Here is a 70,441-nt window from a genome sequence, read left to right on the forward strand (position 1 = left end):
CTATCCCATAAGCCAGAACAGCAAGAGGCTATCCCAGAAGCCAGATCCCTCTTGCTGTTCTGGCTTCTAGGTTTCAGATTTTTTTCTCTCTTGTTTTCCTCCTCCAAAAACTAGGTGTGTCTTATGGTCTGGTGTGTCTTATAGAGCAAAAAATACAGTAATGTATGTGGAATTATTCCTGTCACCATCCCTTGCTTTTCTAAGGTTGAGATGGGGAGAAGGGGAGGGAAGAACGAGACATATGTCAAATCAGGATCAGGTGTTGTTATTGTAAATCTATGTAGGACATCTTTGTCAGAAGAAAATCTAATCCACCTAAGGTGGTTGGATGGCGCAATGTATGCCTCCTTCTGGCAACTCCTACAGCCAAGCGGGTGCCAAACGTATTGCTCTGCTTTCCTTCGGACCACATCAGCGATATTGAGAGGAGGGGTCTTGTCGTCTGGGCAGCCCAGGACCTCCATGCACACAGCCCAAGCTTGTGTCCCGGGGAGGTCACGTTAGTGCTGCTAATGCAGCAAAAATAATGCTAGAGGCAGCAGTTATGAGTTACCGGTCTCTGCAGCCACAGCAGATGCTGTGATTCTCCAGCAGCTTGGTTTCGCCCCCAGTGGCACACCTATGAAGTCCGATTCCAAGGCTGACCACTGATCCATCCAGCCCAGTCTTGTCTGCTTTGACCAGGGGTCAGCAACCTTTTTCAGCTGTGGGCCGGTCCACCATCCCTCAGACCATGTGGTGGGCCTGACTGTATTTTTTTGGGGGGGGGAGGGGGGAATTAACAAATTCCTATTCCCCACAAATAAAATAAAAATAAAAGGACACATTCTACTCATGTAAAAGCACCAGGCAGGCCCCACAAATAACCCAGAGATGCGTTTTAAATAAAAGCACACATTCTACTCATGTAAAAACATGCAGATTCCTGGACCGTCCGCGGCAGGATTGAGAAGGCGATTGGGCCGCATCCAGCCCCCGGGCCTTAGGTTGCCTACTCCTGGTTTTGACTGTCAGCAGATCTCGAGGGTCTCAGGCAGAAAAAAGATCTTTTTCATCCCTTGCCACCTGACCATTTTTAACAAGGGACCAAACCTCTGCTTTGCATGAGCTCTACAGCTCATCCATGGCCTTAATAAAATCCCGGCTGCTGGCAATGGAGACCAGCCCTAACTTGCTTGACTAAAAGCTACGGTACTGCCCGCTTTGTATTTCATCGAGAAACATCTCTGTTTCCTCTTTGAAAGACTGCCCTTTTTCAAACTAAAAAAACCACAGCCCTACCTCTTCCTTTATCCAAACAGCCCTTTCCATTTCTGCAAAAGTGAAGGATAATGAGGTCTTTTATGGTGCCGTATAAGAGATTTCACTTAAGAACTCTGCACTCTATTGAATTCCATGCCGGTTAACCGTTCAATAGTTCCATTTCCCCCTTTTCTTCTCACAGCGCAAGGAGATGTTGGGGCGGTTTTGTGCGTCCGTCTCCATTTCTCCTGCCAAGTCTCCTGTTGGGAAGTGAAGGCAGCCTGTTTACTCATCTCCGGCAAGCGCTGCCTTTCCTTGAGGGTCTGATCTGCATTGGCCCACTGCCCTCTACTGGCCTGTCCTTGAATAATAACAATACAACAACAACAAAAACATAATCAGCTGGTACCTAGGAGCATAAGGAGCTGTTTTCTATTAATTCAGAGCATTAGTACATTTAGCTCAATATTGCCAGCACGGACTGGTAGTGGCTCTCGCACCCACTGCCTGGAGGCACCAGGGCATGAAGGTTCCTTTAAGGGAGATCCAAAGTTGGGACCCACTGGAGAAGTCCTGGTGCTGTTGGGGGAAGTGGCACCACCTCAAGAACACAGGTCCAGGGTGAGCAACATCGCTGCTCCACATAGTTTGACCAGAAATAAGGCAGTTTTCTATGGTATGGTTTCTTTCTCTCTTCTTCTGCCATCTCCTGTCTGGGAGGAAAAGTCCTGAAGAATTGTTGTTTAGTCATTTAGTCGTGTCCAACTCTTCGTGACCCCCTGGACCAGAGCACACCAGGCACTCCTGTCTTCCACTGCCTCCCGCAGTTTGGTCAAACTCATGCTGGTAGCTTCGAGAACACTGTCCAACCATCTCATCCTCTGTCGTCTCCTTCTCCTTGTACCCTCAATCTTTGCAATATAGTAAATACCCAGCAAAGCTCTTTTGGTTCCTCTAGGTGGCACCATCTTAACAGTATATAACCAGCAGCCTCATCCCTAGGGCTTAAGAGATGTAACCATTTCCATGAAAACCCATCCAAAATCATACAAGCTAGCATCCCACAAGCAGAAATGTGCAAAAACTCCACAGAGAAATGACATTCAAGCGTCACCATTTGCATTACTTCAAATGCTGGGGTAGGCAAAAGCCAGAGGGGAGGGAAGTGGGAAACTCCCATAGAAATATTTGCTAGCCTTATCGGAACTGTCCTTGGCTTTCCCTCAAATTCCTCAGATGTTTCTCTCAAGTAGCACCCTACACAAACATTCCTGAAAGTTTCGCTTTCAGTGAAGGGTGCAACTAGCCAGCCTAAAAGTATTGCTCAACATTTCTGGGAAATGCTCAAGTTTGTTTGGATGCGTGTTTGCAGCATGGAATCCAAAACTGTGCTGCTCTAAAAGCGGCGGGTGCTCTTTGGTGCCCAGATTCCATGTGGGAAGAGGCCATTCTCAGCTGAATTGAGAAGCCACTTAACATCTGCTTGTGGGAATGGTAGTACTGGCTTCTTAACTTCAACCCACAAACTCGTTCTGCTCAGTGGGAGAGGACGGGACCCTAATCTCCTTTATATTGATTGATTCTACATATTGTTTTAGAGCAGGTGAAGGTTTGGCTCTCTGGGTGTTGCTGGACTTTAGCTCCCACCAACCCCACGTTGGACAAAAGATTCTTACATTGCTGAAGGTTGGGCTAGATGACCCTTGTGGTCCCTTCCAAATTTACTATTCTACAATTCTATACACCTTTTCTGCATTTGTAAGAACTCAACCATTTAGTGTGGGAACTACCTGGCTATTGAGATCAAGCCCTCCAGAGTGACTGAGGCAATCCAGTCAGATGGGCAGGGTATAAATAATAATTATTATTATTAAGCAGGTGGTGCCTGCTCCACTTTTTCCAATGCCTACATCTCTTTTGCAGGCCACTACTTGTTGCTGTTTTACAACAAGTGGTGCAGAGGGAAGGAACAAATGAATGGATATGAAAGGAAGTAAATAAAATGGAAACAGATTTGACGATAAAGGCATGACAAGAAATAACCTTCCCCACGTTTGGGATAGGTAACTATTTTTAAAGAAGGGCAATCTGACCTTTGCTGCAAATAACTAATTACTTTTATTTTAGTAGCAGGACGCCTACTAGTGGCACAGATTGCAACATCTGTGCATTTCTCCTTGGAAATGGAATGTATGGTCCATCGCTGTATCTGAAATATTAACCAAGAGATTACATATATTGAATAATGCAAATGATGTAGACGATTTTGTTGAAACACGGCGTCCTTTTACAAAGGACTTTACTGATAAACCTTAAGGACAGCTGCTACTGAAGTCACAGACTGGGCTTAGGCACACTTAAATAGACTGATCTAGCCTGGAGCAGGGAACATTGGGATGTTGTCCTTTCATTTTTCTTTTCTGTGTAATTAATTATTATTATTATTATTATTATTATTATTATTATTATTATTACTACTACTACAATGGGTATACTGCCCTATACCCACAGATCTCAGGGTAGTTCAAGAACTACTAACAACACGCCATAGAAGAAATCTATTCTGTAGATTGTAATTGTTGTTACGTATTGGAAATCAATAAAACTACCGTATGCTTATAGAAAAAAGGCACTACAAGTTCCAGCAGCACCGCTTTCAAAAGTTCTCCTCATGATCCCCTAAAGGCTGCAGTCTCCACCTCGCCATAAGCCGGTAGATGGCCACACAGGCCCTCGCCTAGCCCCCCCTTCCTGAACTTTTATTATTATTATTACTATCATCATCATCATCATTAATTTCTCTGCCTCCAGAGCCCCCTGTCAATAAGCAGGCCTAGCCCCACCCCCCTTCCTCTTCTTCATTGGTGATCACTCGTAGCCGAGTAAGATTGCCTTCCATAAGACAGGATTAACACTGGTTAAGAAAGTGAAATATCTAGGGGTTAATATGACTGCTAAGAATGTGAATTTATTTAAAGAAAACTATGAAAAATGCTGGATGGAAGTGAAAAGGGACTTAGAAATATGGTCAAATTTGAAGTTATCATTGCTAGGCCGAATTGCTGTGATAAAAATGAATGTATTGCCAAGGATGTTGTTTTCGTTTCAAACATTGCAAATTCTGGATAAAATGGATTGTTTCAAGAAGTGGCAGAAAGATATTTCTAGATTTGTCTGGCAGGGCAAGAAGCCCCGAATAAAATTTAAGATATTAACTGACGTTAAAGAAAGAGGTGGATTTGCCCTGCCAGACCTTAAGCTCTATTATGAATCAGCCGCATTTTGTTGGCTGAAAAAATGGCTGCTTCTTGAAAACACTGATGTATTGGATTTGGAAGGGTTCAATAATGTATTGGTTGGCATGCATATTTGTGGTATGATAAGGTCAAAGCACATAAAGCGTTTAAAAACCATATTGTCAGGAAAGCACTGTTTAATGTCTGGATAAGATATAAGGACTTGCTTGAAAATAAAACTCCAAGGTGGTTGTCACCAATGGAAGCAAAGGCTCAGAAAAAGCTTAATATGGAGGCCAATTGGCCGAAATATTGGGAAATATTGGAACAAGAAGGAGACAAGAAGGAGACAGATTCAAAGCTGCAGAGCTTTGAAAAACTAAAAAACAAAGTACGGGATTGGCTTCATTATTATCAAATAATGGAGGCTTTTAATTTGGATAAGAAAATTGGTTTTCAGGTGGAGAAATCAAAATTGGAAACAGAACTGTTAGATCCTAAAACTAAGAACTTGTCAAGAATGTATAACTTGCTGTTGAAATGGAATACTCAGGATGAAATGGTGAAATCTGTTATGATAAAATGGGCACAAGATGTTGGACATAACATTATGATGGCTGACTGGGAACAGTTATGGACCACAGGTATCAAGTTCACGGCATGTAATGCCTTAAGAGAGAATATAATGAAAATGATATATAGGTGGTACATGACACCAGTCAAGCTTGCAAAAATTTATCATTTGCCCGATAACAAATGTTGGAAATGTAGAGATTGAAGGTACATTCTTTCACCTTTGGTGGACGTGCCCAAGGATTAAGACTTTCTGGGAGATGATCTATAATGAAATGAAAAAGGTACTTAAATATACCTTTCAGAAGAAACCAGAGGCCTTTCTCCTGGGCATGGTCGGCCAATTGGTGCCAAAGAAGGACAGAACTTTCTTTATGTATGCAACAACAGCAGCAAGAATACTTATTGCAAAGTATTGGAAGACACAAGATTTACCCACCCGGGAAGAATGGCAGATGAAAGTGATGGACTATATGGAACTGGCGGAAATGACTGGCAGAATCCGAGACCAAGGTGAAGAGTCGGTGGAAGAAGATTGGAAAAAATTTAAAGTTTATCTACAGAAACATTGCAAAATTAAGGAATGTTAGAAGGATGTTGGAATGAAGTAATGTGGTTTTAGCAGAAATGATATAAAGGATTAGGTAAAAATGGATTTGTTAATTGGTGAAAGACGAGAATGTAAAATTGCAGTATATTAAGATAAATTAATAGGATAAAAACAAAGCTGGAAAGGATTTGCTGAAATATCTAATTGAACTAGAATACAAAAAAGGGAGGTGTGAGGTCAAGGAAATAAGCAAAGGAAAGAAAGTTATGTAAAAGTTTGATTTGTGTTTTTTTTTAAATTGTTTGTATTTTTTCTGTCTTTTTATTTTTATTTTTTTATTTTTTATTTTTTCTCTTTGTAATCTTTAAAAGTTGAATAAATATTGGTTTTTTTAAAAAAAGATTGTCTTCCATAAACATGGTTTTAACAATGAGTCCGTAAGTGACTATGGAGGCCAATTCTGGACCCACACGTCCTTCCGCAGTGGGGACATTGTTTCCGGGCAGGAGCTGATCACGGTGTGGATTTGCCAAGCGTGCCTTTCTCCTAGCACATTTCTCCCTTGCGTCCCGAGTTCGAGTGTCTTCAAAGACCATGACACTTTTTGTAAAGGCTGTTCTCCGACTGGAGCACTCGCAGGCCAGTGTTTCCAAGTTGTCAGTGCTTATACAGTGGCACCTTGGGTTAAGAACTTAATTCTTTCTGGAGGTCCGTTCTTAACCTGAAACTGTACTTAACCTGAAGCACCACTTTAATGGGGCCTCCCGCTGTTGCTGCGCCACCGCCTCACGATTTCTGTTTCTATGTGAAATTGTTGTGTAATTTCAATTCCGCCTGCTTTGAAGATTTGGGCAGGTATCCCATCAGATCCACTGGCTTTGTTGTTTTTCATTTGGTTAGTAGCTGTAAACAACTCTCCCAGATTTGGACATACTGCAAGCTCATCTCTAATTTGTTTTTGCGGGATTTGTGAGAGGACTTAAGCAGCTATGGGGTAGTTGTGATTAAGGAGATGTTGGTAATGTTCTTTCCAGCGCAATGCAATAACTTCTTTATCTTTTAGAAGTGTGATACCATCTGCTGAGCGTATGCCATGATTTATTGGCCTATAGATGCGTCTTTGTGGCTTTAAAGAAACTCTGTGCATCATGAGTGTTGGCTAAGTGCTGGATCTCTTGAGCTTTTCTTTATCCACCAGGTGCTTTTTAGTTCTCTGGTTCTTCTTTGAACCTCAGCCTTAGCGTTGGCACAGGTTTTTTTTTTTAGTGGCGCAGTTTCTATCTCTTTACCAGATCTGAAAGGCCTTCCTTTTCTTGTCAATCATGCGTTCAATCTCACCGTCATTCTCATCAAACCAGTCCTGGTGTTTCTTGGTTTGGTATCCAATAGTTTGTTCACAGGCTGCAATAATGGATGTTTTTCGCCTGGTCCAGTGTATTATTATTGTTATTGTTATTATTTCTTTCTCTGCCTCTAGAGCTCCCTGTCAATAAGCAGGCCCTTGCCTAGCCACTCCTTCCCCCTGCTCGGCCTATTATTAATTCATATTATTATCATCATCATTATCATTATTATTAGTTCTTTCTCTGCCTCCAGAGCCCCCTGTCACTAAGCAGGCCCTTGCCCAGCATCCCCTTCCCTCTGCTCGGCCTATTATTAATTATTAATATTATCATCCCTAATATTATCATCATTACAGTGGTGCCTCGCAAGACGAAAAGAATCCGTTCCGCGAGTCTCTTCGTCTTGCGGTTTTTTCGTCTTGCAAAGCAACCCTATTAGCGGATTAGCGGCTATTAGCGGCAAAGCGGCTATTAGCGGCTTAGAAAAGGGGGGGGGAGCGAAAAAAATCACAAGACTCGCAAGACGTTTTCGTCTTGCGAAGCAAGCCCATAGGGAAATTCGTCTTGCGAAGCGCCTCAAAAAACGGAAAACCCTTTCGTCTAGCGGGTTTTTCATCTTGCGAGGCATTCGTCTTGCGGGGCACCACTGTATTAGTTCTTTCTCTGCCTCCAGAGCCCCCTGTCAATAAGCAGGCCCTCGCCCAGCCCCCGCTTCCCCCTGATCGGCCTATTATTAATTATTATTATTATTATTTTCATCACTATTATCATCATTATTAGTTCTTTCTCTGCCTCCAGAGCCCTCCTGTCAATAAGCAGGCCCTCGCCCAGCCCCCGCTTCCCCCGGCTCGGCCTATTATTAATTATTATTATTATTATCTTCATCACTATTATCATCATTATGAGTTCTTTCTCTGCCTCCAGAGCCCTCCCAGCTCTCCTTCCCCCTGCTCGGCCTATTATTAATTATTATTATTATTATTATTATTATTATTTTCATCACTATTATCATCATTATTAGTTCTTTCTCTGCCTCTAGAGCCCCCTGTCAATAAGCAGGCCCTCGCCCAGCCCCCGCCTCCCCCTGCTCGGCCTATTTATTATTATTATTATTATTATTATTATTATTATTATTATTATTATTTTCATCACTATTATCATCATTATTAGTTCTTTCTCTGCCTCTAGAGCCCCCTGTCAATAAGCAGGCCCTCGCCCAGCCCCCTTTCCCCTGCTCCGCCTATTATTATTAATATTATTATTATTATTATTATTATTATTATTTTCATCACTATTATCATCATTATTAGTTCTTTCTCTGCCTCTAGAGCCCCCTGTCAATAAGCAGGCCCTCGCCCAGCCCCCTTTCCCCTGCTCCGCCTATTATTAATTATTATTATTATTATTATTATTATCATCACTATTATCATCATTATTAGTTCTTTCTCTGCCTCCAGAGCCCCCTGTCAATAAGCAGGCCCTCGCCCAGCTCTCCTTCCCCCTGCTCGGCCTATTATTAATTATTATTATTATTATTATTATTATTATTATTATTATTATCTTCCTCACTATTCTCATCACCCTGAGTTCTTTCAGTGCCTCTATTCTACCCTCCTCCTCCTCCTCCTCCTTCCCAGTCAGGAGGTCGACGGAGCGAGGCCTCGGTGGCCATTAGCCGTGCGGTCGGCGTAGGCGCGGCAGGCGCGGCGGAGTGCGTAGGCCTCAGCCCGCCGTCTCCATGGCGACGCGGAGGCCGGGCCCCGCTTTAGCGGCGGAGGAGGAGGAGGAGGAGGAGCAGGCCTCCTTCTCCTCCTGGCGAGGCGGGCCTCTCTCGCCGCCGCCGAGGGCGGGGCCAGCTCGGCGGACGGCCCATCCGGGGAGCGGCGGCCGCCCTCCTCCTTCTTTTTAACCCCGCCGCCCTCCTTCCCTCGAGCCCGCCGGCCGCCTCTCTCTCTCTCTCTCTCTCCCTCATCCCGCCCGGCGTCACGCAGCGCCATGGCTCCCGCCGGCGACCGCGAGGGCTACTGGGGGAAGCCCACCTCCACCCTGGACTGGTGCGAGGAGAACTACGTCGTCTCCCACTACATCGCCGAGTTCTGTGAGTCGACGCGGGTCGGCGCGTTCAGACGTGCGCGGCCTCCTTAACGCGCGGTGGGGGGGGGGGGAGAGGGATGGACGGCTCCGCTTCTTCCCCGACCTCCCCTCAAGGGTTGGGGGGTGGGAGGCGTGATTTGGGAAGGTCGTGAGCACCGCCCCCCTCCGGAAAATAATTAGGATTATTCTCATTCCCTTAACCGTAATTTTGGCCCCCGGGTCCTTAGGGATTAGAGGCGATTTCCAGATTATTATTTTTTTAAAAAAGAAAAACCTCTAAATGCGTAGATAGGGAAAACCATGGCTGCAAAAAACCACCATACGCGGGGATTTTGTTTTTATTTTATGAAATTCGCACGCCGCCCCTCATCCGAAGGTCACACGGGGCGGTTTGCAATGTAAGAATGCAAACATGAACTAGAGGGAAGTAGAATTCAAACCATGTGCATGTATATTATATATGCGCATATGTAAAAATCAGTTAAAACCGTACCAGTAATTGCAATGAACTGGCACAGCACCAGCCTATTATAATAATTTGTATGTATTTGCTGCATTTGCATCCTGCCCTTCCTCCCCCCCCCCCCCTTCCAGGGATCTCAAAAGTGTTTTTCCTTCTCTTCATTGCAAATTTGCCTTGGGCAAGGCAATTGTAAATAAATGAATCCCCGCAACATCCCTGCAAGGTAGGTTAGGCTGAGAGAAGGCGGCTGGTTTGAAGTCCCATCTTTCCCAGGTCCTAGTCTGACCCTCTGACTTCTGCACCACATTGGCTCTGACTGATTTAATAAAAACAAAACAAATTCCTTCCAGTAGCACCTTAAAGACCAACTAAGTCAGTTCTTGGTATGAGCTTTCGTGTGCATGCACACTTCTTCAGATACCAATTCTTCAGATGCATGCACACGAAAGCTCATACCAAGAACTGACTTAGTTGGTCTTTAAGGTGCTACTGGAAGGAATTTGTTTTGTTTTGACTATGGCAGACCAACACGGCTACCTATCTGTAACTGATTTAATAAAGTCACGCTGTGGCAGATCGTTGTGCCATGCATGCATTGCGCATGGGGAAGTAGCAAAAAGGGCCCTTTGCAAATTATTCTTCCCCTTTCAGTTAGGGTTATGTTAGATTATTAGGTTGGAGAGAGACCGCACAAAACACCTTGGTGCCTGATGGCTACCCCACTGTGGGTATCATAATTATATATTTATCCCAGGGAGGTTAATCGAGACGCGATTATTCCTAATTGAAAAATTGCCAACTGTTCTGTGATCCTTGGATGAAGGATCACAGGAATTGCCTCCCCCAGGGCTCAAGGTGGCTTACGGATAAACTAAGAACAGCTAAAACAATAGGAGGAGACATTAAGAAACAATTAAACATTGATGGATAGCAAATATATTAAAAACCTACAGATCATTACGATAAAAAACAGCACAGCGCCAGCACTTTCATTAAAAGCAGTCAGTTCCCAAAAGCCTGTTGGAATCAGAGGGTCTTCTTCTTTGACGATCACTTGTAGCCGAGTAAGATTGTCTTCCATAAACACGGTTTTAACCTTCCACTTAGCTCACCACACCTGGACGGAGCTTGTAGGGGGTGGAATAGGGATGCCTTTTTGCAGGTGTGAGGAACCTGTGTCGCTCCAGGTGTTGCTGAACTATGGTTGGCCCCTGGGACTGGTGGGGTTTGGGGAGTCCAGCAGCGCCTGAACACCACAAGTTCCCCACCTCAGACTTAGTGGTATCCTATGCAGATGGCCAAGGGGACGTTTTGGAAACGTTCTAAATCAGCCACCCCACCCTATAGAATTTGGCTGGGGTGTCCTGCCAGATAGTGGTGAGAGAAACATCTTACAGTGTATATTCTCCGCTGGTTTGCTTTTGTTTTAATACCCTGAATATCGAGTGCCACTTCACAGATAATATTTCAGGAAGGGAATGTTTTAAAGGGTGACACATCTTGTTTATCTGTTTTAGGTATCAATAGCTTGCCTTTTTTAATAAAAATAACAAAAATACTCTGGGTGACAAGTCACCATCTAAAGCATAAGCTAAAACACTATCAGACTTGTTGTTTTTGGCATCTGTCTGTCTCAAGAGACCGTGGAGTGCATGTCCAGGGGTGAAGTCAAACCGCTGTGTTAACAGCACCAAAATGATCTCCCTGGGGCACAAGTCTGGGCAGTGTCTCTGGAGGTCCTGGGCTGCTCAGATGACAGGAGCCCCCTCGTGGTCTCGCTGATGTGGTCCAAAGGAAAGCAGAGCAAGACATTTGGCACCAGCTTGGCTGCAGGAGTCGCCGGAAGGTGTACAAGGCGTGTCTTAGGGACTCTGGATTTGTGTAGGGTTTATTCCTTAGCCTTTTCTTCCCCCCCTAGGATATCCCGCAAGGCAGCAGAGGTTTAGGATCAGAGTTTTATTTCTCCTAGGTGGCCAACTTCACAGGTGGACGAGCCCCATCTGCCCCTCAATTCCCTCTACAGCACATGCAGAAACTGCCCTCTTGACGGTTGGACCCACTGTTAGTCTTGTCTGCTCAATCTGCCAGAGCCTGTTTTTGCATGCAAAGGAAGCCCTCGATGTACTGAGGGTTTGAGACCCATCCAATATCATCACTTGGTTTAACCTGCCATTGGAAGCCATTCCCAGGGTGTGACTGCTTTCGCCTGCTGACAGCTTCTAGACGCCTAATCAAAACTAATACCTGCTTAAAACCACCCAGAACCACAGCAACAACAACAAAAAACCCAGATTCCCAAAACCATTCTGAACAACGCACAGAAGAATGATGCGCTGGCAACATCCAGAGAATAGGATGCTGCCTCCAGCAGAGATCAGGATAGGTTAGAAAGGCGAGCACAGTCTGAGGTGGACCACTGCTGGACCACCAAATGCATAATGGTTTATTACAAACTTGAAAGTGAATGGCAAGGGTCGTCAGCACGGTGTCCTCATAATGTTGGATTACGAGTCCCATCATCATTGGCCATGCTGGCTGGAGCTGTTGGGAGGTGTAGTCCAATATGTGGAGGGCACCACATTAATGACCCCTGGTACAGGGCTTGTTCAGCTTTCTTAGTTTCCCCGTGACTCAATGCTGGTTTCATATCTTAGTTTATGATTTGCTTAACTGAGATTTGAGATTCTTGAAACTCAAGAATGCTGAATTTTGGGGACATTGGTCTGCTCCTGCCAGGCACCTTAGTTCTTAAATAAGGCTGTGCGCTTGAGGTCACTTGTTGCCACTTAGTTGTGATCTAACCGTTAGAGACCCCAAGGATCCCCATGGGACAAAACACTTTGTGATACTCTCTCGTGCTGTTGTGTGGTAGATGAGTCAGGCTTTCATAAGTCCCAGATGATATTCTGCAGCGGAGGCAAAATTCATTTCAGTGTCATTTATCGGAAGGATGTCTCGGGGGTATTTTCCAAAGGGCAAAGCAATGCTGTCCCTACATGCTCAAGAGCCTATGACTCTTTCGAACAGAGTGCTGGAGCAGATGGAAATTAGCATCTTCGTTTTAAGTGTTTGTCAACTTCATATGCATCCCTTCGCATTCCCCAAGGAAAGGATGTCATGGCAGCTAGTTGTCAAATAATGGTCAGGAATTCCCTTCAGGCTCACACACTCCCTCCTCTCCCCATGTGTGTGGATTCTCTCATCTCATGCCTGGTTTGTCCTAGTCAAAGTTTGCTGTTCTGCTCCAATTGGTCAAAACAAAATAAAAAAATTCCTTCCAGTAGCACCTTAAAGACCAACTGAGTTAGTTCTAGGTATGAGCTTTCGTGTGCATGCACACTTCTTCAGGTATCTGAAGAAGTGTGCATGCACACGAAAGCTCATACCTAGAACTAACTCAGTTGGTCTTTAAGGTGCTACTGGAAGGAATTTTTTTATTTTGTTTTGACCATGGCAGACCAACACAGCTACCTATCTGTAACTGCTCCAATTGGGGAAGCTTTGGTCCAGACTAACCAGGAATCGCCTCCAAACAGCGATGTGAAACAGTTTCAGCCGCAGAGGCAATTCCCAATATGCTGATTGCAGTTCACCTGATTTGGGCGATAGGATAGTTTATAATTTGAACAAGTAATAAAGTACACGATACCAGAGCCCTGTCTTTGTTAGTGCATTTCCTTAATCCTACTTAATCCCAGGGTGCAAGTCTTTAACCTGATGAACACGTCCTGCTTGTATGGTTCCCTTCTTAATTTTGCTTTTCCCCATCCCACTCTTTGCATAAATTCACTTCAAAAACTAAATGGATCCGTCCAGAGGCCAGGGCAGCCAACAGTCGCAACTATTAGGAGTCATTCAGGGGCCTCTGCACAGATTCCCTTAACACTATTGGAGGTTTTCAACATTCTTGAGTCCAAGGCTCCCTTGACCAACTATATTCTTTCTGCAGCTCCCCTGTGGAGAAATGCCCTCCGAGCCTCAAAAACCCAGCTATGTCACCCCTTGCCTGCAGAGCCAGCAGCCCCTCACCCCTTTTCAAACAATCTCCCCTGTGGAGTGTTCCCTCAGCCTCTCCTCTCCCCGCCCCTGGTCTCTAAGGGGGGCCCCCACCCCAAAGTGAGGTGCCTCTTCACATCGCCCCATAGGGGCCTGAGAAGATGCCCCCAGCCTCAGGGACCCGACAGAGACTGGCCAAAGATGAACATGAGGCAGCAGTGGCGGCAGCAGGTGCCATGGGCTTGCATAGTGGAAAGGCTCCCCTTTGGTGCCGGACACTCAGCTCCCAGGCAGGCATTGCACACAGCAAGCACAAGAACGCCAAGTGTGACACCTGTCTGCCCGGCGTCCCACTTGCCCATCCATTCCCAACAGCAAGAGCTGGGCTCCTTCACCCACTTGCTTGCTTACCCTGAAGCCGCTTCAGCTCCTGGCAACCAGCATCCCCTGGCCAGCTTCTGCAAGAAACAACTGCACAAGGCTTTGGGAGGCTGAGAGGCGAGAGGGCACCAGAAGAGGGAGAGAAGGAAGGAAAGAGGGATTGAGGCCAGAGTTGCCCGCGGCACCCCGACCATCATTCACGGCACTCCAGGGTGCCATGGTTGAAAGCCACTGGCGTACTGAATCACACCCTGCTTGGATACCACAGCTTTTTCAAGGAGAAAGGGCTTTGTTGAAAGTATGACGCAACTCTGATTTCATATTTAAGTACTGTGGAGTCTGTAACTCCTAGCGACTTGCATTTTAAGAATGGTATTCAGGGCCACATGTGGAAATTTCTTTACTGTGGAAGATAGGATCGGATGTATGGCAGCTGATTGTGGGAGCCCAAAACTGCTGTGCTCAGGGTAAAATTGGATTACCTGACACTGTGACATCAGATGATTGAGGAGTAGGTGGCCCTCTTAATTAAACTTGCCCCATGGGGGAGAAAAGAATCTGGAGCATTGGCCAGATTGGGATCGAGATCCTGTTCCCCACCCCTACCTTATAAGCACAACCTTCGCCCATAGTTACCTGGGGCAGTACAAGTTTGGGGTCACGCAGTAAACCTTTTTTTTTTTTTTCTCTCATGGTTGCCATTTACTGCTGTGTGTGTCTTGGTGGTAGGTGACCAGCAAAGTACTGTTTGCCCTCTGCCTCTTTATTGCTGGTTTATTTTAAAATATATAACCTGCCCTTTCAGTTTGCAGGGTGGCATACTATACCGTAATACTGGATTGGTGAGCATCCACCGTTAGCGATCTTCCAAGAGGGAGTAGAGATTTCTCTGCCTCTCCTACGTTAGAGCCGTTTCACCTTCACACATGTCCAACAAGTCATAATGCAAAAAGTGTTTTGCTTATTGCAATTTACGGCACAGATGGAATTGTTTAAAACACATAACATAGTCTCATTAATCCTTACAGAAAACCCTCCAATGTAGGCCAGCATTATAATTCTCATAGTGTGGAGGGTGGCATGCCTTTGGTCAGCTTCTGAGTTTGTGGTGTGGCTGAGGCCTCACACCCTTACTGTACAATCCTGTTTGTCTACTCAGAAGTAAGCCCCATTGGGTTCAATAAGACTTATTCCTGGTTACATTTGTACAGGATTGTTGCCATGCACTCTGTGCTGCACCACTTTGAACCCAAAGGGGTCCATGGACAAAAGCACACTTTGTTCTGGTCAAACAAGCAGTCAACATAAGAATTATGTACTCTTCTTATAATAGGTTACTAGCTGTAGTCTCATCAAGACCTGTAGCCTAGTTAATGCCAGTAAAGTCTCAAACCCTTTAATTGCTAAAGTGGAAGTCACAGCTACCCCGTAAAAAACAGCCACCTTCGTTACCAGACACAAAGACTGAAATCCAATGTGTGCAATATATAACTATAAATTATGTAAAAATCTTGCCTGCCGTTTCTGATCGGTTGCAGTCTAATAAGTAAATTAGTATAATGTAGCAATGGTGTTAGATGCCAGCCTTTATTTAAGAAATACTTGGACTATTTAATAAGTTGTATTTGCACCATCTTTTGAAAACAATCAGGGTCAGGGAATGCCCAGAGGACCTAAATTGCCATTTTGGGCTTCTTTGTGGCTCATTTTAATTCGTTTAGCAGTTCAAGCTGTGTCCATGCACAATTTTCAAACCCATTCCTAAAAAGGGACTTAAAATTCAGATTGAATGCTACCCTGTCCAGATTGAATTATTTTATTATTTCCTGTATCCAGATTTTACTTGCAGTTCTAATACAGAATTGAGACATGTAAATGAATTGAGACCAGGTGGAGTTGATTAAAGTTTAGAACAGCTGAATATTGGTGCAAATCCCTAGGGAACCTTTTGTGCAGTTTTGCCATTGTGGAAAGTAAAGTAGCTGTACAGGATCTGTGTTGCTAGACTCTTGCAGGTTAGCGGCTTCTCCCACAGTCCTGGAAACCACATCACAAGTTTTGGTCTGAATTGTCAGATCATTATTTCTACCATTCCCCTTTGCCCAACCATGGCCAACAGCCAAGGGAAAGCGTAGTCTGAACCAGCAGTCGTTCTTCATGAACAGTAAGGATTCTTGCATTCCCTCAGACTAGGTCAGTGGTTCCCAGACTTCTTTTCCCCATGGACTGCTTGAAAATTGGTGAGGGTCTTGGCAGACCACTTGCCTCTTGTGGCAATTGCAATGCGCTGTGCTAGATTGCTTTTGTTGCTTCTTTTGTTTCTTAAATATTGTATTTTATTGTAGAATTCATAGAATTCGAATTGCAATACAGTAGAATGCAATATAATAAAATAAGTAGTAAAATGCAGTTAAAAAATCCATATGAATGTGCCATCTTCAACTACGAACCCACACTGTGAAGCAATGAAACTTCAGACCACTGAGTAGGTGGGGGAGAGAGAGCGAGCAAGGCTGGAGGAGGAGATTTGCAGAACAGATGCTTGGAAAATCCAAGAAACCTTTAGTGAGGCTGCATCATCATAGCTTTAGCTAGAACCCCACACTACATACTGCAGAGGCGGCATTTGATCTGGTTTGCTAGTAAAAAGAGTAGGAGTATGGTTGCTGTAACCGCAGCTGTTGCATGCTTGCACGTGCCTGAATTCAGACCCTTTTTGGCTGGGGAAATTTTGACCCCTGCCCTACTCTCTGAAGGCTGTTCCACTCAACAGAGTGTTATTGTTCTGGGGATTCAAAGCCGACATGCCATTCTGCTGGTAAAATGACAGCGTTGGGTCTTTGTGACTCAGCCGCACAAGTCTGTCCTAGAATAATCTGGGCTGATGTCACTTGGCATTTACAGAGATCTGAGCAGGTACATGGAGAATAAACGTTGAGCAATTCAAGCATCCCAAGTCTGAAGAGTTAGGTGTGTTAGAGATGCTATCAGGTGCAAGAAGAACAATTACACCCAATAATTCTTATAAGGACTCAAATGTGAAATGCTTGATCTTCTGATAAAAATACGCAACCTGTCGTTAAAATCAGCCTCCTTGTTAGAGGCCTTGAAATTGGCCAGTGTAACAGCAGTCCCTAAAAAGATACTCAGGGGGGCCAAATTGATGAAAATGACACATCTGTTAACATCTGTCTTGGGAAGGCATTATTTAAACTTGAGATATTCAACGTATAGAACAGGGTTTCTGAGCCACATCCTTCACTCGCCCAGCTTCACATTTTCCTCAAGTGTTTTGCCTGACTGAAGCACTTTCTTACGCAGTTTGTGGAGTGGTTAGAGGGTCAGACTAGGACCTGTGAGACCCGGGTTCAAATCCCCCACTCAGCCACCAGTAAACTCCGTAGGTGACCCTGGACCAGTCACAGTCTCCCAGCCTAACCCACCTCACAGAGGATAAAATGGGTAGGAGGAGAGCCACGTACAGTGGTACCTCGGGTTACATACGCTTCAAGTTACATACGCTTCAGGTTTCAGACTCCACTAGCCCAGAAATATTACCTCGGGTTAAGAACTTTGCTTCAGGATGAGAACAGAAATTGTGCTCCGGCCATGCAGCGGCAGCAGGAGGCCCCATTAGCAAAAGTGGTGCTTCAGGTTAAGAACAGTTTCAAGTTAAGAACGGACCTCCGGAAAGAATTAAGTACTTAACCCGAGGTATCACTGTATGCTGCTTTGAATTCCTTAGAGGAAAAGTGGGTTTAAATACAACAGTAAATATTGTGATAATGTCTCTTGCTTGCCTGAGTGAAGGGAGGTGTGTGTTGAAACTTCTGGTTTTTGTGTGGCTGGAATGTAGCCCACTGTACAAAGCCCATTGCTCTACCCATTTCCCCCCTTTGGCTGGCCCCATGCACCACTGGTATACGTGACCCTGCAAAATATTCCCAGCCCCTGATAGAGAAGAAGAAGCGTTGCTGAGGACGGATGAGCATGGCTTCTGCAGAGGGAAGCCTTGCCTTTCCAAGCTTTTAGAATTAATTCCGCATGTCAGCAAGTGTGTGGTCAGGGGTCAGCAACCTTTTTCAGCCGTGGGCCCGTCCACCGTTCCTCAGACCATGTGGGGGGCCGGACTATATTGTGGAAAAGGAAAAAAAAGAACGAATTCCTATGCCCCCCAAATAACCCAGAGACGCATTTTAAATAAAAGCTCACATTCTGCTCATGTAAAAACACCAGGCAGGCCCCACAAATAACCCAGAGATGCATTTTATATAAAAGCACACATTCTACTCATGTGAAAACACCAGGCAGGCCCCACAAATAACCCAGAGATGCATTTTAAATAAAAGCACACATTCTACTCATGTGAAAACACCAGGCAGGCCCCACAAATAACCCAGAGATGCGTTTTAAATAAAAGAACACATTCTACTCATTTAAAAACACCAGGCAGGCCCCACAAATAACCCAGAGATGCGTTTTAAATAAAAGCACACATTCTACTCATGTAAAAACACCAGGCAGGCCCCACAAATAACCCAGAGAAGCATTTTAAATAAAGGCACACATTCTACTCATGTGAAAACACGCTGATTCCCGGACTGCCCGCAGGCTGGATTGAGAAGGCGATTGGCCAGGATCCGGCCCCTGGGCCTTAGGTTGCCTACCCCTGAGTGTAGATGGAGCAACTCATTAGACATGGCATTTCAGAGGATTCTGGCCGAGTCTGTCACCAAAGCCTTCTGAGTAAGCTTGTAAATCATGGGATAAAAGGACGGGTCTTTTCTTGTAAGTAAGGGGTTAACCAACAGGAAGCAGAGGGTATGGATAAACAGGCAGATTTTACAATGGAAGGAAGTAGAGAGCAAGGTCTCCCAAGGATTACATTGAGACCATTTATTTGGTATCAAGTTGGAAACGAGTGGCAAGGTAGCAAGGTTTGGTTTCAGGATGGGGAAACTCAAGCTGACTGGACATCTCCAAAAGCATCTCTCCAAACTGGGTGAATGGGCAACATGATAACAAATAGGGTTCAATGTAAGAGAGTTCAGAAGTGATGTGCATAGCAGTAAAGATAGCTGTGTGTGTGTGTGTGTGTGTGTGTGTGTGTGTGTGTGTGTGTATCGGGTGTATATATATATATATTGGGTGTGAACTGGTTGTGATTACCTAGGAAATAATTTTTTGGGCTTCTCATTGATATCTCACCGCTCCACAAACAGCAACTTCAGCGAAAAGAATTGCTAAGAAAGGGACTGAAAATAAACTTTCAGTATAATTCTGCCTCTGTGAATTAGCTTCATTTGGAATGTTTTATGTAGTTACGGTTGCCTCGTCTCACTTAGGGTGATACAGAGCTGGAAAAGATGCAGAACAGGGATAACCAAAGGATTCTGAACCGTGTCCTCAAGAGGAAAGGCTAAACTTAGCATTTGGGGCTTTTAGTTTAGAGGGGGGAAATGACAGATATGGGGACGTGACAGACTGCATGGTGTAGGAAAAAGTCTCTTGTGAACATCCAGTGAAATTGCTGGTTGAACAAAAGAAGATTCTTCACACAGTGCATAATTAACTTACGGAACTGATGCTGTGGGATGTTGTGCTGGGTGTTACGTTCGACAGCTTTAGAAAAGGGGATTCATAGAGAATGATCCATCATTTGCCATCAGCCATGGCATTTAATTAACCTATGGCTATTGTTGTGGGAGGGTGGAGAATTTTGCATTCATGCCCTGCTTTGGGGCTTCCCGAAAACAGCTGGCTAGGCACTGCTGGAAGCAGGATTCTGGACTAGATTCTCCCTTGGCCATTCAGCACTCCTCTTTATCTCTCTCTGTGGCCACTGTTCCTTTGGTTCCTCTTCATCCTGGAAGGCATTTCTTCCCCCACACTATTATCAGCTGGACTGCAGTTCTTTGTTTTAATTCCTCTTGCTTTCAGCAATCTACCCTATGGAGGGTTAGTCAGGAAGCATTATGTTCTGTGTCCGATTGATATACTGGGAGAACCTTGAATGGGCAAAAACTCCGTCACCCGTGCTGGAATCTGTCCAAGGTACAACGCGGGAGTTAAGATCGTGCCCTTGTGGTTTTCAGCCTGCGGCATTTTCTAAACCCAAGGTTAGAACTCTGGGTACTGTCAGAAGGAAGACGTACTGTCCAGTTAGTTGTTGTTTAGTATCTGGGGAGGTGCACGAATATCATTCAGAATAATTCCTAAAAATAGTTCTAGCTCTTGGGCTCTTCAGCACCATGTAAACATAGTTTACGGTCCAGTGTTAAAAACTCTAGCATTGCGAGAATGTTCCTAATTCTTGAGAAGTAACATCATGTGTTTGGATATCAGTACTTCAGATTCCAGAGTACTAACTTCAAGGTTTTAGCTGCCTTTTTGCTTTCCTCCCCCTCCTTTTTTCCTTTCCAGCTTCATTAAATTATTTTTGTTGTTGTTGTTGTTTAGTCATTTAGTCGTGTCTGACTCTTCATGACCCCATGGACCAGAACACACCAGGCACTCCTGTCTTCCACTGCCTCCCGCAGTTTGGTCAAACTCATGCTGGTAGCTTCGAGAACACTGTCCAACCATCTCGTCCTCTGTCGTCCCCTTCTCCTTGTGCCCTCCATCTTTCCCAGCATCAGGGTCTTTTCCAGGGAGTCTTCTCTTCTCATGCGGTGGCCAAAGTATTGGAGCCTCAGCTTCAGGATCTGTCCTTCCAGTGAGCACTCAGGGCTGATTTCCTTCAGAATGGATCGGTTTGATCTTCTTGCAGTCCATGGGACTCTCAAGAGTCTACTCCAGCACCATAATTCAAAAGCATTAATTCTTCAGCGACCAGCCTTCTTTATGGTCCAGCTCTCACTTCCATACATCACTACTGGGAAAACCATAGCTTTAACTATACGGACCTTTGTCGGCAAGGTGATTTTAAATTTTGCTAAATCTATTACACTCATTCACCTGTTGCTTTATTAATTACTATTTTGCTTTGGTTTTTCTTCCATTCCCTGTTTAAAAAGGCAAGAAAGCCCTTGTATCATCATCTCAAAGGTCCAGCTTGTCAGCTTCGAAGACCTTTGACATGCCATGAGGGCAGACACCCTCTCCTCCTATTTGCCTCCCAGCAGCTGGCATTTGGTGGCATACAGCCTCTGGACCTTTGTGTGCTTTTATATTTATTTCAGATCTTTATAACCAGCAGTTCTGAGGGAGGCTTGCAGGATAAAAACAAGTTAAACTAAACAAGAGCGAAATGGCTAATACAGTAGCATTTGATGCAGAGATCATCTTCTGGCAGCAAATCCAGTAAATTAAATACATATCATGTGCACATGTGTGGAGTCTAGGCATTCCATAGCATTTCCTGCTAAAATATCGACTTATTTAGTGTCCAATGCCATTTCCATTCATATTTTAGTAGATTAAACACTTCAGTAAGGCATGCCGCTAGTTTCAACCAACCTGCTTTTGAATATTCTGTCTGCAGCTAAAAGCATGGTGTCCATATCCTGATTCTGAAGGCGATGTGACCCAGCTATGGCCAAGCTTTTTGCAGGTGCCCTGTGGGTCACACAGCCAACGTAGGAGTGTCTGGCACTCACGCTTGCGTCTGTGCCTTGGGATCCTTTTCCCTCTTGTCTTCTGAGACAGGGAGCCTTTAGCGAAGTGGTATCCTGAAGGTATAAAAGGGACGCGGGTGGCACTGTGGGTTAAACCACAGAGCCTAGGGCCTGCCAATCAGAAGGTTGGCGGTTCGAATCCGCGCTACGGGGTGAGCTCCCGTTGCTCGGTCCCTGCTCCTGCCAACCTAGCAGTTCGAAAGCACAAAGTGCAAGTAGATAAATAGGTACCACTCTGGCGGGAAGGTAAACGGCGTTTCCGTGCGCTGCTCTGGTTCACCAGCAGCGGCTTAGTCATGCTGGCCACATGCTGTACACCGGCTCCCTCGGCTAATAAAGCGAGATGAGCGCCGCAACCCCAGAGTTGATCACTACTCGACCTAATGGTCAGGGGTCCCTTTACCTTTATCCTGAAGGTCCCGGGTTCAATAGCTGGCGTCTCCAGAAGGATCTTGGGTTTGGGAAACAACTGCCGTCTTCTGCATTCTCAGTAACGCGCATGCAGGGAAAAGAGAACGACGGCAAGAATATGAGGGAGATTGCCGGCTCCTTTCCACCCCACCCAAACCACAAGAAGGGAAATCAGCTGTTGGCTTATTCTGGGGGCATTATTGCAATGTTGTCTTTTTTTAATTAAGATGAAGCAGCACTTTCTCTTTCTCCTGCTCCTGCTGCTGCTGCTGTTTGTGTTGATTGCGATCAGTCCACCTCAGCTCTGCCAGCCATCCTCAGATATACAGTGGTACCTCGGGTTAAGAACTTAATTCGTTCTGGAGGTCCATTCTTAACCTGAAGCTGTTCTTAACCTGAAGCACCACTTTAGCTAATGGGGCCTCCCGTTGCCGCTGCATGGCCGGAGCATGATTTCTGTTCTCATCCTGAAGCAAAGTTCTTAACCTGAGGTACTATTTCTGAGTTAGCGGAGTATGTAACCTGAAGCGTATGTAACCCAAGGTACCACTGTACGTGCGCCCCCATTCCTCATTCACAAAATGTAGCGCTGATTTCCTAAGGCAGTGAACATTCATGTGGATGTGCCAGGTTTTAAAATGGTTCTCTGCACTATTTCACTAAGGTCAGAGAGTGGAAATCTTAAAATTAGAATAAGGAAAGGGGAGGAGGAAAAGGAGAAGGGAAGGTGAGACGGCTGCTATGGATATGGTACACTTTTGCTGGCTTCTTGGCACTAGTGAAGGGAACTGAAGGGAGACAGCAGGTTCGAAAGCGTGTGCTAACCCAAGGAATAGTGGCACGTGGGTGGCTTGGAGTAAAGAACTGCTTGCCTTCTCTATCCACCTTAGAAATCCTGGGTGGCGAATTGGCAGCACCTGCAGTGTGAAATTCCTGCCCCCAGCTGTTTGCATGGGAAAAGTTAAGAGACTTGGAAGTAGCAACTGCCACTTAGTGAGCAAAATGAAATTGCATAAAGCTGCATAAAAGCTGGCCTGCTTTCGAACCTAGTGAAAGCTTCCTTCTGAACTTCTCTGGTTGCTGGATGACTCCTTGCCTGGCTGCCGATTTCCCTGACGCATAGATGTTGTGTTGCTGCAACATCTCATGTGACGTGTGGCGGTGCTTATCCCCTCTTGCGTAACAGCATCCACTTCGGGCAGGCAGTTTTAGAATGTGTTTTTATTATGTACCATGCAGGACAAGTGAGCGGCTTAGGAAGAAAGCCAGTTATTCAAATGGCTATGGAAATCCTGATTGTTATTTTTCTTGTAATAGAATGTTTGCATGACGGTGCTTTATTTAGAACTTGGTGCATCTTTTGCAAATACGTGACAAATGATACTGCGCCACAACCGGTAGTTCTTCCCCTGCACCATTTAAAAATCACGGTGAAGGAAGCTTAACGGTGGTTGGGTGTGATGCCTGGATTGTTGAACCATAGTGGTGGCTGAGCAATTCACCTCCAGAAGTTGCTGTCCCGGAGTCCTTTGTAGGGATTCCATGTGCCCAGAAAGCTTTCCTGAGTTGTAGCCGTTGGAGCAGTCGGTAGGCACCAGCAAGACCTCCTTGCTGCTGTCATCACCTCTTGTCAAACCAGGCTGTGGAGACTCAGGGCCACCGCAGAAAAGGCCCCGTTCTTGTTTTGCCACCCTCTGTATTCTCATGGAGGGGGTAAACGAGGATTATCGTAGAGTCCAAGAGAGATGATTAGCGTAGAGTCCAAGAGAGGCGGTCCTTGCTGTTCTGAGCTGTTAAGGCTTTATAGGGGAAAACCAGTACAGTGGTACCTCTGGTTACATACACTTCAGGTTACAGACTCTGCTAACCCAGAAATAGTGCTTCAGGTTAAGAACTTTGCTTCAGGATGAGAACAGAAATCGTGAGGCGGCGGCGGGAGGCCCCATTAGCTAAAGTGGTGCTTCAGGTTAAGAACGGACCTGCAGAACGAATTAAGTTCTTAACCCGCGGTATCACTGTACTTTGAATTGGGCCCAGAAACTAATGGACAGTCAGGGGCAGTCAGGCCAGGTTCGGTGTAATGCAGTCAAACCTCTGTTGTCGTACGTAATCAGTTCCGGAAGCCCATTCAGCTTCCAAAACGTTTGACAACCGAATCATGGCTTCCAATTGGTTGCAGGAGCTTCCTGCACTCAGCGGAAGCCGTGTCGGACATTTGGCTTCCAAAAAATGTTTGAAAACCGGAACATTTGCTTCTGGGTTTTTCAGTGTTTGGGAGGTGAAGTGTTCTGAAACAGAGACTTTCGGCAGCTGAGGTTTGACTGTAAGCTCAAACTGTCTTGCTCCCGTGAGCAACCTGGTGGCTGATTTCTGAATTCCTTCTAGACCCCCATGCAACCGATTCCCCGAACCCTCTGGTGCAGCTTTTGTGGATATCCATGGCACTTTAGCAAGGAGATGACCCCTTTGCATGACTAGACTGCTGTTTGTGAAGTGTTGGATCTCAACCAGTATTTTTATCCACATTAAAAAATATAAAAATATCAGCATCATATTTTTAATATCTGTTATCATTAGTCGCTGAAGCAGGGGTATGCTACCTTAAAGCGAAGCTAGACAAGCAAGGCTAAAAGTTGGTTTAGTTTTGGCCAGGATTTCTTCAGTCTCTGGTTTAGTTGCTGAAACTCTCCCTGCCTAATCCGCCGGCTTCCATTAAGCTGTGCGGAATTGGTTTTCGATACTTCTCTGCCCTTAAAAGCACACGCCTGATAACATTGTTTTCAAGAGTGAGCTTTCTTCCAGGAACAATGTGGCCATGCCTTGACTCTCTTTCCCCAGGGTTTATGGGGAAATGGCATTTTTATGACGAGAAGCCACCTGTGGGCTATTGTCAGGTTGTGTTCTTGGGTCGGAAAGGTTCCTGTTGAGTGTTCAGAGTTTTTAGGGCAGTGTGAGCCATGCAACCACTAATGGATGTAGCTAGGCTAGCAATGGGAAACTGGTACCCTCAAAAACGTTAACATTTGACCATATACAGTGTGTGTCTGCGTAACAGCATCTTACAGGTGCAGGAAATGGGGGAGTGGGGAGTTAATGTATCTCACGAAAGCAGTCAAAGGCAACTTCAATAGGGAGCATAGGCTGCATCAATAGGAGTATAGCATCTAGATCAAGGGAAGTAATAGTGCCACTGTATTCTGCTCTGGTCAGACCTCACCTGGAGTACTGTGTCCAGTTCTGGGCACCACAGTTCAAGAAGGACACTGACAAACTGGAACGTGTCCAGAAGAGTTACAGATAGGTAGCCGTGTTGGTCTGCCATAGTCAAAACAAAACAAATTCCTTCCAGTAGCACCTTAAAGACCAACTAAGTCAGTTCTTGGTATGAGCTTTCGTGTGCATGCACACTTCTTCAGATACACTGAAACAGAAGTTTCCAGACCCTTCTATATAGTGAGAAGGTGGGGAGGGGTATTACTCAGAAGGGTGGTGGGAATGGGTGATTGGCAGATAGCTGTGATGAGCCTGTTGACGACTCTTAACAACTGCAATAGGTCTTACAGGAAAAAGCAAGGGGTGAAAAGGTGAAAAATGGCTTTGTCATGTATAATGAGATAAGAATCCAAGGTCTTTGTTCAGACCAGGTTTCTCCATGGTTTTAAGTTTGGTGATAAGTTGTAATTCAGCAGCTTCTCTTTCCAGTCTATTTCTGAAATTCCTTTGTAGTAAAACAGCTACTTTGAGATCTTGTATAGAATGTCCTGGGAGAGGAATTTGTTTTGTTGTGTCCAGAAGAGGGCAACCAAAATGGTCAAAGGCCTGGAAACGATGCCTTATGAGGAATGGCTAAGGGAGCTGGGCATGTTTAGCCTGGAGAAGAGGAGGTTAAGGGGTGATATGATAGCCATGTTCAAATATATAAAAGGATGTCACATAGAGGAGGGAGAAAGGTTGTTTTCTGCTGCTCCAGAGAAGCGGACACGGAGCAATGGTTGCAAACTACAAGAAAGAAGATTCCACCTAAACATTAGGAAGAACTTCCTGACAGTAAGAGCTGTTTGACAGTGGAATTTGCTGCCAAGGAGTGTGGTGGAGTCTCCTTCTTTGGAGGTCTTTAAGCAGAGGCTTGACAACCATATGTCAGGAGTGCTCTGATGGTGTTTCCTGCTTGGCAGGGGGTTGGACTCGATGGCCCTTGTGGTCTCTTCCAACTCTATGATTCTATGAACTTCAGATGATTCAATTTCCTGCACAGAGGTCAGTGTCCACGTAGGAAATGTGTCATTTGCAGATGTCTATGTGTGTGGCAGGGTCCTTTTCACCAAAAGTCATAGAATTGTAGAGCAGGAAGGGACCCCAACGTATGTATTTCCCATTCTGGCAGAAAACATTCTCAAGCCATGCTTTAAACCAGGCCTGGGTTTCATGTTGGCAGTTGGATCGTTCTCCCCACAAGATCTGCTTTAAACCATTGGCCTTCGACTCATGTGTCAGGACCACTTGGGGGTTTGCACCAACCGCAGCATTGCAATTTGGGCTTGGAGAGAAAACGTGAGAAGGGTGTTCCGTTATGTAAAGCTGGTTCCCAGGTGTGGAAAGCTTTAGAGTGCGTCACTTGAAATGAGGCAGACCATGTAGGGATCTGCTTAGGAAGGGAAAAAAAGGTAAAGCCTTAGAATGCCTCTGAAAGTGTCCAGTTCAGTTCTGTTCGGCATTTAGGTAACCCTTTGAAACCATTCTCCCTCTCCTTTTGAGCAGGAAAGTCTGACTGGTGCCCAGGAGCACTTTGCAGATTCCCTTGCGCGGAGGGTGGAACTTCTCAGTAAATCCTGCTCTTGGATATAGTCCATTTAAATGGCCTCCCCGCCTCACAAGAAAGCAGTGCATCTTTAAGAACATTTTAAAATATATTATATAGCAGTGTAACTCAAGTAAGTCACCTTTTAAAAAAAGGAATTACAAATTTGTGCTTTTTACTTTCTTACTACCAAGGAAATAAGCAACTATTTGACTTTTTGAAGACATCTGAAAGCAGCACTGTATAGTAAAGTTTTTAATGTTTTATCATAGTTTTAATATTCTGTTGGAAGCTGCCCAGAGTGGCTGGGGAAGCCCAGTCAGATGGGTGGCATATAAATGTTATAATTAATTAATTAATTAATTAATTAATTACAAAAGCCCAACTTAATGTCAGTCACTATAGGGCATATACCTGCAGAAAACTTAGGTGTATTTCTATTGGGATAAGTGTATTTGTTTCCCCCAAAGGAGCTAGGAAATTGTAGTTTGTGATGGCGCTGAGATTTTTATTTGAGATACCCTTCCTGAATAACACCTCCGAGCTTTCAATGGAGAGAGTGAGCTTATTTCTACAAAACAATTCGAAAACTATGGTGTGGCTGTGCCTTCAGTGCTCAGGTGCTCCTGAAGAATAAATGTATATGGGTTGAAATGCAAGTGTTCTCCCCGCCCTGCTGCCCCTTATTTACCCGTGCAAGGTGAACTATAACTTCCTTTTGAACTTCTTTTCTTTGGGGCAGTTAGTTGCATGGTGCGAAAGTACCCAAGACGATGGAGCATTATGTAAGGACCCCCAAGGCAAGTCAGGGAAGCATGCCACGCCACCATGGAATTTTCCTTTGATACATGCCTGTGTTGATGGCATTTAGTAGCACATGGAGAAAGAGAGTTTCTTTCACCCGGCCAGCCACCCTCACACTTTAGGGCTTACTTGCGGAATGTCTTCTAAGCTACTAAAATACATTTACCTTGATTCTACTACCTCCAAACAGTTTCATAGTGCCTTTCTCCCCTCCAGCTTGAAAGAATCGGCGAGGAAATGTTTATTGCCCAGATTACACATGAAAAATGTTGATTACTACTGGGAGTGGGCAAGCAAACACTTAGTGAGCCACCTGAAAGTGGGCCTTGGAAGTGGACATTTTTTCCAGCACTTTAGCCTTGGTGGTAATTCTCCTCGGGTCTCCATCTATCAGGGATTCTTTAGCTGCGATTCCTGAATTTCAAGGGGTTGGACTAGAGGACCCTTTCAACTCTACAGTTCTATGATACTGTGGTTAAGAACACTTTAAAAGATGTGAGTTGCTGGTTGGATGTGGCATAATAATAATAATAATAATAATAATAATTTATTTGTACCCCGCCCATCTGGCTGGGTTTCTTTTTTTCTTTTAATAGATTTTTATTAAAATTTTAAAGGTTACAAAGAGAGAAATAGAAAAATAGAAAAAAAATCCATTTAAACAAGAAAAAAACGAAAAAAAACCCAAATCAAACCTTTACATAACTTTCTTTCCTTTGCTTATTTCCTTGACCTCCTCACACCTCCCTTTTTTGTAGTTCAGTTAGATATTTCAGCAAATCGTTTCCAGCTTTGTTTTTATCCTTATAATCCATCTGGCTCGGTTTCCCCAGCCACTCTGGGTGGCTTCCACAGAGACCAAAAATACACTAAAATGTCACACATTAAAAACTTCCCTGAATAGGGCTGCCTTAAGATGTCTTCTGAATGTCGGGTAGTTGTTTATCGCTTTGACATCTGATGGGAGGGCGTTCCACAGGGCGGGCACCACCACCGAGAAGGCCCTCTGCCTGGTTCCCTGTAGCTTTGCTTCTCGCAATGAGGGAACTGCCAGAAGGCCCTCGGCGCTGGACATCAGCGTCCGGGCAGAACGATGGGGGTGGAGACGCTCCTTCAGGTATACTGGACCGAGGCCATTTAGGGCTTTGAAGGCCAGCACCAACACTTTGAATTGTGCTCAGAAACATAGTGGGAGCCAATGTAGGTCTTTCAAGACCGGTGTTATGTGGTCTCGGCGGCCGCCCCCAGTCACCAGCCTAGCTGCCGCATAATAATGATAAATTTCATTTATACCCCACCCTCCCCGGACAGAGCTGGGCTCAGGGCGCCTAACACCAGTAAAATTACAATAAAAACATAATAGGAGGGGGGGGCAATTTAAAATGCAGGTTAAAATGCAATTTAAAATGCAGCCTCATTTTAAAAGTAGCCCATGGATCAAAACCGTAAGGGGAAGGAAATATAAGGGTCAGACTGAGTCCAAACCAAAGGCCAGGTGGAACAGCTCTGTCTTTCAGGCCCTGCGGAAAGAGTTCTGTGCCTTGCAAAATCTCTTTAGAGATCCTCCTTAATTTCAAGCATAGCAAGGCGGCGATGCTGGACCTCTGTTACCTGACCCTGACGTCAGGTAACCTGTCTGCTGCCACGGAACATGGATTTTAGAAATCATTCCTCGAAGCTACTGGGAGATCTTTATCAATAAAACTGTGTTATCTTTTTCAAATGCCACTGGCATGATTGTGAGGAGCAGCAATCTCTCCGCTTGTTTTAAAGGAAAAATGTTACACTACAAAGAAAGAAGTGGTATCTGAAGAAATGTGCATGCACATGAAAGCTCATACCTAGAACTAACTTAGTTGGCCTTTAAGGTGCTACTGGAAGGAATTTTTTTATTTTACAAAGAAAGAGTTATTCTTGCATATCATCTCCTGTACTAGACCGTAGAAACTCAAGAGAGTTCTTAATAGCCATTTTGAATGTTTCATCAATACCAACTTGTATGAAAAATAAAGCTTTTTCTTCTTAAGAAGAGCAGAGAAGCTTGGGATAACCTCAGTTGTTTTCGTCTCGTTATTGTTGAAAGTCTTTTTCTCTTTTTCTTTTTTGCTGAATAGATTTTAAATCGTCAAAAGTTTGCTCATTAGTCACTGCTAATCCCTTTTCGCTTTGCTTTTTGTTTTTCTCATGCAGGGAACACCGTTAGTAATTTGATTTTCATTCTACCTCCAATCTATGGTGCAATTCAGAGTTACAGAGATGGCCTCGAAACACGATATATAATAGCTTATTTGTGTGTCGCAGGTAAGTGGGGCAGCTTGTACTTTATATCCTGATGGTGTGGGGAGCCCTGACTTTCCTCAAGCAAGAATCCCTGTAACTGTGAGGCATTGTTAAGTACTCTTCTGCTGGGAACAGCTTAAAAAAGAGTCTTTGGCATTGCATCACTTGTTAAGAAACACAAGTGGATAGAAAAGCACACCTTGAATAGTTGTTGCTCCCAAAGGAGAGTCCCTGAGAGCGTTCGCACAATTAAGTCCTAGTGAGGAGATGCCTAAGTGTTGTACATTCACTCCTCTTTGCTTGAGTAGAGAAACAAACTAGAAAACTGCAATTAACCGTAGCTTCCCATTCTAGAGGAACTGGAACTATGATTAGTGGCTTTCAAACAAGCCAGGACTTGAAGTTTGTTTCAAAGGAACAGAGCTTTTTTAAAAAAAATCCATAAGAGATGGCTATAAGTATTTTCCAGGTCAGGTCTAATTATTCTTCTGCACGAATGTGACTTTATTTTTTAGAGCGCAAGAGGTGGGGGAGTAAATTGTTGAATTGCAAAGGTAGCTAGTATGTGCCAACATTTGCCCCCCAAAAAGGAGGATTAAAATGAGCCTACCCTGCCGTTTGGAGAAGTTTGCTTAAAGTACAGCCATCACACAAAGGGGTCAACAGTTTTTGGCTGGACTTTATAACCAAGTGAAAAATTATGAGTTGCCAACCTTTCCTGCACTGGAGCAGGAGAGGTTATGAGGGCTGCCTTGACCCGAAATCTGCTCCAGAGGGTTCACTCGCAGATTTAGAAGATGCATGGCGGGGTGTGGACTGCGTAGGAGAAAAGATGGAAGGTCTGTTACACCGGTGGAACGGCAGCATTGGGTACACCCTAGGGCAGGCATAGGCAAACCCTGCCCTCCAGCTGTTTGGGGACTACAACTCCCATCATCCCTAGCTAACAGGACCAGTGGTCAGGGATGATGGGAATTGTAGTCCCAAAACATATGGAGGGCCGAGTTTGCCTATGCCTGCCCTAGGGCCTTCCTTCCAACTTTGGAGTTTGAGATGGGGAGGGGACTGCCATGCAATTTCCTGGGTGATCCCTAACCACCTTTGCAGCTTCAGAGCTGGGAGGAAGGATGGTCACGCAACAGAGGGCAGCAGCACTTCATTTGCTGTTACTTACCTATAATATTTTTTGGTACCGCCTTTCCTAAAACCTCACATGCAAGAAATAAAGTAGTAAGCAGCAGCATACTAGCCAGGGCAAATTGAGAATTCCATTTAAAACCAACTGGTATTACCATATTTTTCGCTGTATAAGACGCACAAGATCATAAGATGCACCTAGTTTTTGGAAGAGGAAAACAAGAAGAAGAAAATTCTGAATCCCAGAAGCCAGGACAGCCAGCAGGATCTTGCTTGGCCATGCACAGCCTCTCCCGGGCAAGGGGAGCCTTCATCCCCTGCCCGGGAGAGGCTGCGCGTGGCTAAGGCAGCCCTTCTCCCTCCTCGAGGAAAAGCCCCCTCGCACTCCACGCAGCTGTTTAAAGGAAGTGCTAAGCAGAGCCTCCCGCCTGCATTCGCTCCATATGACGCACACACATTTCCCCTTATTTTTTAGGAGGGGAAAAGTGCATCTTACAGAGCAAAAAGTACGGTAACTGCCAGCAAAGACCTGGGGAAATTAACACTTTTTTTTCCCGAGTGTTGGGAGCACACCTGTGTTGGCCTTAGAATTCTTTTTTTTTTGGGGGGGGGGGTTGCACAGAGTAGGTGCCGCAGCAAAAAATGCCCTTGCCCTGGTCACCTTGAACTGGGTCTCTGCAGGCTGCTAAATAAGCCAGAGATCCTCTTTAGTTGATCTTGCTGACTGGATCGGTCCATATGGGGGAAGGCGCTCCCTCGGCTCACCAAGTCCCAACTTGCTTTAGTTAGTATTGAAAACTTTAGGCTTGGTCCGACCGCTTTGACAAGCATAATTGTCGGAGTCTCTTTTATGTTCATTCCCCACCCCTTTGGTGCCTTTACACCTCATTCTTCCTCCAAAGAGCTTGGGGTATCTTGTGGCTAGAAATAGGTTTTCTTGCCAGGCAGCCTGCAAGACCAGGCAGGCTTTACCTCAATAGCAGAGCTGCGCAGTGTATCCTCTTCCTCTTACCCTCCCTGCCTATGCTGCTCTCGACAAGAACCTAACATCTTGGACTACACAGAGAGCCAGTGTGCTCCCCGCCTGGTGGACTTCTTCAACCCATTTATCGGTTGGCCGTTTAGTTTCTGAAAACTCCTTGGGCGAATAATTTCATAGGACCTGCTGGGAGAGCAAAAAAACCAAGGGAAAAGCCAAAGTTTCCATAAGTGTTTAATAATGAAGTCTCAATTAACTTGTCGGGTGAAACAGCCCCAGCCATTTTAGGTTTGCTGCCTTTTCTCACTCATCAATACGAAGTTGGTTTGGGTACAAGGAAGACCTTGGTTTGTCTAGCCCAGTGTTTCCCAAACTCAGGTCTCCAGCTGTTTTGGGGCCACAGTTCCCATCATCCCTGACCACTGGTCCTGCTAGCTAAGGGTGATGGGATTTGTAGTCCAAAAACAGCTGGAGACCAAAGTTTGGGAAACCTTGGTCTAGCCCAATATTTTCTCATTTGATTGACTCCAATCTTGCTGCCCAGTTTCCTCCTTTAACTTTAGGAGTTTGCAGGTCCACATTAGGCTGCAGGAAGAAAGGAGTGTTTGGAGTTGTGTGTCTTCCATTCAGAAATTCATATGACCGCCGTGGAAAGGCCCTGAAATGAATTCTGGTGGATCTCTTAGCATAGGTTTCCAACTGTGATCAATTCTTGTTGAAGGTCAATGTTACAGTAGCCAAGTCTTTTGCCTTCCTTCCCTAACACTTTCTTCCTTGGATTTCAGCTGTAGGTTTGGGCTCGTGGTGCTTTCACATGACCCTAAAGTATGAAATGCAGGTTAGTACTGCTTTAAAATGACCAAACGCCTTTTTATGGGCGTGTTTTTTTTCTTCCTAGAACTCTTTATGGCGTGGTTGGAGCAGTTGTAAGTTTATGCTACAGACAAATCTAAGTAAGCAGATACCCTGTCTGCAAAATAATAACTGTACCAAATGGTTAAAATGTACTTTCTGCAAAGTACATTCAGAAATCTTGGAAATAAGACAGAAGCCTTTTAAAAACCGAACCTGACTGACCTTGAATAAATAAATAAGAGCCATTCTGTGAACATGTTACTTGGGGAAGAGGGGTGGTCTGTAGAAACTGAGACTAGCTTGGCTGCGAATATGTTTCAAGTCCTGTGTAGCATAGTGACTAAGAGAAATATCCCTAGGTGCTCTTAGGGAAGCCAGTAAGCATTGTCCAAATGCAGCTGATAACAGGATGCCCAGCTGCTATACAGTGGTGCCCCGCAAGACGAATGCCTCGCAAGACAAAAAACCCGCTAGACGAAAGGGTTTTCCATTTTTCAATGCGCTTCGCAAGACGAATTTCCCTATGGGCTTGCTTCGCAAGACGAAAACGTCTTGCGAGTCTTGCGATTTTTTTCGCTCCCCCCCTTTTTCTAAGCCGCTAATAGCCTCTTAGCTGCTAAGCCGTTAAGCCTTTAATAGCCGCTAAGCCGCTAATAGCGCTAATCCGCTAATAGGGTTGCTTCGCAAGACGAAAAAACCGCTAGACAAAGAGACTCGTGGAACGGATTATTTTCGTCTTGCGAGGCACCACTGTACTGGGGAGTCTGTATCACTGCACAGCTTAGTATCTCATCTGATAATGGCTCTTGTATTTTTAAATTATTATTATGATGTGATGGTCGGAGTTTATCCAGCCAGCCAGCTTGGCTGTAGCATGTACATTAATTTATCTCTTTGTATATAGCAGTTTCCTCCTGTTGGCACTTGCTGTCCTCTTAACTGCTGGTTAATTGACCACTCTGGTCTGCCATCGTGGAGCATGGCCTCTTACTAGACCTAGTGGTGCCTTTACAATCCCTTGCAGAGAGATAATAACGTTCCAGACTGCCTCTGACTTCCTTGATCACTTCACAAAACATTGTGTGTCGCACTTGACTCAGCGCTGCCATTAAAAAACGCAACCCTAGATCACCTCCTTCTCCTCCCCTGAATCTTCTGTGGATTAAATTGTAAATGCTTTTCTGCATCATTTTTTTGTAGCTGTTGGATGAGCTGCCCATGATCTACAGTTGTTGCATGTTTGTCTACTGCCTGTAAGTATTTGTCTCGCTAAAACTGAATGCCAATTGCCTCTACTTTGTAGGTGTATTCTTTATCTTGCTAACACGGAAAAAAAAGGTGTTAAAATGACCCACTGGGCCACAGAGCACTGAACTTGCAGTGCTCACGCCAGACTGCAAGCCATTTCCTTTTACCACCTATTTTTATAGCTGCTGGGAAATTTTAGGATCCCCCCCCCCCACAGCAACATTTACAGGAGAACTCATGGACACGGGACAGGGAGCATGCAGCCCTTTTCCTATTCCCTGATTCTCCCCTGCAGTGTTTGTGTGTCCCTCCTCCTTTTAAAACCTTTCTGGAAGCACACCTGGCAGAGGTGAAAGGGGGAGAATATTTGTTTTTGTTTTTGTTTTAAATAATATTTATTCCAGTTTTTAAAATTACAAAAGAAAACACTAAGCAAGAAAAAACAAGACAATACATCACCATGAATACAGACAAGCAAAAAATAAAAAACCCCAGAAAAATACAAACAATTAAGAAAAAAAGAAAAGGAAAAAAACAAATCAAACCTTCCCATAACTTATTTTCCATTTGCTTGTTTCCTTGACCTCCTCACACCTCCCTTTTTTGTATTCTAGTTCAATTAGATTTCAGCAAATCCTTTCCATCTTTGTTTTTATCCTAATAATTTATCTTAACATACTGTAATTTTACACTCTCTTCTTTCACCAATTAACTATCCATTTTTACTTAATCCTTTATATCATTTCTGCTAAAACCACATAACTGCATTCCAACATCCTTCTAACATTCCTTAATTTTACAATGTTTCTGTAAATAAACTTTAATTTCTTCCAATCTTCTTCCACCAACTCTTCTCCTTGGTCTCGGATTCTGCCAGTCATTTCCGCCAGTTCCATATAGTCCATGAAAGGGGGAGAATATTTGGGGATGCACAAGTTGCAAGCATGCCTCCTTTGCTGATTCTTCTTCCCGTGGAGGATAGTGTCTGCTAGTCCTAACGGTTACATAAAACCTCTTGGTTATGTGGTTGTCTGTCTCTTGAGTCCCTACTGCCAGGGAACCATTGATATAGGAGGGATGTTCCTTTCATCAGCTGGTTGTGGGCTTCTAAGAAGCAGCGATTCCAAGAGGCCACTGTGCTAAACAGCTCGCTTGGCTAGATGGACCTTTGATCTGATTCCACTGCACTCTTGCCGTCCGCATTGCGGAGGTAAATGCAGGCTTGAAAATGCACAGCAGTTGGATATAATCTCAGCTAGGATATTTAAGGTTGGTGGTTTGAATCCCCACGATGGGGTGAGCTCCCGTTGCTCAGTCCCTGCTCCTGCCAACCTAGCAGTTTGAAAGCACGTCAGAGTGCAAGTAGATAAATAGGTACCACTCCGGCGGGAAGGTAAACAGCATTTCCGTGCGCTGCTCTGGTTTGCCAGAAGCGGCTTAGTCATGCTGGCCACATGCAATAAAGCAAGATGAGCTCCGGAGTCAGCCATGACTGGACCTAATGGTCAGGGGTCCCTGTACCTTTACCTAGGATATTTCAGTCTTGTTTTCAGCAGGACCTAGGAAGTTGTATGAAGGAAAAGAAAGCAGCCGTTTTCCAGGAGTTTGGCAAGAGGCCCAATTACGGATCAAATGCAGCCTGATTATAGTCAGAACTGTGTGTGTGTTTTGTGCAGTTTTACAGACTGCGCCATTGGTTCAGAGTTCAGTTTCCCCCAAAAATCTCTGCTTCCCCTTTTCATAAAGCAACAAATTTCTAACCTTTGTGTTCACAGCGGTGCACTTGAAAGTGACTAGGCACCGGCTGATGAAATCCTGGAAGCCATAACGGTTGAACAGCTGTTTAGAGTGTGGTGCTGAGAATGCCAAGATTGCAGGTTCCTTTAGGTATCTGAAGATGGCTATCAAATCTCCCGGTCATTTCTTTATCAGGGAAAACATCCCTCCACCATTCCTCATAAGGCTTGGTTAATAATAATAATAATTATAATATTTTTTTATTTGTACCCCACCCACCTCTGTGGGCGGCTTCCACAGAGACCAAAAATACACTAAAATGTCACACATTAAAAACTTCCCTGAACAGGGCTGCCTTAAGATGTCTTCTGAATGTCAGGTAGTTGTTTATCGCTTAGACATCTGATGGGAGGGCGTTCCACAGGGCAGGTGCCACTACCGAGAAGGCCCTCTGCCTGGTTCCCTGTAGCTTTGCTTCTCACAATGAGGAAACTGCCAGAAGGCCCTCAGTGCTGGACCTCGGCGGTTTACAGACCCTTGATCATCTTGGTCACTTTCCCTGGGACTCTCAGGTGCTGAATCTTGCAAAGCACTATCGTTTGTGCTTTCATGGTAGCCCTGTAGACCTGCAGAGTCTGAGCATCACTTAGAACATTATAACAAAATCCCCACCTTGGAGCAAAACCTGCTGCCTGCAGAACCTACGCAAAGTTTCTGCTTGGCTGTGCACCCTGCACAAAGAGCAATTATAACCTGGCCGTGCTATGTAATTTTCACAGCAGTAGGCAGCTGAACACTCCTGCCCAGCTTAATAGCTATGTCTTTCTTCACTTCATTTTGTACTCGCTGTTCTTTTCCCCCGCCTCCTCTCACAGGTAAGTTCAGAACACCTGAACCTGCCTCAGTGTCTTCCTCCAAACGATAACGTTTTTCCTTCACCCCATGATGAATTATGTTTATGGTGATGTATTATTTTTTAGACATCGTGAAATAGTTAACTTAGGATGAGGGCAGGCAGTCCACTTCCAGACTCCCACTGTTTGGCGAGCAGGGTTTAGTTGTGCACTGGCAGATGAAGGTTGCACCATGAAAGTGGACTTGGCGCTCTTTTGCAACAAACCTGCTTACAGAACGAACAAACAGAACTTTTGTGATGACCAGATTTGGCAGGGAAATGCCCTAGAAAGTGTGGAATAAAGGCACTGACGTCTAACTTCAGTGCAAAGAAATTGTAATGAATGCTCAAGCAACAGGCTGTCTGGAAGAGCCACAAATGCTTTTTTTACAGTTGCCCAACAAGGCTTTGGCTCCTATCATTGGCCATTCATTTATTTCGTCCCACTGTTCCGTGAAACAAGTCTGGGAGGTTTTTGAAAACGCAGAAACCCATCCCTGCTTCCCGGAACAGATTATGCACTGAGTGCATAATCTTTCAACTCATCTTCAACGTGGAAAAACATTTTCTTTAAAGGACTATATTTTTCCTCCTGCCTTGCGTTAGTATTTAAAAATTAGTGGTGAGGTAGGGAGGGAGAGACATACTCCAAAGTTGGGGTGTTGGCCAGTTCTTGCACGTTCCACCAAGCAAGTGTGGTGAGCTTCTCCCCCTTTCCAGTCACCAGCAAAAGAAACTCAACCTGTTCACCAGCCTTAAAAGACCTTTTAATAAATGCCTTTGTCACTGCTGCCTCTCATCACTGTTCATCTTTGTGTCTGTTTCAGGTATGAATGTTTCAAGTACAAGAAAACAATCAATTATCCCCTCCTGTTTATACTAATAGGCTACAGCATTGGCGTCAGCATAGTAAGCAGCACAGTTTGGTGGTTTCTTTTTTAATAATAATAATAATAATTATTATTATTATTATTATTATTATTATTATTATTTATTATTTGTACCCTGCCCATCTGGCTGAGTTTCCCCAGCCACTCTGGGCGGCTTCCAACAAAGATGAAAGATACACTAAAATGTCACATATTAAAAACTTCCCTGAACAGGGCTGCCTTCAGATGTCTTCTGAATGTCAGGTAGATGTTTATCGCTTTGACATCTGATGGGAGGGCGTTCCACAGGGCGGGCGCCACTACCGAGAAGGCCCTCTGCCTGGTTCCCTGTAACTTGGCCTCTCGCAGTGAGGGAACCGCCAGAAGGCCCTCAGAGCTGGACCTCAGTGTCCGGGCAGAACGGTGGGGGAGGAGACGCTCCTTCAGATATACTGGACCGAGGCCGTTTAGGGCTTTAAAGGTCAGCACCAACACTTTGAATTGTGCTCGGAAATGTACTTTTAGAAGACTTCTCCTCCTCTGCCCCTGCCCTTTGCAAATAGCATCTGTGAATATACTACAATAACCCTCTCCTGCGCCCAGTTGCAGATGGCTCTGCAGCCATGAGTGGCACAGGGCACTCCTCCTGGCACTGGGAAAAATAGCAGTGGGGGGGGGGAGGCAGTACAAGTTGCCGCCAATCTGATTTGTGAGCGATTTGCTGCACCCTTTTGTAGTTCAGCGTCAGAGCGCTTGCATTCATAATAATAATTTTATTATTTGTACCCCACCCATCTGACTGGGTTGCCCCAGCCATTCTGGGCAGCTTTCAACACCTATAAAAACATAACGAAACATTTAAAAGCCTCCCTAGAAAGTGGCTGCCTTCAGATGTTTCTAAAGGTTATATAGTTACTCATCTCATTGACATCTGGTGGGAGGGCGTTCCACAGGGCGGGCGCCACTACCGAGAAGGCCCTCTGCCTGGTTCCCTGTACCTTCAACTCTCGCAGTGAGGGAACTGCCAGAAGGCCCTCGGAGCTGGACCTCAGTGTCCGGGCTGAACAATGGGAGTGGAGACGCTCCTTCAGGTATACAAGGCAATGGCGAATACAGTGGTACCTTGGTTCTCAAACTTAATCCATTCCAGAAGTTTTTTCCAAAACCAAGGCGCACTTTCCCATAGAAAGTAATGCAGAATGGATTAATCCATTCCAGACTTTTAAAAAGCACCCCTAAAACAGCTATTTAACATGAATTTTACTATCTAATGAGACTATTGATCAATAAAATGAAAGCAATAATCAATGTACTGTACTATAAAATAAATAAGACCATATTGTAGATGATATAAATTAAAATTAATGTTTTTTCTTACCTGCATTGGGGGGGCTTTTATCCATTTCCACAGTCACACAATCCATGAATCAGTAGCTGAACTGGGTTCCACATAGTCAAACAAAAATGAATTAACCCAAAAACCTCAAAAACACAAAATAAATACCAAAAACAGAAGCGGCAAATACCTCGAACTTAATCCATTCTGGAAGTCCATTTGACTTCCGAAATGTTCGTAAACCAAGACGCAGCTTCTGATTGGTTCAGGTGCCCTGGAAACAATAGCCAACAGCCGCATGGGCCATTCGGCTTCCGAAAATCATTCAAAAACCGGAACACTTACTTCCAGTTTTCGGGGTTTGGGAACCAAGGCGTTTGAGAACCAAGGTACCACTGTATACATGGCAAACAGAGAATTCCCACAGAGCTGCTATAGATGCGTTCAGAACTGTAGAACCTACAGAGCTACAGTGGTGCCTCGCAAGACGAAATTAATTCGTTCCACAAGTTTTTTCTTCTTGCGAGTTTTTCGTCTTGCGAAGCACGGTTTCCCATAGGAATGCATTGAAAATCAATTAATGCGTTCCTATGGAGACCGCTTGTCAGGCTGGCGGTGCAGAGAAGGGCTTTTCTCCCCACCGCAAGCCTTCAGGACAGGTACGGGAACAGAGGGGAAGGCGCGCAGCGCTTCTCCTCTGTTCCCAGGGCTTGAGGTGGGAGGAGGGTTTTTCCTCCCCACCGCCAACATTCAGAACAGCATTCTGAAAGTTGGCGGTGGGAAGGAAAACCCTCCTCCCACCGCAAGTCTTCAGGACAGCCTTCCGAAGGCTGGTGGCGGGAGGAGGTCTCCCCGCCCCACCGCCCGCCTTTGGAGGAGGTCCGAGGACAGTGGGGAAGACGCACTGCGCTTCCCCGCTGTCCCGGAGATTTCCCTATGGGCTTTTGTCTTGCAAAGGAATCCCATAGGGAAATTCGTTTTGCGAAGCACCTCCAAAACGGAAAACCCTTTCGTCTAGCGGGCTTTCCGTCTTGCGAGGCGTTCGTCTTGCGGGGCACCACTGTACTTTATTCTGAGTCAGGCTGCTAGCCTATCTGGCCAGTGCTGAAGGGCAGCAGCTCAAACAGAAGTCTTTCCTTGTCCCTGAGAGCATTCTAACTGGAGGTGCCAGGGACCGTATACAAAGCATTTGCTGTGTCCTGCAACCCTCCCTTTGCATGCCGCAAGCTGTCTCAGGTATGCCCTGCGGTCATTTGTAGCCTGGGACCTCCTTGCCCTTCCCCAGTACAGTGGTACCTCGGGTTAAGTACTTAATTCTTTCCGGAGGTCCGTACTTAACCTGAAACTGTTCTTAACCTGAAGCAACACTTTAGCTAATTGGGCCTCCTGCTGCTGCCGCTGTTCCGCTGGAGCACGATTTCTGTTCTCATCCTGAAGCAAAGTTCTTAACCTGAAGCACTGTTTCCGGAGTCTGTAACCTGAAGCCTATGTAACCTGAAGCGTATGTAACCCGAGGTACCACTGTAGTCACTTAGAATGAGAGCATTGGGCTAAAATGCCAGCCAAAGCCACAGTCTGACCGAGGAGTGCCACCACACCACACCTGGGCATCCTCCTGTTCCCATGCCACAGATTGGTCACCTGCGGTACACACCAGCAACAGCTGCCTTATGCATATATTTCTTTGTGTTTCCTTTCTGCAGGTATACCTAAATTGGAAACAGCCAGTGTTTCATCAGGTAAACAGTTGCTCATTTGTCGGTTTAAACAGAGGGGATGCAATCGGTCTTCGTTTCTCGGGCCCAACTGGTGGGAAATCAGTGTTTCTTGGCACCGAATCATTTGCCGCACAAGCCGTTCTCTCAGGTGCCATGCTAAAGTGATGCTCGGGCCCTGCATTGCAAAGCAAAGTCTGCTGGGTGCAAGATCAGAACTAGAGATGTAATACTCAAGCTTGGAGCATCATTTTCTTTTCCTTCCACTCAAAACTGTAGTCAGGCATCTTACCGCATCCTGAGTAGAACGTAAGAGGGCTGCTGTGATTTCCCAGATCCATCACAGCCCAGGGACCACTAGTTGATCATCCCTTTGCAAAGAAATCAAGTTCTGTAGTGCGCAACTGCCAACTTAGTCGTATCTGTGGGTGGGTAACATTTGATGATTGGCATACAGCAAGCAGACCTATTATGTGGCTAAATCTATGGGAGAAAGTCACCCCCATCAAGAAAATATCCCACTCTGTTGCTTCTCTTCCTTTTACATCCTCCAAACCGCTTGGAGCCTCTCCCTTCCACCCCCCGCCAGCTTCCACTGATGTGTAGTACCACCACAGGCATCTGTTCATGCCAACTTTGTTGCACCTGCTGTTGCAACCGGGTTTGGGTAGTTCTGCAGAGAGGAAGGAGAAAGATACATTGTTGTTGTTTAGTCGTGTCCGACTTTTCGTGACCCCATGGACCAGAGCACGCCAGGCTTCCACTCCTGTCTTCCACTGCCTCCCGCAGTTTGGTCAAACTCATGCTGGCAGCTTCAAGAACACTGTCCAACCACCTCGTCCTCTGTCGTCCCCTTTTCCTTGTGCCCTCCATCGTTCCCAACATCAGGGTTTTTTCCAGGGAGTCTTCTCTTCTCATGAGGTGGCCAAAGTCTTGGAGCCTCAGCTTCAGGATCTGTCCTTCCAGTGAGCACTCGGGGCTGATTTCCTTCAGAATGGAGAGGTTTGATCTTCTTGCAGTCCATGGGACTCTCAAGAGTCTCCCCCAACACCACAATTGAAAAGCATCAATTCTTCGGCATCAGCCTTCTTTATGGTCCAAGAAAGATACATAGCTCCCAACATTTTAAGGCCTGTAGACAGATGTCTATGAAGAATGGTTTTGGTACCAGACTGAAGGTGCAATCCTGACTAGGGAGAGGGCTGCACTGAATACAGTGCAGTTTACTTCTGGGTAAACATGCATAGAGAAAAATATTTAGATTTCCTAGGCGGCTGCATCAAATTTCTAAATGCCCAGGCAGCCAGTTAGGTGGGACACTTTACTATTTCTGCTGCAAGAGACAAAGAACTTAGCCATCTATTCTCCTCTTCCCCAGCAAATGTCTAACATTTCTGAATGGATATGGGTTGGGTTTTTTTGGGGGGGGGGATTAAGAGCTACTTTTTGGAGTTAACATACTTGTGTTGGGTAAAATCACACCTGTGTAGACAAGCTGCTGATAATTCAGATGTGCCGAATTAGAGACTGCAGGTCGGGCTGAGAAATTTGCTTAATTGTGAGCAATGTTCAACCCTGCCCTCTGGCGATGTGTTTTTAATAGCAGAAGCTTTGTAAGCATGATATAAATAACGTACCTTGGCAAGAGAGCAGAAAGCACTCCTCGTTTACTGCAATTAATTGTCAGAACACATGCAGACATGACTGCGTTCCAAGTGTGTCTGGAGTCTCTCATTATGCTGTGCTATTTTTGATTTCCCGTATTTAGATGCATAATTTCTGCATTTTAGAATTGCAGCAACTAGATATATGAACGTACGTCGCCACAGCATGTCTTCCAAATGGATCAGTATACAATATAATCTGTTACCTGTCTTTTGAAAGAATTAGCTCTCTTGCTTCTGTCTCACCAGTTCCTGCTGGCTCTTCTCCCTCCTCTTCCTAGTTTGACAATCCTTTTTTATGTGATAAATGTCACAGCGAGCACACTGGCAGATTATACGTTCTGACTATATTAGAGAACCAACAGCAAGATACTTCCCTTTTGGTAATTGATATGCACAGGCTAATTTGCACGTTGGTTTAACGTTTTGGAACATAGTGTATTTTTTAGGAGAAGAGTTTTTTCAGCTGTGGAAGACAGTGGAAGCAATGAAATCTAGCAAAGAGTGAGGTTGACACCGCAAACATCAAAGGGATTGTTGTAGAGGGGAGCTACAGATATTGGCAGTATACCTGTGAATTGTTGAGGGTCAGGGTCAGTCATAATGCTACTTGGATCAATAAAAGGGAGAGAGGGCATTTCAGGTCAGATGACCATTGCAAGCCTACTTTCCTCCGGCTGCAGACCAAGTGGCGTGGAGGGAGGGAGAGGATAGAAGCTTGGGGAAGAAATCCTGGGCATATTTGTGATGGTGTTCAGAATCACAGGTCCAAAGGAGGGCCTGAGCAAGTGGTTTGATGCAGGAATACCAAAGAAGGGTGTCAAAAATGCCAGAATCAAAGAATTGTAGAGTTGGAAGGGGACCTTGACGGTCATCTAGTCCAACCCCCTGCAATGCAGGAATCTTTTGCCCAACATGGGGTTCAAACCCACGACCCTGAGATTAAGTGTCTCATGCTCTACCAACTGAGCTATCCAATAATAAATGTCAATAATATCCAATAATAATAATAATAATTTATTATGGAGACAGCAGTCACGAAATTAAAAGATGCCTGCTTCTTGGGAGAAGAGCAATGACAAACCTAGACAGCATCTTAAAAAGCAGAGACATCACTTTGCCGACAAAGGTCCGTATTGTTAAAGCTATGGTTTTCCCAGTAGTGATGTATGGAAGTGAGAGTTGGACCCTAAAGAAGGCTGATCGCCGAAGAAGTGATGCTTTTGAATTATGGTGCTGGAGGAGACTCTGGAGAGTCCCATGGACTGCAAGAAGATCAGTGGAAGACAGGACTGCAAGAAGATCAGTGGAAGACAGGAGTGCCTGGCGTGCTCTGGTCCATGGGGTCACGAAGAGATGGACACGACTAAACAACTAAACAACAACAAATTTATACCCCACCCATCTGGCTGGGTTTCCCCAGCCACTCTGGGCGGCTTCCATCAAAATATTAAAATACAATCATTCATCAAATATTGAAAGCTTCCCTAAACAGGGCTGCCTTCTAGAGCTTTAGTAAAGAAAGGTGGAGAGACCTGATGCCTTTGCAGACGCAGGGAGGACACGGCGGCAGCGGGATGTTGTGAGGGCTTGTCCGCACCCAGGCAAATCTGTATACTATACTTATAGGCAAGACAGCGTACGGCAGTCTGGCCAGAACCTCCCATCAACCCACCTGACCCACGAAGGCGTAGGTGGTAACCGTCCAAGGTTTATAGACAGCTCACCTCTCTGGGCCAAGAACCCAGCATCCCAAGAGCCCAGCACAGATAAACGCAACATCAAAGCAAGCCAGTTAGCATAGATCAGAGCAAGTCAGTGCAAATATGTATGAGCTCATCATTGCAACAACTACCAATTACCGTATTTTTCGCTCTATAGGACGCACTTTTCCCCTTCCAAAAATGAAGGGGAAATGTGTATGCGCCCGAGGGGTCGGTGCGCACTGACCTCTCTCTCTCTCCAGGCTTCAGGAAGCTATCCACAAGCCTTCGGAGCACGGCGGGAGTGCTCGCCACGCTCCGAAGGCTTGCGGATAGCAGCCTCCGAACCCAACCTGGTTTGGAGGCTGGTGGTGGAGAAAGCAGTGCTTCCCCCCACCGCCAGCCCCACAAGCTTGGGGGACAGCAGGGAGGTGGAGCGCCGCCTTCCCGCTGTTCCCCGACCTGGTCTTTGGGGCTGGTGGTGGGGGAAAGCAGCGCTCCCCCCCCCGCCAGCCCCAAAGAGCAGGTCGAAAGGAACCCAAAGTCTCTAGGGCCCAGCGGGAACTCCCGCTGTGCTCCGGAGGCTTCGGGTGAACGCACCTTGTTTTAGAGGGGGAGAACAAGAAAAAAAATGTGTGTCCTATGATCCGGTGCTTCCAATAGAGCGAAAAATACAGTAATTGTGGGGTTATCTTGGCTACCTAGACGGTGCTTGCAGGCCTCCCGGAACAGTTCCCCTTTTGTTCAGCGCAGAGTGGGAGGCACAGAAACCGAATTTAACAAAAGCAAAGATGCAGAATGACAATCTGAGTGTCAGCTTTAGCGGCAAATGGGGTGTTAAGGGGGAAAACAAGATTGATTTCGCAGGAGTCATTGGGTCACACTACCAACTAACATATTACGTGAGCTTTTAAATGCAAAAATTGTCATATGCGTGAACTGCAATAACATGGCCTTGGGAGGCAGTTGGGGGGAATCCAAGTCAGTTTATTTCAGTTTTTCTTTTTCCCTCTTGTAAATCTGACTTGTCCCTCATGGGCAAGCATTTTCTTAAAGCAATGGTAGGCTAAATTTTAGCTAGCCTTGCATATGTTTGCCAAAGCGCAACACCTTTCATGCAGAGAAGCATAGCATTCTATTAATTTACCAGCAGAGGGGAGAGACCCAGAGAAAAGATAAGATAAAAGCAAAAATGGAAAGGATTTGCTGAAATAACTAATTGAACTAGAATACAAAAAAAGGGAGGTGTGAGGAGGTCAGGGAAACAAGTAAATGAAAGACAAAACATGGAAAGGTTGATTTGTTTTTTTAATTGTTTTTATTTTTCTGTATTTTATATTTTCTTGCTTTTTCTTTTTCTTTTTTTTTTCTTATTCTTGTAACTTTTTTTGAAACTTTTATATATATATATATATATATATATATATATATATGCAGGTTTTGGTGTCCTCGGGTGTCTTCCCGTGTAAAAGTTGGGGTGTCTAGGCGACGTTTCGACGAGGTCTCACTCGTCATCTTCAGGCTGGTGCTTTCGGCTTCTTGTTACTGGAACAGAGCAGGATCTCAGTGTTTGAGTTCCTATAAATACTGTAGAGGGGGTGTGGTGTATAGCCTCCAATGTTCTGGGCAGAGAGGAAGTTCCCAGGCTAAGGATAAAATCCAGTTGGAAAACCAAGGGATCTATGAAATACCCTGCAAAGTCTGCCCAGCCACGTACATTGGACAAACAAACAGACGAATAAATGCACGTATCGCAGAACACAAGAATGCCGTCAAAAAAGAAGAAAAAACTTCCTCTCTTTTCCAACACATGAAAGAAACAGGACACGAAATTAATTTTGCAGATTCCAAATTGCTCTTTAACACGGAACATCACCACAAGAGAATAATCATGGAAGCCATCGAGATAGAGAAACACCCTCACAACATGAACAAGCGTGACGACACATCCCGCTTGCCAGACATCTGGAAATTAGCCCTCCCCACAAAAACTGACACCAGATCCAGAGGCACACAGAACGCCAACACCAATCAACCACACCAGACCCAAACCCAGACCCTCTCCACAGATGAATTACAGACACCATCCAGTAGCCAATCCATGGTGGCACCTCCGGATGCTGCACCCCCCTGCAATCCCTACACAGATCTGGCTGACACAAGCCACAAAACCACAGCTCGCCCCTATACACGAAGCCAAGCCAGAGCACAACTAAGTACAGTACAGCCATCTTCTCAGGAAAACTCTTCACAAAGTTCAAGAGGTCAAGACACAAAGACTTTAACAACTAATCCACACCTAATGACCCACCTAAGTGGTACTCAGGATATCACTCAAGAAATCACTCAAGATATCTCTCAAGTAATTAAGGAACAAAAGAAGAAAAGGCACACTAGCCTGGGAACTTCCTCTCTGCCCAGAACATTGGAGGCTATACACCACACCCCCTCTACAGTATTTATAGGAACTCAAACACTGAGATCCTGCTCTGTTCCAGTAACAAGAAGCCGAAAGCACCAGCCTGAAGATGACGAGTGAGACCTCGTCGAAACGTCGCCTAGACACCCCAACTTTTACACGGGAAGACACCCGAGGACACCAAAACCTGCATTCCTGTACCCGTGAAAATCTACGAAAGCAAATATATATATATATATATATATATATATATATATATATATATATATTTTTTAAGAGAGGCCCAGAGAAAATTAAACCTTCTTTCCTTCTGCTTTGTCGTGCAGGTTATGTATGGAACGCTGGTGGCTGTTCTAGTACTGAGATCTGTTTATATAGTCTTATGGTAAGGAACGGGTTAACTTTAAAACGCTTGCACTTGATCATTTGTGGGAGGGGAGTTTTCGGGGGTTTTTGCTTTTTTGTTTATTATGTTTGAGTGTTCTCATTTTTTTTCATTTTTAGCCAACAAACAAGCCTGAGTCAAAAATAGCATGCAGCCTTCAGGCTAGGCTTGTTGTTCAGCGAGGACATGGGAGAGTTGCGGAGGGGTCCAGAACTGCAGGCTAATTCATAGAATCATAGAATTGTGAAGTTGGAAAGGGATCCCAGGGATCATCTAGTCCCTCTGCAAATGCAGAGAGGGCCCCCACTCTGGCTGGCGTCCACCTGGCTACATAATGATCTCTAACGGCCTAGGACCCACGTACCTACGGGACCGCCTTTCCTGGTATGCCCCACCGAGGACCTTAAGGCCCCAAAATGACAAAACTTTGGAGGTCCCAGGTCGCAAGGTACTTAGATTGGTCTCAACTAGGGCCAGGGCCTTTTCAGTACTGGCCCCGACTTGGTGGAACGCTCTGTCACAAGAGACCAGGGCCCTGCGGGACTTGACATCTTTCTGCAGGGCCTGCAAGACGGAGCTGTTCCGCCTGGCCATTGGTTTGGACTCAGCCTGACCCTTATGTTTTCCCACCCCTTATGGTTTTGATCTATGGGCTACTTTCAAAATGAGGCTGAATTTTAACCTGTATTTTAACCTGTATTTTAAATTGGGTCCCCCCCCCCATTATGATTTTACTGTACTTTTACTGGTGTTAGCTGCCCTGAGGCCGGAGAGGGCGGGGTATAGAAAAAATTTATTATTTTTATTAGTATTAACTAAAACCAAAACAGACAGTCAGAATAAACAGGGGTTGAGCAGCTCCTCTATGAGGAAAGGCTTCATCATTTGTGGGTTTTTAGTTTTGAGACAATGCGAGTGGAGGAGGGGACACGATGGGGGTGTGCAGAATTACCCAGAATTTGGAGAAGGTGGGTAGCGAGAGATTTTCCCCTCCCCCCAACCCCTGTCCTAGTACAGTGGTACCTCGGGTTACATACGCTTCAGGTTACAAACTCCGCTAACCCAGAAATAGTGCTTCAGGTTAAGAACTTTGCTTCAGGATGAGAACACTAATTGTGCTCCGGCGGCGCGGCAGCAGCAGAAGGCCCCATTAGCTAAAGTGGTGCTTCAGGTTAAGAACAGTTTCAGGTTAAGAACGGACCTCCGGAACGAATTAAGTACTTAACCCAGGGGACATCCAACCGAGCCAAACACTGGTAGTTTTGGGACAGACGAAAAGGAAGGGCTTCTTCACATAGTTGAAGTGTGGAGTTTGATCCCACAAGAAGCTGCAATGGCTACTAATTTGGATCGATTTAAAAGAGAATTAGGCCAGTCCATGGAGGATAAGAGCATCGTTGGCTTCTAGCCGCAATAGCTATGTTTCACCTCCACGGCTGGTGGCGGTGCATTTTCTAAATACCAGTTGGTGAGAGCGGCAATTGGGGAGAGGGCTGTTGCTCTCAGGTCCTGCTCACGTTCTTCTAAGAGCGCAGGAAGCTCCCTTCGCCTGAGTCATACCGCTGGTCTTCCTTTCTCAGCATTGCCAACACGACTGGCGATGGCCCTCCCAAGATTTCCACCGTGCCTAGAGAGTCCGGGGATTGAAAATGGGAATTAGATGGGCCTTTGGTCTTGTCTAGCAGGGATATTCTCATGTTGCTAAAACTGCTTTAAGGTATTAAAAAAACTCTCATTTGCTTCTCTCTAGGGTATACCCGTGGCTGAGGGGCCTAGGCTATACGTCCCTGACAGTATTTTTGCTGGGGTTTTTCCTTTGGAACGTAGACAATATTTTCTGCGATAAACTGAGGTAAGTGAACTGCGGCATACGATTTTTCTCGTTCACTGACTTTGCAGTTTGGGGGGGATTTAACTCCAAAACCCCATCATTTTTAATACTGTTTTTGAAATATTGTAACCCGCCCTGAGACCTTGTTATCATCGACGATAATAATGGTTGTAGTTGGCAACTGTCTGTCTTGAGATCCAATAATAATAATAATAATAATAATTTATTTGTACCCTGCCCATCTGGCTGGGTTTCCCCAGCCACTCTGGGCGGCTTCCAACAAAGAACAACAAAGACCAAAAATGCACTAAAATGTCACACATTAAAAACTTCCCTGAACAGGGCTGCCATCAGATGTCTTCTCAATGTCAAGTAGTTGTTTATCTCTTTGACATCTGATGGGAGGGCGTTCCATAGGGCGGGCGCCACTACCAAGAAGGCCCTCTGCCTGGTTCCCTGTAGCTTTGCTTCTCACAATGAGGGAACCGCCAGAAGGCCCTTGGAGCTGGACCTCAGAGTCCAGGCAGAACGATGGGGGTGGAGACGCTCCTTCAGGTATACAATGGAGTGTGCCTCCGGGGGGGAAGTCAAAGCGCTGTGTTAGCAGCACCAAAGTGACCTCCCTGGGGCACAAGCCTGAGCAGTGTGTCTGGAGGTCCTGGGTTGTCCAGATGAGACTTGCCTCTTGGTGCCCCGGAACGTAACCCCCGCGTAAGTGGGGCCTATACAACATGCAGTACTAAATTGCCCAGTGGGCCGCTTGGCGTTACATCACCCTTGTACACTCTGTTCTAAATTGTAGCTCCTAAATCATAGCTTCACTGTCTCCGTCTGTCCAGGACTGTAAAAGGCAAAGGACCCCTGGACAGTTAAGTCCAGTCAAAGGTGACTATGGGGTTGCAGCGCTCATCTTGCTTCCAGGCCAAGGGAGCCGGCGTTTGTCTGAAGACAGCTTTCTGGGTCATGTGGCCAGCAGGACTAAACCGCTTCTGGCACGACAGGACACCATGATGCAAACCGGAGCGCACGGAAACACCATTTACCCTCCCGCCACAGCAGTACCTATTAATAATAATAATAATAATAATAATAATAATAATAATAATAATTTATTATTTGTACCCCGCCCATCTGGCTGGGTTTCCCCAGCCACTCTGGGCGGCTTCCAACAGAGATGAAAAATACACTAAAATGTCACATATTAAAAACTTCCCTGAACAGGGCTGCCTTCAGATGTCTTCTGAATGTCAGGTAGTTGTTTATCACTTTGACATCTGATGGGAGGGCATTCCACAAGGCGGGCACCACTACCGAAAAGGCCCTCTGCCTGGTTCCCTGTAACTTGGCCTGCACTGGCGTGCTTTTGAACTGCTAGGTTGGCAGGAGCTGGGACTGAGCAACAGGAGCTCACCCCGTTGAGGGGATTCGAACCACCAACCTTCTGATCGGCAAGCCCAAGAGGCTCAGTGGTTTAGATTACGGTGCCATTCGCGTCCAGAACTGTACTCTTGCAACCGTAGTGTTTGAAGGTAGACCACACAGTTGGGGGAACGATAGGGTGCCATCTGTCAGACTGTAGTCAGACTGTAGTCAGCGTTGACAAACAATATTGGAAGATTCTGGGTTAGGAGGTTGTGATGAGAACATGGTTTTCCCCCCACCCCCAGGTCTAAGGTTGGGGGGGAAAGCTGGGTTTAGGAGGGCAACTGTGTTTGACCAAGGTCCCCTTGCAGTTGTGGCATTTAGCTTCCATGGTAGAGAATTGCAGAGACTTGAAAGTTACCTAAAAACTGCATGTCTTTGATCCTGCTGCTACAGCAATTGCATGCACTTTAGAGACCGTGTTGGACTGAACGTGAGCAGCTTTTTATCAGACAGTCCTGAGCTACATGGAAGATCTAGTGGGGTGCCACAGGGTTCTGTCTTGGGCCCGGTCTTATTCAACATCTTTATCAACGACTTGGATGATGGACTCAAGGGCATCCTGATCAAATTTGCAGATGACACCAAACTGGGAGGGGTGGCTAACACCCCAGAGGACAGGATCACACTTCAAAACGACCTTGACAGATTAGAGAACTGGGCCAAAACAAACAAGATGAATTTTAACAGGGAGAAATGTAAAGTATTGCTCTTGGGCAAAAAAAAAGGAGAGGCACAAATACAAGATGGGTGACACCTGGCTTGAGAGCAGTACATGTGAAAAGGATCTAGGAGTCTTGGTTGACCACAAACTTGACATGAGCCAACAGTGTGACGCGGCAGCTAAAAAAGCCAATGCAATTCTGGGCTGCATCAATAGGAGTATAGCATCTAGATCAAGGGAAGTAATAGTGCCACTGTATTCTGCTCTGGTCAGACCTCACCTGGAGTACTGTGTCCAGTTCTGGGCACCACAGTTCAAGAAGGACACTGACAAACTGGAACGTGTCCAGAGGAGGGCAACCAAAATGGTCAAAGGCCTGGAAACGATGCCTTGTGAGGAATGGCTAAGGGAGCTGGGCATGTTTAGCCTGGAGACGAGGAGGTTAAGGGGTGATATGATAGCCATGTTCAAATATATAAAAGGAATGGAATGTGTATCGGGGGTGGAATGTGTATCTGAAGAAGTGTGCATGCACACGAAAGCTCATACCAAGAACTGACTTAGTTGGTCTTTAAGGTGCTACTGGAAGGAATTTGTTTTATATAAAAGGATGTCACACAGAGGAGGGAGAAAGGTTGTTTTCTGCTGCTCCAGAGAAGCGGACTCGGAGCAATGGATCCAAACTACAAGAAAAAAGATTCCACCTAAACATTAGGAAGAACTTCCTGACAGTAAGAGCTGTTTGACAGTGGAATTTGCTGCCAAGGAGTGTGGTGGAGTCTCCTTCTTTGCAGGTCTTTAAGCAGAGGCTTGACAACCATATGTCAGGAGTGCTCTGATGGTGTTTCCTGCTTGGCAGGGGGTTGGACTCGATGGCCCTTGTGGTCTCTTCCAACTCTATGATTCTATGATTCTGTTCTATGATTCTATGATCTAATCTGTGTGAGCTTCACCCAGAGAGATTGCTTTAGTGATGTTACGTCCACCTCATTGGGCTGTAAATGGGCTGTGAGACGTGCTTTTGTCAGGCAAGTCTTTTTCCACGGTCTCTTTCACAGCCACCGGGGGTGGAATGAACTGCCCTGTAACTCACACTAATGTCAAATTGAACATGCTGTTACAGAAAGCAGTTCTTGTCTCCGCTGACGCAAGGAAGCCTCATTGCGCATGGAAAGGTAAACCGGGTGCACCAAAAAGACTATCAACACCTTTGACACTGGTTCCTGTGTCAGGCAAGCCCACGTTTTCCTTGAGTGTGCAGCTTTGACGAAGGTCGCCTTTTAAACTTGGCCTCCAATATATACTCTGCAAGAGAACAGAAAGCACTGTTTCAGCAAGCTGCCAGACAAAGAAAATGTTCAGTTAGTATCGCCAGATCTTCTTAGAAAGCAGACATCCAGGAAACTGGACATTTCTGGTCTGACAGGTATATAAATGGAGCGGCTTAGAGGCCCAGGTTATAACTCTGTCCTGTTGTTTTTTCTCTCTCCACAGGGGTTTGCGGGCGAGGCTACCTCCGCTTGTGAGCGTCATGACGCAGTTTCACGCCTGGTGGCACATTCTAACAGGCCTCGGCTCCTACCTTCATATCTTGTTCAGGTGTGACAGCCTCCCCTTCCTGTGGGCTCTGGGTGGGGAAACTCCTGACCCATGTGCTGCCAACTTCATAGCTGTAAACCATTCCCTTTCCTTCCAGAAGGTTAAGAAGCGTGACTGCTTTCTTGGTAAAAAGTTATGTTAGTAATATTAGGAGCTGCGTCCGGGGCTGTATGCATTGGAGAGGAGCAGCAGTGGGTGACAGGCAGCAAGGGGGTTGGCACGGAGGAACGGCAGCAACTGGTGCAGCGCCGGCCCTGTCATTAGGTAGAGTGGGGCAGCCGCCTCAGGCAGCTGACATGGGACTCTTCTGAAAGCACAACAGAATAAATAGCAATTTATTCTTATTTTATTTTTCACTTGTGGGTAGGGCAGGGCTGGGCAATATCTGGTTTTCAACTTCTTGGTATATCACCAGCTAAACATCGCGATATACTGATATATCACAATGTCTGCAATAAGGGTGGAGCTATGTATAGTGGTACCCTCTGGTTGCGAACAGGATCCGTTCTGGAGGCCCATTCACAACATGAAAAGAGCGCAACCCGCAGCGGCACATCTGCACACGCGCAGGTTGCAATTCGCCGCTTATGTGCATGTGTGTGGTGTCATTTTGCGCTCCTGCGCATGCACGAGCGGCGAAACCCTGAAGTAACCCTTTCTGGAACTTCCGGGTCGCCACGGGACGTAACCTGAAAGAACGTAACATGAAGCGGACGTAACATGAGGTATGACTGTAGAGGCATTCGCTGGCTTCATGGTTTTCCCGCATTGTGATTTTTGCTTAGCACACATGCACGCACATCATGATTTGTGATAGATTGCCAGGTCAAAAAATGAAACCGATGACGCATTAAGGACTTCAAACCGGTTTTGGACGGTATATCGCCCAGCCCTACTTGTGGGGTTAACTCATCCAGGTGCCACAATAATTTGACTATACAGCTGGACTCGTGGGGGCAGAGGAGACAATTGCCTTGGGAGGCAAGATGCCTGTCGCTGGCTCTGGTTATAGCTTTGCCCACCTGCCCTCTCCATCTTAGCTCTGAATACCAGCTGCTGGGAATTGCAAGCTGGGAGAAGGTAGTTGCACTCAGGCCCTGCATGTTGGCTTCTCATAGACTTGTGGTTGGCCTACCGGAAGAGTAGCATGCTAGACAGGGTGGGCCTTTGGTCTGATCTAGCAGCACCAGGCTCCTCTTGTGATCCCTCACCTCAGTATCGCTGCACAAGAGTCCCAGCTTCAGCAATAATAATAATAATAATTAATAATAATAAATTTTATTTATACCCCGCCCTCCCCAGCCAAGACCGGGCTCAGGGCGGCTAACACCAAATATAAAAACAATTGATTGAAATGCAGCTTAATAAACAAGATTAAAATACAACATAAAAACATTAAAATGCAGTTTCATTTCAGTGAAAACTCAAATCAAAAACTTTATTGGGGATAAAAACGTCAAGTCTTCACCAAGGCCAACTATCTAGACTGGTCCTACGTGGGCTAGAAAAAAAGGCAGGGAAGTCCCCAAACAGGAGTTCCATCACAGAAGGAGAAAGGAAAAAAGAAAGAAAGAGGGGTAGGGAATCAAATAGATTCCACGCCAAAGGCCAGGCGGAACAACTCTGTCTTACAGGCCCTGCGGAAAGAAATCAGATCCCGCAGGGCCCTGGTCTCATGAGACAGAGCGTTCCACCAGGCCAGAGCCAGAGTTGAAAAGGCCCTGCCCTGGTTGAGGCTAATCTGGCTTCCTTAGGGACCTCTAGGGTGTTGCTATTTATGGACCTTAAGGTCCTCTGTGGGGCATATCAGGAGAGGCGGTCCCGTAGGTACGAGGGTCCTAGGCTGTGAAGGGCTTTAAAGATCAAAACCAGCACCTTAAATCAGAAGCTCCGCTCAGTGGTGGGCTTCCCTGTCCCATCAGATGCTGGCCCAGTTGACCTCCATGGTTCCCTGCCAGGTTCTCTCACAGTCCCAGGTACTCAAAACAGGAAGCTGGCTGCTTTTGCCTTTGTAGAGTTGGAAGGTTACCCCGAGGGTCATCTAGTCCAACCCCCTGGAATGCAGGAATCTTTTGCCCAGCGTGGGTCTCGAACTCCCAACCCTGAGATTTAAGAGTCTTGTGCTCTGCCGACTGAGCTGCCCAGCAGCTCCAGTGTTCAGTTGAGTTGGGGCCGTGTTCTGTCGTCTCACCTAAGCAGATGTACCCAAGTGCTTGTTTTAATCTTCATTTCCTTCTCTCCACTCACCTCTCCTCTTTAGCTTATATTCAAGGACACTTTACCTGAAGTACAGGCCAAAGGTCAAGGTAAGGAATTCTACAGTAATTTACAGCTTGTGCAGGTGACGGGGCTTGTTAGGACAGAAGCATTTGAGATTGGTAGTGATGGATTATTATTTTTTTCCCTTTTTTGATTTGCTTTTCACTGTAGGGAAAAACAAAAGATACGGCATACATAAAATCTGCAGTGTCAATTTAACATTGAGAAAGAAGAGAAAAGGGCACACGCATCCTGAGCTATATTATTCAAAAACATAATGAACCACTGTCATTCCGCCCCCACCAATAAATTTTATTGAGTTTTAAAACCTGCTTGAGTCCTTTTGTAGTGAGTTAATTTTGTCACCAGCACAATGGTCCACATCTGGAAGGGACCTCTTGAGAAACGAAGGGATCCATAAGCGTTTTCCAGTTAGCCTGCAGCTGTAAGGAGATTTATTGCATCTTCTAAATGCGATTCATTGACCAGGCGATCGAGGTAGCGCCAGCAAAACCACTTCGGGGTCTGGAGGCATTTTAAGCAATCGTAGCTGAAGCAGTTCTGCAGGAATTTTGGATTAATGGACGCAACCAAATTGCATAGAAGGAAGGTGCAGGTGTTGAGGTACAATTGATCTTGCAGCCTGGCAGGTTGCGACAGCGTGCTTTCTTTGAAGTAAGATTCTGTAATGTTGTGATGTTCCTCCTTTGGGCTGAGAGGCGGCATTCAGGACCAAAATGTTCTTTTGAATTGCTCCAGCAAGGCTCTTAAGTTTCCCCGTCTTCACATGTGTAGACAAGGACCCATAGCTCAGTGGTGGAGCGCATGCAGAAGGTTGCCAGTCCCTGACATACCTCTCTTGTTAGCAGGATTAGGAAAGGAGTCCTCTCTCTCTCCCTCTTTTTCTTTGAACCTGGGAATTTTTTGATAGCCCTGGAATTCTTTTGCCAGCCACTGGACTTCCCAAACTGTGGTCTGTGGACCACAGGCTTCGTTCAGGCAGACCAAAATGAGTCAGTAAAGAATGCATACAGTTTGAGTTCTGTGTAATTCAGATGGTCATACAGTAAAATACAGTATAGGAGATAAAAGAATCAATAAAAAATGCAGCGTGCGACAACAGGCGCAAAATAATAATAATTAAATGATCTGCCAAGACCAGCAACTTTCCAGTGGTCCATAGAGGGGGATTTTCAGAACCACCAGGGTAAACAATACCGGGCTGGATGGATAAATGATCTGTTTTAAGACTGCCTCCTTTGTTCCCGCAGCATTTCCTACACCCCTGGGTTTTTGATACGGTGCTTGTTTTCCCCCTCTGAGTAAACAAAGCAAAGTTTTCATTGACAAATCAACAAGAACATAGTTTCAAAACTTTTGGATCAGTTTAAAAACATGTATCCCTCGTCGATTTGAACTGCTTTTAAAATTCACCTTAACGTCTTGCAAATCCTTCAGTGGCAGCTGGCCGTTTTGCAGAGAGCACCCTCCCTGCTCCCCCTTCACAAGAGAGCGTGCCTCTTCCAGGGTAGATCACTCCGCTGTTAGATGCGTCTGTCAGCATAGAACAAGGAGCAATCTTTGACTTCAGAACGATTCATTTTCTTAGTACAGTGGTGCCTCGCAAGACGGAAAACCCGCTAGATGAAAGGGTTTTCCGTTTTGGAGGCGCTTCGCAAAACGAATTTCCCTATGGGCTTGCTTCGCAAGACGAAAATGTCTTGCGAGTTCCTGCGGGGTTTTTTCCCTTCCCCCCCCCCTTTTCCTAAGCCCTAAGCCACTTATCAGCTGATCCGCTGATAAGCCACTTAACAGCTGATCCGCTAAAAGCCGCTAAACCGCTAATAGCGCTAATCCGCTAAGCTGTCAATGGGCTTGCTTCGCAAGACGAAAAAACCGCTATACGAAGAGCCTCACGGAACGGATTAATTTCGTCTTGCAAGGCACCACTGTAAGCGTAACTAATCAATACACAATCACTTGAATAGCATCTCTTTTTTTGCATGTGTGCATTTATCCCAAACTCTAAACCAGATGTAGGCTCTCTAGATGTGGGACTCCCAGCTCCCTTGGTTCTGTTCGCCGGAGCCATTAGCAACGGCTGATGGGCATCGGGAGTCCAAGAGCATCTCAAATTTACCATGGTGTAAGTGATTCTGAGGTCTCTCAGAAGCTGCTGCTTGCATTTCAGTGCCTCCACTGGGCAGCAGCACATTGGCTTCCCTTGAAACAAAAGTTCCAGTTTCAGAGATTTAATTTTGTTGGGGGGGGGGGAGAGAATGTTAAACAACAACCCCTACACTGCTCTTGCTTCCTATTTACATAAAAAAACAAAACCCAAGCATGTTGCTTGCATTCATACGATTAACTTGACGCCTTGCTTGCCTTTTTTATTTATTTATTGATACAGCAAGAAAGAAAGAAAGAAAAAACACAAATACCAAATTACACACAGGAATAACCAAAGACACATAATTTTCTTAACAAACAATAAAACATAAATTGGTCTTAAGGCTAAAGACCCAACCTCCCGTCTATTCCATATTTCGATTTCATATTACTTATTGCCAATACACACTTTTATCATAATTAAACTTTTTCTTAATATATCTAATTTCTTAAATCTACCTTGGAACTTGTTACTGAAGTTCCTCAAATGCTGCAACAGAATTTAAACTACTATGTTTCAAATATTCTTTGAAAACCTCCCATTTTGAGACAAATTCCTGTTTTGATTTATTCTTTATTTTTTCCGATAGACCGTCTAATTCGGCATATTCTGTCAGCTTTTGGATCCAAACTTGTATACAAGATTGGACGCCTCGCTTGCCTTGAGGGTTTCTCTTGGGGCCTAAGGAGCAAGTCTCTTTAAAAAACCCATCAGAACATGGCTGTTTTGAACATTGTTCTGAAACATTGTTCTGAACCACCAGAACGACGTATCCCACAAGAGTAATGAAACAGCTTGCACCCTTTTTTCGTGGGTGGAGGCAACAAGGACACACTCCGGGCGATAATATTGCTAAGTCTCAGTGGGGTGGTAGTCGCTTTCTCCCGTCCCTATTGCTGGGACACGCCTAATTGTCTTGAAAATCTTCCACTTCAAATGCAGCACTGAACTCGCACATTAGGCAGCCATCCAAGCGGGAACCTACTTTAAAATAGGTTTGCCCAGTGCCACAGTTGGAAAAGCTTCCATGAGACAGCCCAGCTGCTAAGAGCTTGCTTCACTTTCGCAGAACGCTCAGTGCTTTCTAGGGCAAACAGAGGAAGGAGGACCTAAGCTTTGGAAGTCCTTGCCAAGTCATTTGCTTGGACAGACGGAGGGGTCAAGGGGAGCGGGGCAGCGTCTCCAGCATGCAGCACTACAGCATTTTAAAGCTTTGTGTCACTGGGAGGAGATAAAGGATTGTCTTGCTTTCTCGCTTTTCTGTTTTGTTTAGGCTGTTAAGGAATTTTCTGTTTAGCGATTTAACCGGTTTGCATCTAGATGGCTGATGACCGTTGTTGCTGTTGCCTTGTATTACCTTTGATGTTGTAACCCGCTCTGGCCTTGTGAAATGCGTAAAAATGGAAATATAATAAAGTAAATGTCATTTTTTGAAGGTGCCTTTTGATCAAATAACCGCACTACCTTTCATGTATATATTGATTTTCTTAACAAGATTTGTATAGCAGGTACTCTTAAAGAAAGCATAAGACGGTATAAAACGCTGGGCGAACGTAGGAATTAAAAACAGACTTTAAAAGCGGCAGACAAAGAAGCATAGAGTTGGAAGGGACCCAACGGTCATGCAGTCCAACCCCCTGCAGTGCAGGAATAACATCATCAAAATGCAGAGAAAATCAACAGTGTGAAAAGCAGACGTACAAATTAAAATTACGTGTCTGGGTATGGTTGCCTAACCGAAACCGTTCTTTGTAGGCATTGAAAGCAGTGTCATGGAGGTGCCTGCATTAATATTAAAAACCCAGGAGCCCATGCATCCCTAGCTGGCAAATGGGGCCACAGGGTGCCACCTTCTGCAGTCCCGGGGGCAGTTGGAGCAGAGTGTTCAGTTTCTGGCAGGGAGGCAAACTTCCTTCAGCAACTGCACTCCTCGGGTTGAAGGCTTGGGGCCAGGCCAGTCTCCCCTCTTGCCTTCACAAAGGTGCCTTAGTTCTGATGACAAGAGGTCCCCCAATGGCTTTCTCCCAGTGCCGCAGTGCTAGTGTTCAGGATCCCAGGATTGCAGCAGTGAGAACGCTTCTCTGCACATAACGGCTGCTCTTGTGCCTATCTCCAGGCCATGTGAATTGCCTCTTGTAACGTGAAGGTTAACATCTTTCCCAAGCCAGCTAAAATTCCTGGTTGCTTGTGCACTGAGTCCAGGAGACGCCATGGCTCAGTGGGAGAGCATCTGCCTTGTGCGTATACATTCAAAAGGTCCCAGGTTCAGTCTTGCGGGCTTGGGAAAGGCTTCCTGAAGCCTGGGACCCTGGAGAGCTGCTGTCAGTGTTGACTATACTGAGCTAAATGGACCAAGGGTTCGACTCAGTATCAGAGTATCAGACATGTACAGTATGACAGCTCTTCATCTTTTTTTGCCTATTAAACAAATAAACGTTTCTCAGAAGAGAGAGTCACCCAGATGCTCTTGTGTATAAGCACTGCGTAAACTGGAATTACTATTTACCAATCATGTTCATTCCCCTTAACAGCAGCTTGGTCTGTGGACATTAGCAAGTGACAATCTCCTTTCTTGCGTGCTATGAAAACCCACTGGCCTCTACACAGATCAAGCTGCTTTTAAATGGACAGGAGCAAAAACCGGAACGTTTTGTCTGATCAGTTGGCAATCTCCAGGGAGGTATGTGTGTTGTGTTTCTATGTTTCGGCCCAGCAGTCTTAAGAACCCCTTTTCTCCCTTCCTTTCAATAGTTTCTCTTTGGGATTTGGCCTGTTCTCTTAGTAGAATCGACCAATAAGCAAGAATCTGCAAAGAAGCAATGACGAGGACATTTGACCAACGCTGAAGAGACGACTTACCCCAGATGCATCAGGAGAGTCTACAATAAACCACTTGGACTGGCGTGTTGAACGTTCTTGCAAAGGAATTTCCCCCTTCCCTTCCCTCTGGAGCTGCAGAGAATCTGTAGAAACAAGAGCCAGCCTATCTACAGAAGCCACGATTAGAGGTTTTTCTGTGCTTGAGGTATCAAAACGAGGGCGTGGGATTTCTGTGTACAATACTTTTGGAGCTGCTGGGCTGGCAGATTGCGCTGCTCACAGAAAGCAAGCGTGTTTTCTGTTCTTGATGGTGGGTTACAGAGCTTTTCGTTTGGCTGGCCAGAATTTTCATTTGTGGGTGAAAACCTAACGTGTCTGAGCATCATTGAAGCCAGTCAGGAACGGACAGACCATCTATTTGATCTTTATAGGGGTCTCTGTGTTCTCGGGCGCACTCTGTATGTCTGCTGCTACATCCTAACAGTCCGGGGCTTTACTCTGGCTTTCCAAAAACTGGTTTCTTTAGCAATTTGCACACGATAAAGGGAGCTGGGGTAGGGGTGTTATTCTCTTAACTGAGTGAAATGTCCTGTTTCCTTTACAGACAGTGGGATTTTAATTTGATAGGGGGAGTGTCTTTCCACGTACAGAAGGTTTGTGAAATTTGCTGTTAAGTCGGTGATACTCGCACCATAGACAGAAGTCCAGTTGTCCACCCCAGTGGTTACTTGCAGAACCAATAAAACAGTATTAGCTAGAGAGGTGTGGCCCAGGATCCCTTGTGGAACAGTAGAGGATGCTGGGACACATTTCTCTGATCACTGTGCAGCTGCAAAATGTTTTGAACCAGAGTAGGAGAACCACCCCTTCGAAAACCACTCCCTCTCCATGGGATAATTGTAGGCCAAAGGAACAAACCTGCCTTAGCTCTCACCCTCCGACCGGTTGGAGATGTGAACTGTGAAGCTGGACTTTCATTGCAGTCCTGAATAGTTACCTGGAGGTAAACAATCGCCGGTTCTCGTTCCCAAACAAATTTAATTCATTCCTGCCTGCCTTCCGGAGTACAAAATCCATGCACAACTGTTCAGATGCACACGTGACATCTTTTGAGTCTTTTATCTCTCAGCCTAACCTACCTCACAGGGTTGTTTTGAGAATATTGGGTATGCCACCCTGATCTCCTTGGAGGATGGGCAGAATAAAAACGTAATATGAAAGTTAGGATTGTGCCTTCCTAAAACGAAGAAAAGAAAAGTGTCAATTGGCCATCTGCCCTTTTCTTGACTATTGCATCAGAGGTTCTTAAAACGAGACATATGCCTAATTCTACAGTTATGCTACCTGAAAACTGATGGGGTGTGCATGTGTTTTGCAGTTTGGTAGGCACCCCTGAATGTTGAGCAGGAATTTTGCCTTGGGTGCTTTTTACACTGTGAGGAGCTAAGAATTGGGCTGTTCGGCTTCTGTCAGATTCTGCCAGATGGTGAAGGAAATGTGGTTTTGTTGCATTGCTTTTGTTCCCCGCATGCTTTGAGCTCCTGGGTCCTTTGGCGAAAGTCAGCAGCCTCTCTTAAGCTAACGAGGCAGCTCAGTTTGTTTAAGAAGCTCCTGAATGGCACCGGTACCCGAAACCTCCACATCCCTTAAGCAAAAAGGCACAGACTATTCATAACCAAGACGCCCAGAACAAACACTCATGCAATTTTTTTGCTCTGCTTTTGCTTCTCTTCGTTTGGAATATTTGCTGCCTTCCTGAGTTTTCCAGTCGCTTAAAAGGGGAAGAATCACAAAAGTGCATTTTTCCACCCACACCTTGCGCTCATGCAATAAGAGTTCCCAAGCGGTTGAGATTAGGGGTCACTGCTTCTTAGATTGAACTTCCCATGCATAAGCCGTTCATTGCTATCTCCCCCTCAACCCTGCAAGCTGGCTGACAGGCAGACGCTACAACCACCTGTCAAACACCTGATGCCGTTATAACATCAGATGATTGACAGGTGCATGGTCCCAGCTGACTGACAGCGTTGGCCTGGGGTGGGGGAGTGGGAAATGGGGGTCAGGGGCCAAAAAGGTTGCCCAACCCTACTCTGCTGAAAAGGACTGCATTCACAAGATCATTTTCCCTATGTGAAGTCTGAGGAAGGGCATTGCTTTGTGTTTGGAATTTGCCAGGCACCTGGCTGTCAGGATGCGGGTGGCGCTGTGGGTTAAACCACAGAGCCTAGGACTTGCCGATCAGAAGGTCGGCGGTTTGAATCCCCACGACGGGGTGAGCTCCTGTTGCTCGGTCCCTGCTCCTACCAACCTAGCAGTTCAAAAGCACGTCAAAGTGCAAGTAGATAAATAGGTACCGCTCCGGCAGGAAGGTAAATGGCGTTTCCGTGTGCTGCTCTGGTTCGCCAGAAGCGGCTTCGTCATGCTGGCCACATGACCTGGAAGCTGTACGCTGGCTCCCTCGGCCAGTAAAGCGAGATGAGTGCCGCAACCCCAGAGTCGGCCATGACTGGACCTAATGGTCAGGGGTCCCTTTACCTTTTACCTTTATTGGCCTCTAGTGACCAAGTTCAGATGCCCGCGTGCCAGGATGGCGCCTAACATCTCCCCCATCTGAAGGCGCGTGCCTGGGGATCCTTGGATCTGGACTGTTTTCACACCCTGTAGAATCCTGCCCGCTATTTTATATCTGCAGAATCAGAACAAATTTCAGGAAACAAAAAATACGTTTATTTTGAGCCGCCTGGCCCCCAAAATGGCAACTAGGCATTCCGTTTTGGCGACTGGTTTAAGCAGCCATTTGGCACCTAGCTTATGCACCTGAGTTTCCAACACTGCTCATGGTTGACTTCCCTCTGGTTTTCTTTTGGCTCTTATGTGAATTGGCCAGCCTGTGTATCGTGTTTGGTACCTCATCCCTGTATTCGGTTACAGATCAGTGATGTGCAATGTGGCCTCGCGAGGCTCAAGTCTCCAGGCTGTCGGTAGCCAATAGCATTTGCCTCTCTCGAGCCCAAACCCTATCAGCCCCAAAACCCCTCTCCCACCCTGTCCCAGCACATTGCTTGTAGGGGCTTAGGAACCTGCCTTGTGCTGAGCCTAGATTGCAGGATCCCTATCTAGTTCAGTATTGTCTACACTGACTGGCAGCTGCTTTCTAGGATTCAGGCAAGATCTTTTTCCCCAGTCCTACCTGGAGATGCTAGGAATTGAACCCTTTTGAATAACCCTAACCCTAACCCTCTACAAATCCACCCAATTGACCATGCTACTCCCACCCACCCCCAAAAGCACATTTTGCAAACACTGCCTATGCCAAGCATGGGCAAACTCGGCCCTCCAGATGTTTTGGGACCACAACTCCCATCATCCCTAGCTAACAGGACCAGTGGTCAGGGATGATGGGAATTGTAGTCCTAAAACATCTGGAGGGCCGAGTTTGCCCATGCCTGGCCTATGCTGTTTCCCCGCATTTCTAGGTATCTAGGAAATCACAAATAGTAGTAATAATTATAGCCAAGATCATGAAGGCTTGCAGCTTACTTTAGGATTACCAATTCCGCACCAAATAGTGGGTGAATGAAGAAAGTGAAGAGTCTGCCAAGTCGCATTTTTCTGCCGTGCGGCTGCCCACCCCAGCCTCCTCTTGCTTTTCCATATGGGATGGGAAGACCCAAGGGGCTGTTGTGCCTGTCCATCCGGACTTCTTCGTCCTGCGGTTTCCCTCTCAACCTTACTCGTGTTTGGCATGTTCCTGAGAGCGAGGCGAAATCGCGGGCTCCTGATTCGGAGCTCTTTTGTAGCAGCGTGATAAGCGGTTACGCTATAAACAATAAGAAAACCCAGCGTGTCTCTCGCTCTTTGCTGTGCAGAGAAGCAAGGTTGGCTCAGCTGCATTGAGAGCGCCCAATGTTTTGCCCACGCAGGGAGGGCAAAGCCCATCACAGAGGGAGAGTTGTATGGGTGCCATTCAGAGCTCTCTGCAGAGAAATTCCATGACTTGCCCACCTCCCACCACAACGGGCCGTGGCTGTTAACGCTTTTTATACCAGAGCAAGACATCCCAGGTGCTGTTTCTGTGGAGATGCCCTGGAGCGGGCAGGTGCCGTGGGCAAACTTGTGCCATCAAGAAATAAAAACACCCGGAGCTATTGCATGGCCCTGCCTCCTTCCCAGCCAACCTTCGTTGGAGGGCAGGAAGTGGTGCTGTGCCTCATCTCCCCATTTGGATGTGATTGGAGTGACTGGATTCAGCTGCTCCCAATTTTATTTTTTAAAAAGCCCATCAAAGAAATATTCCTGGTTTTATGGGAGTTGCTGTTGGGGCCAATCCTCTTTCAGGAGATGTGCTCAGAGCCCACCAGCGTGGCTGGGGGCAAATAAATAAATAAAATAAAACTTTATTCGCATTAGCCAATGGCCATAGCAACAGTAAAACATTACAATATACGCAGAAAAGGAAATTTGATGTAAAAGCACAATTTAAAGTCCTGAATCAGCAGTCAGTTAGCGGCCCTTATTCTGATTTTTTTCCATACAAAGGGTGGCAAACATATACAATCAGCTCTAGAAGTCTTCCAAGCTAAACCCCTAGCACAGCTACTATACGGGGCTCCGATTTGGACTGGTAACCACCTTAGCACTTTGGAAGCTGTTCAATCAAAGTTTCTAAGGCAGATTTTTTTTTTTCTGTACCGCCATGCGTCCCAAACGCATCATTGAGACTGGCGGCACGTCTCCCTTCAGTAGAAGTACGGACTTGGCAAAGAACTTTTAACTTCTGGCTGGGGGCAAATGCCTCTTAAAGTAAGCCTTTTAGGGGTGTAAAATTTGCAAGGGCCGCAGCGGAGCTCTGCTAGCTAAGGAAAGGGGCCTGTTTAAAGTGAGTCGTCTTAGCACACCTGTTTGCATCTCCTGTAGCAAAATCTGGGGCGGCTAGGGCATCTTCTTCACTTTATGTAGTCGAAAAGAGCAATGCTTGGTCCAAATGTATTCTAAAAAGCGCCGCTGGAAGAAAAGAATGTAATATTTTCAGACCGGAGGTAGCCAACATGGAGCATTCCGGGTGACGCTTGACTCCTAACACTGCTGCAACGGTTGGGGATCCGTGTCTACGTGGGCTCCATGTTGGCTACCCCTGCTAAAGACTGTGTGCCTCTGAACTCCCTTCTTGGCTTTACTGAACCTGTGCAATACTGAAAGTTGTGTGTGAATGCTTTGGAGCTTGTAGGGGGAAACCGGGGCTGCCTTCGCCCAGAAGGAATATAAATGGCATGGATAAAATAAAAGCGGAATTATGTGTGGTGTCCCTAGAAAATCTGCCCCTCCTGCTCTTTGTGTGTTGAAACTGTGCTTTTTTGGGGTGGGGAGTTAAAGCCTTATTCTGAGTCTTGTTGATGCTCTCCCCTGCCACACACTGTTTGCTGCAACAAGAAAGAGACGCACAATATTAGGAAGCCTGTAAACGCCATGTGCACTTTGCCCCTGAGATGCTGCCAGCTAAAATGTGGAGCCCAGAAGTTAAAGCTTGTATTTACTACGATTGTATCTCCCCAACCAGAGGGCCCGTTTTTTAAAAAAGAAATCACTCCCTGTGGCCTGCAGCCAGGAGGTGATGAGCTGTAATCTCCACCCTAGCTGGAATGTATCTTAAGACTATATCCAATATGGAGCCAAAGGCTGGGGCTGGACCCATAATGGGGGAAAACAACTCACATCCACAAGGAGCAAGGTCTTTGCCCCTAACTTGGCCATCCCCAAACTCAGCCCTCCAGCAGTTTTGGGACTGCAACTCCCATCACTGGCTAACAGGACCAGTGGTCAGGGATGATGGGAACTGTAGTTCCAAAACAGCTAGAGGGCCAAGTTTGGGGGTGCCTGCCTTGAAACAATCTAGTTCTGCTCTCTCTCTAGCTGTTACGGTCTCACCTGTGAAGGATCTGAATCTTCTCCCCAGGTGAACCCAACAGCGGGAACTTGCAGAACTTCTTTCAGTGCCACAAACCGTTGAAATAGTTTTACCTGGAGGAAAGTGGGACGGTGAACTTTGCATTTTTATTTGCCAACCTGGATTAGCTGCCCAGTCTAGTCATTAAAAAAAAATCAAGAGGAACGTTCCCCATATCTCAAGACTTGTTTGTGGTTAAATGTTTGATTTGGCAATGACAGTAGATGCTGCTGCAGGGGTATTTTTTGGCATCCCAGAGAGGCGCACAGATTGTATTCTGCCCTTTTTTTAAAAAAAATAAATAAATTGCCTTTTCTCCGTCATAATGACAATGTGGATCATCTGACGGATTGAGGAAGGAACATGGGATACCGCCATATACTGAATCTGAGCATCTGATCTGATGAGCGGCTGAACGTACAGCTAGCAATTGAAGATTGGGACAATGTTGGTATTTGAATACCCAACAGTATTAAATAAACTTCTCCTTCTGAGAAGTTTGCACAACTGTATGTGCTCCTTAGCGAACTGTCTTCCCATTCTGCTCGGGGGAGAAGCAGGAATGCAGTCTTCACAAACCAGGCGGTTTGGGCTGAAATTTATTCTGGCAACGGCGGTAAAATATTTGCCAGTGACTCTTCTTAGCGGAAGCTGAAAGTGGGGCGGTGGAAGGGAGCAGGGGGAGGCAGTTTGGGTTCAAAGGGTGCCATGAATATTCACAGCGATATGTGGTGCACATATCAGACACATGCAAAATGCAGAAACCTTCCGCAAATGTTCTTTAGGTGAGGTAGCAAAACTGCTTCTGCTCTGCACCACTCCAGGCTTCTGTGTGGAGAATTAATTTATCCCCGGAGAACCGTTTCAGCTATGCAACCTTCTCACTTGAAGGCTGAGGGGGTTCAGTGCAGGCTCACCTAAACTGCCTTCTCTCCCAATTTTGCTGAGCAAACCCCTGGTTCCTGAGCTTTGCTTCCTCTGCTCAACTTTCCTTTCCACACCTCCGACTCTGCTCCTTGGAATCTCTGCCTCTTTATCTGTCCCATTGCGCCAGGAGTGGGGATCCTTGGGTTTTGGGGAGCCGGTCCTCTGTACCTGGCTCTCTGATTTTTCCCCAGGCCGTACAGTCATACCTCGGATTACAGACGCTTCAGGTTGCGTTTTCTTGGGTTGCGGACTGCCAAAACCCGGAAGTAGCAGAACGGGTTACTTCCGGGGTTCGGTGGTCGCACATGCGCAGAAGTGCTAAATCGCGCTTTGCGCATGCGCAGACGCGACGCTGCAGGTTGCAGATGTGCATCCCGCACGGATCACATTCGCAACCTGAGCATCCACTGTGCTCTTAATCCTGCCCTGCTCTTCCCCACCCGTGGGTGCTTTTGCCTGGCTGAAATATGTCCTTGAACTCTTGGGACTAATGCCTCTCGCGCTCCTTGGCCAAGAGAGAGTTGGGTGAGCCATGTGTAGAAACTAGCCTGCTTGGACAGTGCTCTGCCCACTTTGGACCCCAGAAGGTCTGGAAAGGAAGGTGATTCTCAGAATGAAAAACGCTCCCCACCCTACCTCTCTATTTCTGTATTTATTGCTGCTTATCCCTCTGTGCCATTAACGCTTTTCCATGTGCAAAGTACTGCTTTGCTTCCACGTTAAAGAACCAGCATCCAGATTTCCCAGGGCGTGATGAGTGGGGCGGTCCATATTTTTCTGGTTTTACTCCTTTACCCAGAAGCCCCCTCTCAGTTTCCGGCGCTGCTGCTGTAGCAGCGGATCATGCCCGTCAGATTGGCATCTCAGACCTCCATGTTTCCGAAACCCTCTAAAACGAGTATTGCTTCTTACCGTGTCAAATGAATGTTTGATTATTGGACACACTTTTTAATGCACTGATTTTAAGATGTCGCTTATTATTATTGTTTAAAATGGAAATGGAACCGGGCTGTCGAAAGGGATGTGGTGAATATCTTATGTCAAGTGACCAAACTTGGTTTTTTCAACCTTTTTTGTTGTTTTCGCTGTTGTTCTGGACCTGTGGGATTATTTTGTAAAGAAACGTTTTCCTTTACAGACGAACTTAACTGTGGTTGTATCACAAAACAGCAGAAAACTGTATATAAAAGCCATTGTGATGAATACTCTGCAAGCATTTTGATATACTATATTGAAATCTTTCTATGGGACTCATTTCTCAACAAATAAGCTTATAATATATAATGCTATTTTGCAATAAAAGTGGCTTTTTCAGATTTAAATGACGTATTTAATCAATTTACCCTTTCAGCATTAATTATGACTTTCTAGCTAATAATTATTAAAGGATTTTTGATTTAATTAAGGACTCCGTTGTTCGTTCTTTCCCCTCTCGCTCGTTCTTTTTGAGGTGTGCCTTCATGAGTTTTAAGGTGCCTTTTCTTGCACCTGTTGAACAAATTCTGGGTAAGTAAAAGTAGAGGTCTATATACAAATACACACAAAATCTAATGCTTGTGATGCCCATAGAGGTCTTAAGAAAATTTATTAAATAAAAATTGAGTTGAACCTTTATAGCAGAAAAGACAGGAATATACAAAAATGCAAGAAACTACACTCCAAATATAAAACATTGATACATCAACATAAATCAGTAAACTCTACATACAATAATATATCCACAACATGTGAAGAACTATGCAATAAACTGTATAAAAAGAAAACCTCTGTATGGTGCATGAAATGTGCCTATATTTAGTCCTATTCCTTAGACACCTAAAATGCCTGCTTAATATGTTCTTAACATCCATCGATCCAATTTTCTAGATCGCTTAAAAACCAAACACGTAAGCTGCTCTGCCTTCTTCAGTGGCCTATTTTGTTACGCAGTGTCTAAAAAAATATATCAAAATGTATGTATGATGCAAAAACCAATTGACTAATGTGCTCCAGCTGCTTAAACTTAATTTGCCTACCAAATCACATCCAAATAGCTCCTTGGCTCATGTCAAGGCTGAAAGCCGACATCCCACTTGGCATAAGTTGCAAAAAATTGTCAGTCACCTGTTCTATGTAGTTTCTCTGTGTGTATGTCAGGCATAGGCAAACTCGGCCCTCCAGATGTTTTGTGACTACAATACCCATCATCCCTAGCTAACAGGATCAGTGGTCAGGGATGATGGGAATCGTAGTCTCAGAGCTTCTGGAGGGCTGAGTTTGCCTATGCCTGGTGTATGTTGCCAACATGGGCAGTTGAGCAGACAGCTCTGCTTCCCTTTTATACTGTTATAGATTGGGGAGGGGGACTCCCCTAAACTCTAGAAATGAATAAATGCTAGGATTTTGATTAACTGAGAGATGGGTGAAAGTACAAGCTACAGAGCTGTGCCAGACAGAGAATTCCTGAGCTGGCTTATGCCAACCAGCCTGGCTAGCTTGGTGAAGAGCATAGCTGTCAACCGTCCCTTATTTGGTGGGAAACTCCCTTATCCCAGCGCGGTGTCCCGCTGCTGTCCCTTATTGATGATGTCCCTTAAATTTCCCAGGTTTCAAAGGAAGCAGCACCTCTCCCTCCCTCTCTGCCGGCCAGGGAGGAGGGAGGCTCCAACTGTGTTGCTTGGCTGCGTTGCTCACCCAATAAGGTCTCTAAGAACGACTGGGGTGGTGGAGCTTGCATGCCTTGTGCCAATCAAATCGGCCGCGTTGCCTGGGGACTCGCCTTTGCTCAGCGCTTCCCAGCGGAGAGGTGACAGTGGTTTTCCTTGCTGCATCCCCTTTGCCGGGTTGCTGCGCTGTGGGAACCACCGCTTGAGGCTTCGTTTGGCTGCTAGTTGGGCTTTCTGCCTTTGACTCAGAGGGGCTCAGAAGTTGAACATACCTGTTCTCTGAAAATCCCTTATTTTGGCTGCTGATCCCTTATTTTCGAGGCTGCTGGTCCCTTATTTTCAAATCTGTAAGTTGACAGCTATGGTGAAGAGCAAATCTGTTGGCATGACAAAAAGTGTTGATGGGCCATCAGGGAATAATATTTTGGCCTGGGGAATGAGATCTTACCGAGGCAGTGAGGGTGTGTGTGTTTGAGGTGATGGGAGCAATGGTTTCTGGGAAGAAGAAGCAGGCAACAGAGTGGAGATCCATCTTGGGCAGGCTGGCTGAAGGCTGCCTGCACTGCTGCGGGGTACAAGCCCCTCTCAAAATCACCATGGCGTAAGATCTGGACTCCCTCCATGCAGACTGAAGGCGGGGGAAAAGGTGAATGAACTATTTTTCTTAAAGCCACGACAGTCTCCGCCATGCCTTCAGTCGTCCGAAGGAGCAGGACACTGTCAGTGCCGGATTTACAGTAAGGTAAAGGTAAAAGGACCCCTGACCATTAGGTCTAGTCGTGACCGACTCTGGGGTTGTGGTGCTCATCTCTCTTTATTGGCCGAGGGAGCTGGCGTACAGCTTCCGGGTCATGTGGCCAGCATGACTAAGCCGCTTCTGGCGAACCAGAGCAGCACACGGAAACACTGTTTACCTTCCCCGTGGAGTGGTACCTATTTATCTACTTGCACTTTGACGTGCTTTCGAACTGCTAGGTTGGCAGGAGCAGGGACCGAGCAATGGGAGCTCAACGGGGATTCAAACCGCCGACCTTCTGATCGGCAAGTCCTAGTCTCTGTGGTTTAACCCACAGCACCACCCAGTGCCGGATTTACATATAAGCTAAACAAGCTATAGCTTAGGGCCCCACTCTCTAGGGGGCCCAATAAAATTAAAGGAAAAAATAACTGGGTGAACATTTCCAAAATATAAGTTAAAAATAAAATAAAATAAAACCTACATTTTGTATTACGTAGGCTCCTATGATGTAAGAAATGGGCCCCACTTGCTAGTCTGCTCCCTAAAATATCACTGGTTTGCTCCTTTCTATATATAGGGTGCCTACATTGTGCACGGCAACATGTGCAAATGGCTTTAGATACCTATCCAACACAAAAAATATCACTGGTTTGCTCCTTTCTATATACAGTGGTGCCCTGCAAGACGAATGC

The 70,441-nt window shown here is 45.7% G+C and overlaps 1 protein-coding gene across 2 annotated transcripts; it reads left to right on the forward strand.

The window, feature by feature from the left end:
* Positions 1-8,724: 8,724 nt before the first annotated feature.
* On the forward strand, positions 8,725-59,577 carry ACER3 (alkaline ceramidase 3). 2 transcript variants are annotated; one of them, XM_081860747.1, is made up of 11 exons: positions 8,725-9,042; positions 29,698-29,808; positions 32,689-32,741; positions 33,959-34,011; positions 37,466-37,547; positions 40,547-40,582; positions 46,671-46,729; positions 48,480-48,581; positions 52,141-52,245; positions 54,506-54,551; positions 54,676-54,836. In XM_081860747.1, exons 1-11 carry the CDS (start codon positions 8,940-8,942, stop codon positions 54,721-54,723), a joined length of 798 nt encoding a protein of 265 aa, XP_081716873.1. In that variant the 5' UTR covers positions 8,725-8,939; the 3' UTR covers positions 54,724-54,836. The 2 variants fall into 2 exon arrangements, with proteins under 2 accessions (XP_081716873.1, XP_081716872.1); XM_081860746.1 differs by lacking the exon at positions 54,676-54,836 and adding an exon at positions 59,426-59,577 and having other exon boundaries at positions 8,781-9,042.
* Positions 59,578-70,441: the final 10,864 nt, after the last annotated feature.

Source organism: Podarcis erhardii, assembly GCF_964252035.2.
Source record: "Podarcis erhardii genome assembly, chromosome: 4".
Classification (NCBI taxonomy): domain Eukaryota; kingdom Metazoa; phylum Chordata; class Lepidosauria; order Squamata; family Lacertidae; genus Podarcis; species Podarcis erhardii.

What these genes read in the sequence shown, in the direction of transcription:
- ACER3 (XM_081860746.1), top strand. Translation starts at nt 8,940, where the DNA reads ATGGCTCCCGCCGGCGACCGCGAGGGCTACTGGGGGAAGCCCACCTCC. An exon ending in AGCTTATTTGTGTGTCGCAG is followed by an intron (nt 29,809 to 32,688) that starts GTAAGTGGGGCA and finishes CTTGGATTTCAG; the next exon opens with CTGTAGGTTTGGGCTCGTGG. An exon ending in ATTTTCTGCGATAAACTGAG is followed by an intron (nt 48,582 to 52,140) that starts GTAAGTGAACTG and finishes CTCTCTCCACAG; the next exon opens with GGGTTTGCGGGCGAGGCTAC.